The 62,254-nt window shown below is 37.1% G+C and overlaps 2 protein-coding genes across 5 annotated transcripts; one reads left to right on the top strand and one right to left on the bottom strand.

Moving 5' to 3' along the window:
* The first annotated feature begins 10,614 nt into the window (after positions 1 to 10,614).
* On the top strand, positions 10,615 to 13,137 carry LOC127117962 (uncharacterized). 2 transcript variants are annotated; one of them, XM_051048091.1, is made up of 3 exons: positions 10,615 to 10,779; positions 11,223 to 11,431; positions 12,691 to 13,137. In XM_051048091.1, the coding sequence occupies exons 2-3, from the start codon at positions 11,246 to 11,248 to the stop codon at positions 12,868 to 12,870; spliced, it is 366 nt and encodes a 121-aa protein (XP_050904048.1). In that variant the 5' UTR covers positions 10,615 to 10,779; positions 11,223 to 11,245; the 3' UTR covers positions 12,871 to 13,137. The 2 variants fall into 2 exon arrangements, with proteins under 2 accessions (XP_050904048.1, XP_050904046.1); XM_051048089.1 differs by having other exon boundaries at positions 10,617 to 10,796.
* A 1,110-nt stretch (positions 13,138 to 14,247) lies between these two features.
* Positions 14,248 to 22,525, bottom strand: LOC127117961 (abscisic-aldehyde oxidase). Of its 3 annotated transcripts, none has more exons than XM_051048086.1 (10): positions 22,138 to 22,525; positions 19,405 to 21,096; positions 18,868 to 19,127; positions 18,547 to 18,756; positions 18,159 to 18,377; positions 16,377 to 17,342; positions 15,818 to 15,913; positions 15,572 to 15,670; positions 15,002 to 15,191; positions 14,248 to 14,797 (listed from the first exon to the last, which is right to left on the bottom strand). In XM_051048086.1, the coding sequence occupies exons 1-10, from the start codon at positions 22,289 to 22,291 to the stop codon at positions 14,580 to 14,582; spliced, it is 4,104 nt and encodes a 1,367-aa protein (XP_050904043.1). In that variant the 5' UTR covers positions 22,292 to 22,525; the 3' UTR covers positions 14,248 to 14,579. The 3 variants fall into 3 exon arrangements, with proteins under 3 accessions (XP_050904043.1, XP_050904044.1, XP_050904045.1); XM_051048087.1 differs by lacking the exon at positions 22,138 to 22,525 and adding an exon at positions 21,419 to 21,722; XM_051048088.1 differs by lacking the exon at positions 22,138 to 22,525 and adding an exon at positions 21,514 to 21,722.
* Positions 22,526 to 62,254: the final 39,729 nt, after the last annotated feature.

Here is a 62,254-nt window from a genome sequence, read left to right as displayed (position 1 = left end):
ACATATAAAACCGGGCATCGATTCCAAGCGAACAGAACTGGTATGTTTCAAGATACTTCTTTTTCTTTTTTATTGTTTTTCTTGTGTTTGTGTGTTTTTTCTGAGCTAGGGTGATTCTATGAGTACCATGTAAATTTTAAAGCGCATATTCAATGAACAGAACTGGTGTGTTTGACTTGTGGACTTAAGTTCTTTAGGTTTGGCATATTCAATGAACTACATCCTATCTTCATTGATACTCTCAAAACTTGAGAGTCATATGCCCTTTGAAGACTAATTGTGTTAGGAGAGTTAGATTAGTAGTCAAAACAGTTAGGAAAATGTGTTATGAAAAATGTTAGTTAATAAGCTGTTAGTAATTAGAGGTGACATGAGTTAGAAGTCCATTGATCATGTTAGTTGAGGTTAGTATGGAAGTTAGAAATCATTATTGTGTTGATGGACGTTGCAATGATATGCTAAAGTTAATGATGCTTTGAAATCAATTTGAATGTTCATTGAAACTACTATGGAATATGGTTGGTTTATTGATTTTGAATGTTGATGTTAATTGAATTAATTCTAATTTTATTATGGTTAACTGTTTGTTGAAAATGCTATGCTAATCGGTTAGTTGTTGGTGTTACAAATGCAATGTTTAATGATAGTTGGTGATTTGGGAGTTGTTAGTTTGTGTATGTATGTATATTGAGTTGTGTATGTATATGTGTATGCAATTTGATTTTCTTTATACTTGCTTGGTATGCATGATGAATTTTGAAATGCATTGCATGTTGGGGCTGTCATGACTAGGCTTGGATTTAGATGTTCAATATTGTTCAAACTTCATGTTTCCTTAGTGATTATACTTGAAGATTGAATAGGTAGTTTTTTTTCTTTTTAACTGTGAAAGTGTTGTTCATCTCACTTTCATTCTAAAGGAACAAGGTTTCTCCCATAAAATGATTGAACGAACTCTAATATAGTTATAGGTATAGTTATAGGTATATTGTAATAGAAAAAGTTTGATTCTTGTAATATAAAAAATGAAAGTGATGAGGTAATTAAAGTTGGTATATTGGCGTATCGGATACGTTATTGAAGTTTATATTAACATTGGTTATGTATAGGTTTTTGAAGTTTAAAATGAATTAAAGCTTATAATTGTTAGGATATTCAAAGATACTACCTTAGTTATGTATTTTCGTCTGGATTAATTGTTTACTTTAATAAGTAGGAAAACCATGGATAAAACATGGATCTGTGCCGATCGAATGACCAAAGAGTACGAGAGTGGGGTTTTGGAATTCGTTAAGTATGCTGTTCAACACGCTGAAAACCCCAGACGAATGCATTGTCCTTGCTTGCGTTGTTGTTATATTGGTAAGGTTGACGCACATGGATTGAAATCGCATTTGCTGAGGCATGGAATTGATCAAAGTTATCAGTGTTGGATATTTCATGGTGAGAAAATTAACGAGAATGTTGAATCGAGTGGAAAAAGTAATACGACCTATGCTTCATACGACAAAGACACGGAAACATACGATTGTGATCGAGTTGAAGAGATTGTAGAAGCACTGGAAGAAGATCTTCATGATTGTCCTGAAATGTTTGAGAGGATGGTAAGCGATGCAGAGAAACCGTTGTACAAAGGTTGCACTAAATTCTCAAGACTTTCTGCGGTATTAAAGTTGTACAACTTAAAGGCGGGCAATGGATGGTCGGATAAAAGTTTCACAGAGTTGTTGGCCCTTATGAGAGAAATGCTACCGGATGATAATGTTCTTCCTAATCGAACCTATGAGGCAAAAAAAATGTTGTGCTCTATTGGCATGAGCTATGATAAGATACATGCTTGTCCTAACGATTGCATTTTGTTTCGTAACGAATATGCAATGTTAACTGAGTGCCCTAAATGCGGTTTGTCTCGATATAAGAAAAGACTATCTCCCGCAAAAGTCTTATGGTATTTTCCGATAATTCTGAGATTTAGGCGCATGTTTCGTAGTGAAACCGATGCAAGACATCTTACTTGGCATGCAGATGAAAGAATTATTGATGGAATGTATCGGCATCCGGCTGATTCACCACAGTGGTCGAAGATTGATAATGATTATCCTGAGTTTGGATCAGAAGCAAGAAACCTTCGATTGGCATTATCTACTGATGGAATGAACCCACATGGTCTTCAAAGTATCTCACATACCACATGGCCTGTGATTCTTATGATTTATAACCTACCTCCGTGGCTATGTATGAAGCGTAAGTACATGATGTTATCTATGTTAATCTCTGGGCCTAAACAACCAGGGAATGACATAGACGTATACTTGACACCTCTGATCGAAGATTTAAAGATTTTGTGGGAGAACGGTGTGGAGGTTTATGATGGATATAGGAAAGAAAGTTTCAATTTGAGGGCGATGTTGTTTGGCACAATTAATGATTTTCCAGCATACGGGAATCTATCTGGGTATAGCATTAAAGGTCAACGTGCGTGTCCTGTTTGTGAAGACGGAACCGATACGATTCGATTGGAACTTTGCCAGAAGAATGTGTTTCTCGGTCATCGTAGATTCTTACATTCTAAACATCACTACCGTGGGTGGAGAAAAGCATTCAATGGAGACACCGAACATCGTAGAGCTCCACCCGCATTGTCAGGTGAACAAGTTTTTGAAAAGGTGAAAGATGTGCGTACTGAGTTTGGCAAGCCTTTTGCACATAAGATTGTGAAAGGTGGGTGGAAGAAAAGGTCGATATTTTTTGAATTGCCATATTGGAAGTCTTTGTACGTGAGACATTTTCTCGATGTTATGCATATTGAAAAAAACGTATTTGAAAGTGTTATCGGTACATTACTCAATATAAAAGGCAAGTCTAAGGATGGCCTTAAAGCAAGGGAGGACATGTTAAAAATGGGAATGAGAACTGAATTAGCACCCGTGAAGAAAGGAAGACGAACATATCTACCACCTGCTGCTTTTACTTTATCTAGAAAGGAGAAAAAAAAATTGTGTAAGTCTCTGAGTGAAGTTAAGGTTCCAGAAGGATACTCATCTGATATCAGAAGACTTGTTTCTATGAAAGACCTCAAGTTGAAGAATTTGAAGACACATGATTGCCATGTTATAATGGAACATTTTCTACCGATAGGTATACGTTCTATTTTGCCAGAAAAAGTAAGAAGTGCCATAACTAAATTGTGTTTTTTCTTTAGGTCAATTTGTAGTAAGGTGATCGATCCCGAGATCTTACCAACACTACAAAAAGAGATTGTAATTACCTTGTGTGAGCTTGAAATGTATTTTCCTCCGTCTTTTTTTGACATAATGGTTCATTTAGTTGTTCATCTTGTGAAAGAGACACAATTGTGTGGACCAGCTTATATGAGATGGATGTACCCTGCTGAACGGTATATGAAAATATTAAAAGGGTACGTGAAATCCCGAAGTCGACCAGAGGGTTGTATTGTTGAACGATACATTGTTGAAGAAGCTGTTGAGTTTTGTACTGAATATTTGTCTAACGTTCAATCGATTGGACTCCCCAGAGCTCAGATTTTCGACAAAATGGAAGGTAAAAAATTAATTGGGAATAAAATTGTGACAATATCAAGGGATGAACGGGATCAAGTTCATTTGTATGTTCTGCACAATAATAATGAGGTTGAGCCATATGTTGAAATGCACAAGGATGTACTCCGAAGGTTAAATCCGAACAGAAATGAAAATTGGATAGTTATAGAGCACAATCAAAGTTTCATACAATGGTTGAAGGATCATATTTATTTGAAGCGCTCTTCAGATCCTTCTTCGGTAACAGAAATGTTGAGATGTTTGGCATATGGTCCAAGTTTGCATGTGTTTTCTCATAGCGCATATTCAATTAATGGATACACATTTTATACCAAAGAACAAGATGATAAGAGTACTATGCAAAATAGTGGTGTCACCGTGCTAGCTGAAGCAATGCATATATCAAGTATGAAGGACTTAAACCCCAAATATGCAAATTTGTCATATTTTGGAGTTATTGAGCACATTTGGGTGTTTGATTACGAGAAGTTTCAGATTCCCATCTTTGGTTGCAAGTGGGTGAATAGTAGTGGCATACGAATGGATAAGTCTGGATTTTTGCAAGTTGATCTTACTAGGGTGGGGTACAAAGATGAACCTTTTATTCTAGCATCTCAAGCTAAACAAGTGTTCTATGTGAATGACCCGAAGAGTACAAAATGGTCTATAGTGCTTTTCTCTAACAAAGTGATTGATGATAGCGGTGTCGATCAATGTGATATTGATGTTGAGAATGAGTCATGCATTAGACGGAATGAGTTGAATAGAAATGATGAAGTTGAGGATCTTATACCGGATGAGTCATATATAAGAAACGATCATAATGAGGGAATTTGGATCAATTCATCCGTACGCATTGCTAAGAAACAAGTGATTAATATTCCAACAAAGAAAAGAAAGAGATGTTAGTGACTTAGGTAAATTATCCATGGTTTCTTTATTTTTTTTTTCATTTGTTTTGATTATAAGTTATATGTGATAATGCATGATTTCATTATATTTTTGTTTTCAATTGCTTTGATTATAAGTTATATCTGATAATGCATGATTTCTTTATTTTTTTGTTTTCAATTGCTTTGATTATAAGTTATATTTGATATTTGATGGTTTCCTTGGTTTATTACAGGTTAGACATGGCTGATGACCAACATGAGGAAGTTAGTAAAGTATCCGCGGAAGAAGAAATTCGAAGAGGCATCACAGTAATGCGAAGGGTGGTCCAAGGAAGATCTCGAGGCATCATACTAGATGTCTCTTGGAACAACCAGGGACAACTTATAGAACCTAATGGGCATACCTTAACTAGTTTCATCGGTGCACTAGTAAGGAATGAAATTCCCATTACATGTGATGATTGGAGAAATAAAGAGTTGAAAGAGTCCAAAGAAAAAATTTGGAGTGAGATAAAGGTACAATCATTTGGCCCTTAATTATACGGTATCAATTATGTTTTTTCAATTACCGATACTAACTATCAATCTGTATGTTTTTCTTAGCGATGTTTTAACATCGAAGAAGAAAGAAGAGGGTTTTGTATGAAATTGGCCGGAAAGCTTCTTAGAGGGTTTCGGACATTTTTATCATCCAAGTTCCTTAAGGATGCGGATGGTAATTTTGTGGATGCGGAGCTTCCTAGAAAATATGAAAGTTTGATATCGACTGAAGAATGGGAAGCTTTCAAATCCAAAAGACAAGACCCGACTTTTCAAAGAATAAGTGCTACAAATCGGGAAAGAGCATCAAGTCCCGCATATCCGTACCGAAAAGGACGTGTGGGATATGGACGCTTAGAACAATCCATGGTAAGTATTTATAAATTGCGAAAACAAATTTGTTCATCATATATTAGTTTTATCTGATCAAATTGTATGACTTAATGTGTAGCTGCAGAAGGAGGAAAGTTCATAAACATCTCTTCCTGCACATGTTTTGTGGAAGGAAGCCCGTGTGGGCAAATCTGGAGTTCCTCAAGAAGAAGTTTTAAACGTATACCAGAAATGTGTAAGTATAACATTTTTTCATTAATTGAATAACATTTTTATACACAAATATTTGACAAGTATACGGTATTCATCTGATTTTTCAGGAGGAGCTATCTCAGTCTCTATCTCCCGATGATACTAAGAGCATACTTAGTCGGGCATTAGATGTCCCTGAGTATTCTGGTCGGGTGAGGGGTAAGGGATTTGGAGTCACTCCGACCTCCCTCAGTGTTAAAAAGGAAAGGCTCCTAGTAATCGGGAGCTTCATGCAAGATTGGAAGCCATGCAAGCTGAGCTTGATGCATTGAGGAGAGAAAGAGAGGCTAGCGCCTCAACGGTATACAGAGATGCTTCGGACAAAAACAGTATCAACTGTACCTTTCAGCCGAACATTCCAGAGGTAATTACATATAATTGTCTTAAATTGAACTATTTGCTTAAATTATGTATTTGACATATATACACATTAACGATTTCTTGTTATTATTGGTTTTAGGGCATTTCCCATTGTCAGCTGTATTTGTCGTCACCATACTATCGGATGGTTGGCAAGGGAAAAGTGCATAACGTTAGCGGAGTATTACTCCACACTAGAGAGCTTCCTGCTGGATGTTTGAAGGTATCAGTTGATATTGCAGTTGAGCCGAATGCAGCATTACCATATCCTAACGATGATTCGGATGCAACAACGGTGCACGAAGCAGTAGGTTCGTTTGTTGCATGGCCGACAAACCTCATATGCGTAGGATATGAGGTATGCTTAAAACTTATGTTAACTTTAATGTGTATATTCAAAATTTAAAATTTATGCTTAAAATTTTACTTACATATTTTCCTTGGTTATGTTAAATAGACTCCCACAAAATCCAAATCAAAAGAAAATGAGGTTAGCAATGCCTCCGCACAACAAAAAAAGGAGGTTAGCAACGCCTCCGCACGGGTAAAAAGTTCTGGTGCTAAGAAGACCGTAGCTAGGAAAAAACCTACCACCAAGTATAGGTCGTGCCTCAGGACATTTCTAGAGATGACCGATATACCGACCGGAGGTGTTCGGAATGTACATATGGAGGTAGGGATTTTCGGCTTTGATTACGACCAAATGATTGGTAATGAAGACTTCATGCAAGTTTTTGGTCATGAAGAAATCGGCGTCAACGTTGTCAATACATATATTAGGTAAATCCGGTCTACTTTGTTTTATTAATTAAACAACTTATGTTAATGATGTTTACTTTATGTTAATCCGGTTTACTTTATGTTTCAAAAGAGGTGTTAATGATGTTTTTATATTAGGTTTTTGTATGACAAATTGATGCGCCCCAATGATTTGGACGAGTCATTCGGATTCTTAGCACCCGCGACCGTCAACTTAGGTTTAATCTTAAGTAGACCGCATACCGTGACGGAGTATGTTCTTCGGATCCTCATGGACAATAAAGATGCGGAGAAGTTGTTTTTTATACCGTTTAATACCGGGTTAGCATTTCATTCTAAATTCATCTATTATAATTATTTTCCAAGTTACCATCTAACATTTGCCTAATCATTACAGTGGACATTGGTTGTTGCTCGCAATCAATCCTATCCGAGAAATTGTGTATTATCTTGACTCGTTAGGAAATGATTGGACAACATACCCGGATATGAAGGTCCTAATTGACACGTAAGTGAGAATGTTCAAAAATTTTCTTAGTTTATGTGAATTGTTCTAATTGCTTCATTTTTATTTTATTAGCGTCCTACAAGCTTTTCGGGCCCAACGAGATATCCAAACCTCAAGGAGGGGCGCCAACTGCATTACATGGATTAAAGTGGCGGTATATTTTTAATTACCACATTTTTTATTATATTAGTGATGACACTTGATAAAACTTAGGATTTATAATCCATATTTTGTTTTCATGTAGTGTCCTCAACAACGTAATCAAATAGATTGCGGGTATTTCGTGTTGAGGTTTATGCGAGATACTCTTGCTTTGGGCCGATTAGTGATTTCCACCGATGTATGTATTTCTAACTTATGAGTTATTTTTATATTTACACATATCTCATATAATTAAATAGTTGGAATTAATTCAAAATATGTTATATTATTATGTAGTACTTTGAGGAATTCAAGTGTGCATTTTATACAAAGGATCAAGTGGACGAAATCAAAGAGGAGTGGTGTCAATTCATGATAGAGCTCAAAGTTTTTTCATAAATTTGTGTAATTAATGTGTACATTTGTAGTATATGTAATGACTTGTAAATGTGTACATAAATTTGTATATATTTTGATACATTTAAGGCAAAATTGGTTTGAATTGGTATATATATATATTTGTTAGCCAAAAATTGGTAGAAAAAAGGCCAAAATGGCATGTATAAAATGTGATAACTGTCTGTCAAAATCTGGTTGAAAACAGGTAGAAATTCTGGTTTATAAACCTGGAAAAAATGTGGTTTAAAACAAAAGCTTCAAAAATTTTCGTATACATTAGACAGCGCTTTTGTAAAAAGCGCTGTCTAAGGGGGGGATTAGAAAGCGCTTTAGGCAAAAGCGCTGTCTAAGGGGGGGGGGGCTTAGACAGCGCTTTTTGAAAAGCGCTGTCTAAGCCCCCCCCCCCCCCCTTTAGACAGCGCTTTTGCCTAAAGCGCTGTCTAAGGTATACCTAAAAAAATTAAAATAGGGGGGGCTTAGACAGCGCTTTTTGAAAAGCGCTGTCTAAGCCCCCCCCCCTTAGACAGCGCTTTGGCCAAAAGCGCTGTCTAAGGTATACCTAAAAAAATTAAAATAGGAGGGTCTTAGAAAGCGCTTTTGGCCAAAGCGCTGTCTAAGGGGGGGGGGGGGCTTAGACAGCGCTTTTAAGATTTAAAAAAGCGCTGTCTAAACCTTTAGCAGCGGAGGTTTAGACAGCGCTTTAAAGCGCTGTCTAAGGCTAAAAAAAGCGCTGTCTAAGGTCTTGTTTGGCGTAGTGACTTCTTCGGAATTTTCTAAGTCCTTAGCTAGAATCTTCGACTCTTATTGCCCCTATGGAAAATCCTTCAGTCAAAAAACAACATGATTTTACCCTACGCTTGAGGAAATTCCAACTGGCTTCCTTGTCAGATTCCTTTTTGGAATTTCTAGGCTAACAAATGTTAAGTTGCCTTTTAATTCATCCAAAAACGTTACTTTAATGCCTTTTGATATTTTACACAGTAATTCAGAGACATCACCGATTTTAAGCTCTTATGGTCATCGATTTTATGTTTTATTCTTGGATGATTATTCTTATTTTTTATGGACATTTCCTCTAAGCAACAAGTCTCAAGTTTTTGAAAAGATCACCTCACTTTCTAGTCAGAATCACACACAATTTTCTCAAACTGTTAAATATTTTCAATGTGATAATGGGCGTGAATATGATAATTCACTATTTCATAAATATTGTGTTGATAATGATATTATTTTTTCGTTTCTCCTGCCCTTACACTTCATCACAAAATGGCAGAGCAGAACATAAAATACGCACTATTAACAACATGATTCACACTCTTCTCGCTCATTCATCACTCCCTTCCTCGTTTTGACATCACACACTTCAAATGCCCATCTATATCCTTATTATCCTTCCCCACAATAATTTATCCAATTACTCTCCTACTCAACTTTTGTATCATCATGATCCCTCATACACACACCTTCACGTCTTTGATTGTCTTTGTTATCCATTATTTCCATCATTACCATTTACAAACTACAACCATGCTCGACCCCGTTTGTCTTCTTAGGGTATTCGATTAATCACGGAGGTTAAAATATTTTGATTTGTCGCACGAAAGATCATAAATTCACGACATGTCATCTTTGATGAGACACAATTTTCCTTTGCCCACATGTCTTCCCCATCTCACCATATATGATTGTTTCACTAATGACTTGCACCCATCCATTTTCCATCAATGGACCAAACCCACCCTACAACCTCTTACCGATGACCATCTTATACCTGACCATCTATCTATATCACCCACCAGACCACATCATTCTTTTCCTGCCTCCTCCACCACCACGACATCCTCCCTCCTCCACGGCTACACCTGATACCTCCCCGTCACATACACCATTGACCTAGCCTGCACCACCTATTAGGACTATGGTCACCCGTAGCATGCAGAGTGTAACACCCTAATTCCACGACTCGACATTTAATAAAATCAGTCAATACAACTCAATAAATAGAGTGTCACACATGTTTCACCATAGCATAAAAGAATCACAATTTAACATTTTAAAAAATAAGCAACGAAAAAGCAAAAGTTTGACATATGAATCCCAACAACAATGAATTGAGAAAGTGGTTCGTCAATCCTCAAAAGAAATAAGACATGCAAAAAAAACATAGGACGACCTATTCCCTAATGTTATATATGAGGGCGACTCCACTAAAACCTGAACGATAAATAACTAAAGAGGCACACGCCACCCTCTAGCATTAACCACCTACTCTTGTACCTTATAATCAATTACCATAACAACACCATAGACAACGAGGTTCCTACCAATTACCAGCTTCAAAACTATAACAACACCAAAGTTATAAATCTCAATCACAAAAAGACTAACTCAATTCAAGAAATATACCTTCATGAAAATAAAAACTCTAACAAATTGAACATGCAAGGTAATAATCTCCCTTTTCCAACTCACAAAAGAAATCCGACATATAAACAATTTATATATATAATTTTTAAAATAGTTAGAATAAAAATCATAGATTTTTTATGTTACACCATTATAATTCATTTTCGATATGATTTTTATTTATTATTAATTCTAAAGAGAAACATATTAACATAAAGCATCTGATAAAGGTGGTAATCATCTCATCTAACTTAATCAAAGATCTTAAATTTGAATTCAGTCTTAGACACACAATCATATCTTCGAATATCATAAAAAATATATTTTAACAATTAAAAATCCAACAATAAATTTCAATAAAAAAAATAAACTCAATAATATATATATATATATATATATATATATATATATATATATATATATATATATATATATATATATATATATATATATTTTATTTTATTTTTTATGAAGAAACTCAATCATAATTTAAAAACCCTAAAATAACAAAACTGAGCCTCTCCGGTAACATTTCCGTTGCATCAATATAAACAAATTTTTCGGAGACGCCACTGAACACAGCCGCCGGAAAACGCAGTCGGAGTTAGCTCGTCGGCCGTCAAGAACAGTGAGAAACTCGTCCAGGTTTTCCCTATTTATTCAGATTTTCCTTCCCCTCTCCTCTAGCACTTACAAGGATTCGATTGCAGCGCGATTTGCGACCGCAAAGAAAGAGTTGCGCCGCAGCAAAGCGGAGCTCCACTCCGCACCGCGATTGACAATATAGAAGTGTTGTTAACTATTAGTTATTAATATAATCTGCTCACAATGTCAAAAGCTGTTAACATGAATAGCTTATGATTTTTTTTCAATTCAATGTACGATTTTTAAAATGATTTTTTGAAGTACGCAATGTTAATGTTATGAATTATTCGGAATAGTTGTTAATAACTACTGGGTATTGTGAGGCTGGTTTTGAAGTATATACTGGGTAATGAAAGGTTTGATTTTAATAACAGTGTTTTTTCAGAGATGATTAGGGTTTTATTTTGATGTCAATTGTGATTGTAGGGTAGAAAGATTCAGAGAAGAATATGAATAAGGATAAGATATTCAAGCTAGCAAAGGGGTTCAGGGGGAGAGCGAAGAACTGTATTAGGATTGCAAGGGAGAGAGTGGAGAAGGCATTGCAATATTCCTACAGGGACCGCCGAACGAAAAAGAGGGACATGCGATCCCTTTGGATCCAACGGATTAATGCTGGCACTCGTGTTCATGGTGTATGTCTTCTTTTTCAGTTTCTCTTCTTGTTAACTCATCATCTTTTACCCTCCAATCCATTGCTTTACCATGATACATGTTGGTCTGATTAGTTTAACCAATTGTTTTGTTTCTTATTTTCTGTTTTCTTTCACTAATAGTTTCAAAAACAATACCTTGATTTTGTATGAAATGGTAAAAATATTGTCTCCAATACAAATATTTGAAAACACAACAACGGTGAAAACAATATTACATATATACCACGAAGTACATACATGGACACCAGGCACATAACCTACACTAACACGCCGATATTGGTAGTGGTAATAGTTTTAGAAAATGAGTTAATTGAATGTAATCACATGTATCCATGTTGATCTTGAACATTTGACACACTTTCAATTTGAAGTGTGTGCGCGCGACAGTGCATATATATGTAATTATTAGTGAAAATTAGATAAGTAACAAATATTGTCATACTAAACAAGCCTTAATATTTCTCCCGCTGTTTTCATCAAACTTTATTATTGATTAACATCTTGGTTATGGAATTATTATGGTTATTGATCTTGTTGTCACTCTGATACTTACATGTCCAGCTTAAGTACTATATCCACTTGAAATGTCTGGCAGGAAAAACTACACACTACTTGTTTAAATGATTGCTTCTTTAAATAGGCTGCATGCAGAATATATCGCCATACTTGGTACCATTCCAAAGGAAATTTTATGGTTTGCCACGATGTTACATGAGAATCTTTGCTTTAGCATTGATTGGAAACTGTAGACTGATCTCCTACTCCTCAGTTTTGTGCTTATCTTTCTTGTGTTAGCCCTATGTGGTTTGCTAAATCACTTTAATCAATGACTCCTTCCATAGTCTAAAATATCTTCAAAAGTTGAATGTGCTTTTGTTTGCCTATCTAAAACTCGTTTGTTTTAAATGAGTTTCTTAGAAGCAAATTGATCGGCTTAGAAGGATGTTTGAAATTTGAACTGTTAAGTGAACATGCATCTGGATACTAAAATGACCATAGACTGCATAGGGCTCACCACATGTATGAATGCTACTTTCTATCCTCAAACATGCTTAAATACAAATTGTATCTGCATCTGGAATGTGTAAATTTTCTCTCATGTTAATACCTCCATGACTCCTATTATGTTTGAGCTATATGTGAAGCGTGGACCTTCCTATTCTTCTTCATGCTCTATGGATGTGTGTAATCTTCTGATAGTTCCTTTGTCAATTATCTTTTTTGCTTTATTTTTGTAGGTCAATTATGGGAACTTCATGCATGGGCTAAATAAGGAGAATATTCAACTTAACAGAAAGGTTTTGTCCGAGATATCTATGCATGAACCCTACAGTTTCAAGTCACTGGTAGACATATCTCGAAATGCTTTTCCTGGAAACAAGAACGTGGTTGTCCCTCCAAGAAAGGTGTCCTTTTAGAACATTTGGCACTTTAGCAAACATTTATATGTAGTTTATGTCAGAGTGGTTAAGAATCTGAGGATTTCGGGTTTAGTACACTTCAAATGATGATAAGTTTTGTATGCCTATGATTCATACATACTCCTTGAGTACTTCACTACCACATGATTCCCCCCTTCTGTTTTTTCTTTCACTTGCTTTGAAATCTGTATTATTGTACGAATCGACTTTGTGGAACTTTTGCTGCCATTAGGCTCCATCATAAAATAGAGATTTTTTTCGACATTAGCAAAGTTTATATTTCTTTCTAAATCAAAAATCACATGTTTATAGTGTTGGGAGAGTTGGCACTATGACTCCTAGAGAAAAAAAACAATTAAATTTCTTGAGTTACTCATGGAAGGCAACCCCACCCCCAACACTGTCAAAAACATGATGTCCCGATGCAAACTTGTGAATTAATCTAACAACGGGTCCCAAATACTTAAGCTTGAAGTAGCTGTGACTATTATTTCTGTTTAAACTTAAAAGTAGCTGAATTATTTTTATAACAAAAACCTGAGGCCAAAATGGGTACAACAGCACGCTAGGTGAGGCTTGATGCGGCAAGAAACTATGAATGTGATCATAACTCTTACCAACCTTTGGCAGTGGCCAAACTCCTATTATGATCAATCTAGCTAGCCAGATCCAAACAGTAATAGATGCACTAGCTTAAACTCAGACATCAAATTATATCAAGCAAAAGGCATCAAAGTATTGTTGTTATTAGGAGGAGGTGCCGGAAGCAACTTAGTTGCATCGGTAGCAACTTATCTTTGCAATAACTTCCGGGGTTGGTTCTTGGTGGCGCCAGCTTCGAATTGAAGAAGGATCAAACCAACATTGGGGTGATCTTGCTAGGCATCTTAAAAGGTATAATGAAAAAAAGCTTGCAGTGTTCATTTCCTGATGCTTGGATAGGAAATTCCCTTACAGGCCTTCTTTAATTATGTTTGGGTACAATTTTACAATAACCCTCCTTGCCAATACAATCCTGGTGAAATGAGCAACCTTGGAAATGCATGGAAACAGTGGATATCAGGCTGCAAACAAGATATTCTTGAAATCTCTCTCGCAAAAGCAGGTTACTTCAGAGATTTCAATTTTAGAAATCTAAATTTATTATTTATGTAAGAGAGCAATTGTTATTATTATCTACGATACTCAATTACTTGTTCAGGAGTTACATATCAAAACTGCTCTGAAAAGAAAATCATAGCCAAAAAACTATAACCAACCAAATTAAATTGTGGAAACTAAATGAATTCAATTTTCATACTGAGATTTTCTTTGAATAGATCTAGTCTATAATTAAAACACGTATATGCCAAAAGAGCATTCAGAAGAGAGACATCACTATAACCATTTCATTACCGAATAATAATTATAATACGTATCTATAAATATTGACACAAGCTTATTCAGCATGACAGTATTACATGAAGTTCCAACATGAGAGAATCCACTCTTCTATCCACCTTGTTCTTTTCCTTGTTGCACAAGCTACCCTGCTGAGCTAGCCTGTGTCTTATAATCTTATTGTAAGTATACCTCAAATAACTTCAATCCACTATTATTATGTGATATTAAAAGCATCACTTATTTTTATTTTTTGGGTGAATCACCACTTTTTTTTTCACCAAAAATTAAAACCTCTTCTGAAATTTCAAGGATAATGAGCACTTCTACACCATGCTCATCTTCCATTTTAAGTATCTTTCTACAACGTCTAGTCCACTAAGTTCCTTTACCATAGGCATGTTTGCTGGAACCCCCAACTGAAATATTGAATCTGATTCATCCAAGTTGCTCCATGAAAGAAGCTGTTTCCTTGCTTCTTTGATTGCTGCTCTTGTGGCACAGTGAACCGAAGCTGCCAGAAGTAGGGGTGGCTCGCCAGAAGCTGCAACACAAATTTCATTTAATTTTTCAATTAATATTTATAAACTAGTAAATCCCATTGTGAGAGAAGGTTTTAACTGTTGTAAACACATCTATTATCTGTTATGCATGTACAGAATATACATCCTTGATTTGTTAGTTGATCAATGGTTACATGAAGCCATAATTTAATGCATAGCCATAATTTTAAGAACTTGATCCATACCCTTTGAGGAAAGCACACGATGCTGGTGATGCCCACTGTTGAGGATTTGAACATTAAACTGTTGAGGGATAGTGTCTATTGTAGGGATTTTATAGTTCCATGTGCCGTCTGCCAATGACATACCATTAAGATCTGTTCCGTATTCTTCAAGCATGAAGAACCCCAAACCCTGGACAAAAGCTCCTTCAATCTGCAGGGTAGTATCATACTATTGTTAGCTGGTTCAGGAAAAAGCCCAAACAAGTCCATCCTTGGCTTACACATTTACCGAACAGTGTTTTGTTCAAAGGAGGGTACAAAAATTAACCCTCTTCTAGATTGGTTTGCTAGGGGAGAGAAGAAAAAATAAATTTCTTTCCTTTCCCAAAGAAGGTTGTGACTAGTAAAAAAGGTATTAGTTGGACCTTGGATTTCTAAAACATCAATAATTTTAAAACAAAAATAGAAGACTAAAATATCAATAGTTATGGAATAGACAGAGTAAAAAAATTGTTTTAGGCCTCCAACTTCTATGTTAAGATAGTCCTTGATTATGGCTGAGCCTGTAAAGCAAATATTCAGTTAGCATACCTGTCCTAAATCCACAGCAGGATTGAGACTTTGTCCACAATCATAGATGATATCTGTTTGAAGAAATTTGGTTCTTCCAGTCAGAAGATCTATTTCCACCTGAGATATAATTTCCATTATTTAGAACTTAAGTATACAATGATTTGGCTCAGTTACTGTATGACAATTTAAGTATCTAACATTCAATAGAAATAGCTTTCAATGAACTTATACATTAAGGTTTAAGATGTGCATAAGAAAACACACCTCACTTACTGCAGCACCATAATTAAGGTACATTGTCGAGTTATTGCTGGGTACGTATAATGAAGACGCTGATAAGTTCACAGATTGCATGTATGCCTGTAGATTGATAAATAGTCAGCAACATAAAATAAAATATATATATTTGCAGGCTAGAAAAAGAAGAAAAAAAAATTCTCTGCCCTAAAGTTCATTGCCACACTTAGTCCCTGAATATTTTCCTGAATAAAAGGGGTTAATTATTCTCCCATAAATTGTGAATATGCTAAGTGCCACCTTCTACATACTACAAGACCTTAACAGGAAAAGGCTGAGACAGTATAAATGCTAAGATGTATCACATGCAAATACTACAATACATTCATCAATATGAAATGAAAAATACAAGTTTCTAGAACTTGTCGCTGACAGCAGTAAAATTTAAACATAAAGAGAGAAAACAGAAAAAGTACCACTTTCATCAGGTTACAATCATGATTAGGATGTTCTTGGAAACTTGCTGAAGAGAAAAATCTACCGATATTTGAAAAAAAGCTCTATTAGTTAGTAGTAATGTAGCTACCTGAAGAATAAGTGTCTCCCACTTGATAGAGCCCATTTCTTCCTGCAGCTTTTCCTTGAGAGGCTTCAACCTCTCAACCAAGGTATCACAGCTAAGCCTAACTGCTTCACAGCATGTCTCTGATGTGGTGCTCCCAGCAGTAAACCCCCCTTGAATCAAGCTCACCGTGTCAGCTTGTACAACCCTTACTTTGTCTAAGAGACTTTCAGTTTCATCACATTGAATTGTACCGAGGGCAAATGCAGCCATCTGTTTCACCTTTGTCCATAGACCCTGACCCAGTTCAATTCCTCCAACTTCAACAACAACAGACCCATCCGACAAAATACTCACTTTTCCAGGAGTTGGTCTAAGAGACAGTTGATACACAACTGGTACTCGAGAAATTCCCCTTTTTCTCCAAATATTAATTCTGTTAAACTCTTTCACCATTTCGGTTCTTTGTTCATAATTTGCAGAAACAGCTATCTTACTCCATATTGAAGGCAATGTATACTCAAAAGGTTCGCCATAACAATGATCATAGAATGATTGAAGACTTTTGTGCGTGTGAAGATTAATGCTTCTGACAGAATCTACATCTATTGAAAGTGTAGCTGCAACATTTTCTATAATATGTTCAGCGATAAATGATCCCTGCACTTCCCCAGGGCCCCTCATTGCAGATCTACTGGGAAGATTTGTTTGGCATACCTTTATATCAAAAGATAGTGCACCCCAGTCATACTTTTTTAGTGCTGTAACTATGTTATGTGGCATTACTACACTTATATCCATATATATACCAGCATCGACTAATATCTCAAGTTCTAATGCAGTTATTTTCCCATCATTCTTAAACCCAGCACTGTATGTAATCTTCATGGGATGTCTTCCTCCAGCCAATATCATATCAGTCTTTCGATTCAGATACATCCTGACAGGGCGACATAATTTATGTGCTGCGAGTGCACAAGCTGCAGCAGTCTGCATGATATGGTTGTCAGTACTTGGATATATTTGTATGTGTACATAGTTTTCATGCATAATTTCTACTTATAAATACTCCCTCCGTCCCTTTTTACTTGTCTTATTAAGGTCATTGATACATACCAACCAAATCAATAAATTTTATTATTTTTTACAAAATTATTAGTCTTTTTCCTTGAAGACCTTTAACTATTTATTATTTCATATCACTTATTTATAAGTGCAATTAATACTTATGGTATTATTGACAGAATAATAATTAATGCTGCATTGAAGATTAAAAATGACAAGTAAATAGTAACAAAATATTACTACAAAAGCGACAAGTAAAAAGGTACGGAGGAGTAATTTCTACTATCTCAAATATGAGGTAGAAAAAGTGGGAGGCTAAAACACTAAATGTATTGGAACAATTAGGAAATGAAAATGACAAAAGTTAAAAACATTTTATACCAATTCAAATCTTAGCATGGTACTGAAAAGAAGCAATTGATAACCACTCCTAAATGAGAAACTTCACTCATGAACATGAAAGACTAACAAAGTGTACTTCAACAAGCACGCAACTCTTTGAAAACCTCCACATGAATTATTAGTTTGTTTTATTTATGTTTTCCTTATAGTTTGAGTTCAAATTCAAATGTTATCTTAGATTTCTTTTCTTCATTATCTTTTATTATTAGTGACTTCTCCAAACCACAGAAAATCCAAGAGTCATGTTTATACAATGCAACACTTATTAGTCAATGGTACTTAAAAATTGAAAAACATTTAACAATTTACAAAAAAATTAATGCACAGCGTAATACTTACAGATATTGCTTTTATGGCCTTTCCTCCAAAACCTCCCCCGACCCTTCTTGTAATTACTCGTACATTATTTTCAGGAATACCAAGGCATCTTGCTATAGTAGAATGAGTAAATTCAGGGCACTGATTTGAAGCGTAAACTGTAATGCAATTGTCTTCGTCCGGCACAGCAAGTGCAGTTTGTGTCTCCATATAGAAATAGTATTGAGACCCCAGTTTCAACTGGAATTCAACATTGAATGAATAAGTTTGACCGTATATATCCATTTCAATATAACTTATACAAAAGCAAACTTATACGTCTCATCAGAAACCAAGATTGATGACCACAAAGTTGTGAAATTAGAGCAAGAGGGGAAAGAAAGGAGAACGATAAATATATTCCATGTACCTCGGCAGAAAGAATTTTGTGATCAGCTTCAGCCATTCCTTTTGATATATCACCAACATTTTTTGGAAAGAGAAAAGGAGGAACTTCAAAAAAGCTTGATCTTTTAACTGCATCTTCAACAGATAGAATAGGTGATTCAAGGTTTTCAATATCATAACTAACAATGGTTGAGTTTGCTGCCATATCTGCAAGTTTCTGACTATCTGCAACCTAAAAATCCATTGGTGAGTAATAAGGTAATGTGTCACGCACCAATCTCCAAAGAAACGAGAAAATCTCATAAATTGTTGGATCAGCAAAATGAGTGGTTTAAGAACTCACCACAACAGCCAGACGATCGCCAACACATCTGGCTATCTCTTCTACAAATAAAGGTTCTGTGCCAAATATTGTCTTAGATCCAATGTTTTCTCCTCCAATGGGAATGTCTTTACTTGAAATGACATCTCTTACTCCATCCAGCTGCAATTTAGGGCTGAGTTTTATATTCTTCACCCTTGCCAAAGGTTTTGAACTATATATATAAGCTCCATGTAGGCAATTTGGTGGTGAAGGAATGTCATCCACAAACACAGCCTCGCCTGTATGCAATTCATCATGAATATTTGATACTTGACACGAATTAAAACAATTATTCATGAAAAATCATATATGAAAAGCACCAAATCAGAATAAAGTAGGCACCACGGCTCATCCTCTAGCAAATGGAATTTTAGACAAATAAAAATACCAAATTGCATCATGTAAATATTTAACTTCATTACTTCGAAAAATTGATAGAAATGCAAAGAGATAAAGAAAATAAATTCTATAAATCAGTCAGTAAATTAATTCAAATTTAGATGACATACAACAAACCTGAAGCTTGTAGGGAAGCTCCTGACTTAGTGATTGTTTTTCCAATGGGGTGATATTCATTTCCTGCTTCAAGGATTTGCTTCCCAGAAGACAATAAAGTTGGAGTGTTGTCATGATGAACCTGCTTCTGATTCTCTTTTAGTTCAAAATCCTTCACAAAAGGAAAACTAGAATATCCATTTGAGAAGTTGGTCGCTCCCGCAGAAATTTCAATTAGAGGGTTAAAGAACTGAAAAACAAAACTAGCTGCCAAACTTGAACGGTATGCAGTTTTTGAGTTTTCATCTTTAGGGACAATAGAGGATGTAAGCAAGTTGACGGCTTCATACAGAATGCTAAAACTTAACATCTTTCCTGTTAAAAATTCCTCAACATTTTTTGCTCTGATTGTGTGCTCATTCCCATTAGCACCAAAAGACAGCCTACAAGTGTCTATCATGGAACCACCAGAATCTTCGCTAGGAGACACCTCAACAAGGAAAGCGGCATTTAAGTATGGAAGGGCATTTCCAAGCGGTCTAGGAGAAGCTCGGTAAGTTTCAAAGTAGAATCTATTTCTTTGTTTTGAAGATGTACTTCTAATGATTTCCAAATTTAGAATTTTAATGCTTAAAAGTACACTTTCCAAACTTAATGGCGGTCTTTCCAAAAATTCCTCCAACGTTAACCATTCAAACTGTGTGCCACTCATTATATGAACCATCGAATCCACAGCAAGAAGTATAGTAGCAATATCTGAAGGAAAATTGTTCTTTTGTGCCATAATTAAATTTCCACCTAGACTGGCCGTGTTTCTAATAAACCCCGAAGCAACTTTTTCAAAATGGTCAGCAATCTTTTCAAGTATCATTACAAAGTCTGAGATAAAGTCACTCTTGCTTTGCTGCTTTAGTACTTCAATAGCGTTAGATATGGTCACTGCCGCTCCAATTTCAATCCCTGATTGATCCTTTCTGATCTTTGAGAGCTCAGAAATGCCCTTTAGATCAATATACTTATCATATCCTTCTTTATCTTTGTAATATCCCATACCGGTATTATTAGCAACAACTTTTATCCTGGTTCCGTTGGCATGGTTTAATTCCAATAAGTTCTGAAGCTCCTCTAAACTAGTAGGTTTGTGCCAACTGTTTTTCTTAGAAGCCAACAACAAATCATGTTTAATATCCTTCAGAAACATAGGAAATTTGATGTTATTGTGATGATTGTCATATTGAGGCAACCTACTAAGCTTCAAGTCCTTGCTCTCTCCCTTTCTCCAGAAAGAGTTCAACCCTAAATCCTCCATATCAACATCAGCTGCGAAACTTTTGCAGGCATCAGCAATTGGCCGGTAGCCAGTGCAGCGGCAAAGGTTCCCTGCAATAGCTTTTTCAGCCTCAAAACCAGTAACTTTGGAGAATCCAGAAGGTGGCTCTGGACGATTATTCTTTTCAGCATTGACAAGAGCTCCAAAGAGGGAAACACACATTCCAGGAGTACAAAAGCCACATTGAGAAGCATGGAATCCAGCAAATCTTTCATGAATCGGATGAAATCCTTGTTTGCTATTTCCAATGCCTTCACTTGTTGTTATTGAACATCCATGTATGCTACAAAGTAGTGTGAGACAAGAGCTTGCGGTGAAATCTTCAATTCTGTCAAGCAATGGATCATATTTGGATATTATAACTACGCAAGCACCACAACCACCTGCAACCAACAAGGCCAAAGCATGAAATCCCAAGTTTAAAAAAATTGAGCACTATTTATTGCTTTTTTAAAAGTAAACACCTTCTTCACCGTCACTTTCATGACAAAACCATCAGCAAAACAAAAATAGTAGTAGTAATAATAATAATAATACTAAGCGGGGGACACTATTTTCTTTTTCTCAAATCATAACAGAATCCCACGCTGGCAATTGGTTTGTGCAAAATGTCATTATTCATTTCATATGCAGCATAAACTTTATGCCGATGTCCATGTATATTTACAATGAAAGAAAAGAAGACCTTCTTCTAGCATCACTTACCTGTTCTGTTTTTTTCTTTTTTGGGTTACAATATGTTCTAATGTTCAACAACCACCTTCCAATTCAATTGAATATGTAAAAATTAATATCAATACCCCGTTTATCATCACTTCCTTCACGGGCAGCTTGCTCTGTTGCAAAATCATTCTTGCCACGTATGTACAATATTTGATACCAAAACTATTGGCCGTACCGAGTTGCAAAACAATCAGCAACAGAATTTGCTTATAGGTTTGAGTGACTTGTTATTAATTGAAAGTCAGAAATTGGAGCCAATACAGGCTTGTCTGTCCTTAGCCCCTTAACCTATGATAAGAGTAATCAAATTTTCAAAAAGTTATGCAATACTTCTATTAACTTTGCTCTGAATCTGTTGTCTTTTCAATGAACAATCAAACCCATGTATCACAAATAATGAAATCCTTCAATTCTTAACACTAATTTCACCAAACTAACATTCAGAATCATAAAGCGTGATATTAACCATATTTAAACATAAAGAAAGTAATACTTCATTAAAACCGGTATCACAGTCTTTTAAGCTTAAAAAAAATACAAATCCAAACGCAGAGACAAAATTAATAATTAAGTCAGTAAATCAAGCTTACTCAAAATAAATTAAAAATCAAAATCCAAACAAACAAAAGAATCTCTCCTCACAAAAATTAATCAATTAAGTAAAATAAATAAATATATGTATGATAATGATTATGATATACCTTCGCCACAACCGAGCTTAACACTCTTGAATCGAGTTTGAGTACGCAAGAACTCAAGCAAAGTGGTGGACGAGTCGACGCTGGATAGCTCAAACTTTTCGCCATTGATAACGAAAACCAAACTTGTTTGATTCTCACTCATCTTCACTTCCATTCTTCAATAACTGATTTTCTGAAAAATACAAGTTACAATGTATCTGCATACTATTTATATTCGCTTATAGCGTAGTAATCGCTTCACTATAGAATAAGAAGAAAAAAGTGATTTTAATTAAAGTCTTGAATGTTCAAAGCTTGGAATAATTAAGTGAATTTGAGAGTTGGAAAAGTAGAACATTTGATGATGTGCCTTCTTGCCGCCTTAATCGATTGTTTACAAGTGACGTGCTTTGTACTTTCTAGACCAAAAATAACTTAAGAGATAATTTAAGATGAGATTAAAGTTACTCTACTGTTTATAAAATAGTTTTATAATTTTATAAAATTATTTAATAAAAATTTATTGGATTTAATTGAAATATTCTGATAGTGTAAAGCGATTTTACATTAGACGTTGGATATTAAAATAAGTTTGACTTTTATTTTAAAAATCTATAAAGTAATTCAATCAGATGATGGTGATTAATTGTGTAAATTTTTTTACATTAGCAATGTATAATAATTAATCTCAAATTTATTAATTTGTCATAATTTTAATTTAAAATTAAAATATGATGTGACAGAATATATTTCGTTTATTGGTTGAGAATGCAAAATTATTTTAGATATTCGACTATATTTTTTTTCCATTTAACATATTTATTTAAAAAATATTATTGAAAACTATATATAAATTGAAAAATATATTTACTTACCAATGTAGATTGAATCTATGAAGTTGGTAGACTCTTAACGCAACCACACAAAATTTGTATTCCTGTTGATTAATAAAGCTAGTCGTAAAGATGGTAAATATGTCCAAATATTGAAAAGAGCCAAGCGAAAATTAAATTTTATTGAATGTATTTGAATCATTTTGTAAAAAATATTTTGTGATTGGATTTTGTATTTATTAGATTTTGGATTGATTTTTTAAAATCACCTCAAATAGATTTAAAACACATGTATATGTTTTTATATTTACTTATTTATAGTTAGTAGGATATATTTTATGAATTTATTATTTAATATACTTTTTTTTATAAATATTATCTATGTGTTTGGTTTTATTTATTTATTTTTATTATTTTATTTATTTCAACCACTATTAATCTTTCTAATATTAACTTTTAATATTATATCAAACATATGTTTATTAGTATTTTTATAATGTTAATAAAAATATAATTTATAATTTAGATATTTAAAAATCAATTTAAATTAATTTATGTTGAATTTAATTGAATAAAATTAGATTTTCGTATTATTCAAAATTAAACTAAATCGTGAATAAATCTTATTTTGAATTGGATTATTTTTTTATTTTAAAATTGGTCTAAGCCGTATTACAAATACTCCTATAAGGACCTATAATATGGAGGAGAATTTTTTATGAAATAAAAAACATTATTCATTTAATTTTGAATATAAATTATTTGTATGAGAATTTTAAAAAGAATGAAAAGAAAGACTTTTTTATTTTTTAAATTAAAGTAGAAAATATTTCTTAAAATAAATTAAAAGTGATTGAAATATATATATATATATATATATATTCTACAGACATTTTATATTTTATTTTATTTATAAAATTAATTTTATTATTTTAAATTTAAATATTTTTGGTTGCTTCTCATTGCAGTGAAAAATTGATAAAATATTTATATTTAAACGTTTATTTTTTTATCGTTAAAATTTCACATAAGAGTATAGTACGAAAATTTATCATATTTGACACTTTGTTAAATTTAATGAAAAAATGAAGAGGGGAAAGAAAAATCATTTGAATTTAAAATAAGAGGATTTATTTTATGAATTAGATAAAATAGAAAGAATAAAATTATAATTAAACAATCAAGTAAAAGACAGGGCAAAAACATATAAATAGTATTAATTCAATATTTAATTAAATATAATAATTAATAATTTAATCCCACAAGAAAATTAATATTTCATTTGAAAATTGAAAAAAAAAACAATTAGTTTAAGAAAAGTTGTATTAATAGATTCAGGATTTTTTAGAGATAAAAATCTTGAATTTTTTCTATTTTTACATTTAAAATAATTTATTTTATTTTAAATTATAATAAATTGTAAAATATTAAAATAAATTTTAATTAAACGAATAAAAGAATGAGAAGACAAAGTAAAAACTCAAAACTCAAAAAAGTATATCGAATAACATTTTAAAAAAATGTCCTAAGCTTGTAAAAAACGTTTACAAATTTCTTCTAAAAACTAAAAATAGTTTCTTCATCTTACCAAAATAGAGTCCTAGTCTGATTTCATGGAGTGGTCCAATATGTAGGATGTTGTGTTGAGGGGAAACTATTTAACGTGCTGGTGCCCTTTTTTGGGGGGAAAAGTACCCTTATATTTTAATACTACAAACTTCTGCCAACTTGATCCACGATTGCTACACCATGTCGATATCCCGTCGGATGTTTTCCGCTGCTGAGATGACTTCCGCGACTAACTCACTAAACTGGTCATGCTAACTCTGTGCAGACCATCTTAAGCAACTCTAGCCAAATACACAATTGCATCCACTTGTAGATTAATAATTAACATTTTAAAAATGCAAACCAAAATTACAACTCCATTATCCACTCCCTGAACAGCCCCTGCAATATCTAAAAGAGGACATGACTGGATATGATGTAGATGTCAGAAATTATGACTATGGTATTGCTTCTATTTACAATTACACCAGCACTCATCACAATTAATTACAAATATCCTTTATTTGATTTTTAGAATGTAAAATATATATAATTCAGAAGAATCAAATTACATCAAATCATTCTATATTAACACACTCTCAAATTGATGTGATTGGTCAAGAAACATCAATTTGTTGACAAGAAATCGATGATGTGGATGAGGAACCGTCTTCGTAAAAATATTTGCAATTTGAAATTGAATACTAACACGAGTAAGTGATATCAGTAGATCATCATAGACATCATTGATTGAATGACAGTCGATTTTAATGTGTTTGGTGCGTTCGTGAAAAACAGGATCTGCAACAATTTGGATGACACTAGTATTGTCCGTATAAAGTGATGTAGGCTCTATCTGAAAAAATCCAAGCTCACCAAAAATACCTCAATGTCAAATTATTTCTGAACAAGTAGAAGACATGGCACGATACTCAGATTTAGTGGAAGATTTGTAAACTCTTGCTTGCTTCTTACTTTTCCATGAGATTAATGAAGATCTAAGAAACATACATCAACCGGTGACAAATCGTCGAGTGTCAAGACACCTCACCCAATCGGTATCATTATAAGCACTCAATCGAGAGATCATTATGGAAGGAAAGAATAAACCACGATGTGAAGTTCCTTTCAAGTAGCGAATTATCCGATGAACTACTGTCAGGTGAAGATGGGTAGGAGAGTTGATGAATTGACTTACTTGTTGAACGGAAAAAGATATGTCATGGTGACTAATAGTTAAGTAATTAAGGTTACCCACAAGTTGCAGATACAATAAGGGGTCATACAAAAGCTCACAATCATTACGATGATATTTACCATTAACCTCAAGAGGAGTATCCACCGAATTAGCTGTTTGACAACCAACCATAGAAATCAAATATGTAACATAATTGTGTTGGTGGAGGAAGATGCCCTTAGACGTAGAATGAACCTCAAAACCAAGAAAATAATGCAAGTTTCCAAGATCTTTCATATGAAATGAGGCTTTTAACTGTTGTTTAAATCGTTCAATAGAAGCATGATCTGATCCAATGATAACAATATCATCAACATACAAAAGGAGCATAACGATACCTTCAACTGTGCAATTCATAAATAAAGAGGAATCATATTGACTATGGGTAAAGGAGAACTCAAGTAGGGTTAGCGAAAATTTTCATACCATGCTCTGGGCGCCTGTTTCAATCCGTATAGGGAATGCTTAAGCTTGTACACACCCTTAGATGAAGATAATATATCTTGAGGGGGAGTCATATAAATATCTTAAATCAGGTCACAATGAAGAAAAACATTTTTCACATCCATTTGATAAAAAGACCATCCATTAGAAGCAACTAAAGAAAGTAAAGTACGAATTATTGTCATTTTGGCAACCGGTGCAAATGTCTCATCATAACCAATTTCATATTCCTGTTTGTTTCCCAAGGCAACAAATCGAGCCTTGAAACGATTGAGGGACCCATAAGAATTGAGTTTCACATAATACACCCATTTACAGCCAATGAATTTTATATTAGTAGGACAAGAGATAATATCTCATGTGAAATTCTCTTGAAGAGCCTGAAGCTCCTCATTCATTGTCTTTATCCAACACGCATCTTTAAAAATATGTAAGTAACAAGTATGAATAGATATGCTAGAAAGTGAGGCAGACACAGAAGTATGTGATGAATCATACCTGTCTGATGAATATTTATCATATGCTCGAGATATTCAACCAGAACGGCGTGGTTCAACAAGTACCAAATTAAGTGGTGGATCAAGTACCAGATCAAGTGGCGGATAAGTGTCGGGAAGGGGGGTGGTAACTCGTTGTTTATGTTTTCTAACATATACATGACCTGGTTTATAACGTGTTATAGATTAAGGCATAATATAAAACTTAGGAAAGGTAACAATATCATTCATGGTAGAAGAAACACAAGGAAACATAAACTGATTATCAAAAATGTCATAGAAATGCAAAAACATTTATTAGAGACATAATAACATACAAGGCCCTTATGATAGTGATTATACCCCATAAATGCACATTGAGCAGAATGTGCTCCAACTTATGTCTTTCAAATGGAGGTAAGTGAATAAAACACACACCAAAAAATATGTAAAGTACTATAATCAGGGTGAATTTTGAAAAGATGAAAGAAAGGATAATAAGAATCAATAACTGTAGACGAAAGACAATTGATCAAGAAGATAGTTGTGGGCAACGCTTCTACCCAAAATCAGGATGACACAAAAGCTCGAAGAAGTAAGGTGTGTGTTACATCAAGCAAATGATGATTCTTACATTCTGCCATCCCATTTTGTTGAGGGTTATTGGGACAAGATATTTAAGACAAAATGCCTTTTTGTTGAAGATACTTCTGACACTCACGAGACATGTATTCACCATCAGAGTCATAACGAATTTTTTTAACACTAGCTTGAAATTGAGTTTCAACATATGTAAGAAATTTCTTAAACATAGAAAACACTTCAGATTTAGACCGAAGAAAATATATCCAAGTAAAACACTTATAATCATCAATAATATGACCAAATATTTATAATGATCATGAGAAACTAAACGAGATAATCCCCACACATCATTATGAATCATCTCAAAACAAGTGGAAGCACGCTGGACACCAATTGAAAAAGGAAGTGTTTTACTTTTACCCAATTTACAAACTGAACATGAAACAGAGGCATTACAAGCACCATTTTTATTTCCCAATAAACCAGTTTTGAATAAATGAGACAAAATGACCAATTTTTCTATGCCAATCCTTATAAGAGTTCAAACATTATTACAAGAAAGAGATAAATGACTAGAAATAAATTGAAGTGGAAATAATCTTCCCACTTTCGGCCCCTTCGCGATGACTTTCCCTGACAACTACTCCTGCACAAGACAACCAACACTATAAAAGTTAACATCATAACTTTTATCTACCAATTAACAATCTGATAATAAATTAGAAGCAAGTCCGGGTGATACAAGCACATCCCAAAAATCAGAATTTATGTCACCAACATCAGTGATCAATAAAGTATTACCATCAACTATTTGAATTTTTTTATTACCATGATAAGATTGTAAATTGTGCAAATATTCTACGGAACCCTTCATGTGATTGGATGCACCCGAATCCAGAAACCATGAGCAAGAAACATTAGAAGACTTACCCTGAATTCCCAAGGCCAAAAGAGCGGAAAGTATCATTTGCTGAATCAATTATGGACGTATAGCACCATTGTTTGATGTGCCACTAATGGAAGGACCAACTGCAGAATTTGTAGTTGCATGGAATGCCTGTATCGAATGTTGTGTTGGCCGTGAAGGACACATGAGACACTCAGAGATAGTATGACCTTGTTGTTTGCAGTAATTATAAAACTTCTTATTGTATCTACAAGCAATATGTCCAAATTGTTTGCAAGAGAAACATTGAACTTGTATTATATTATGATATTTACCTCTACTTTGAGCAGTATATGTAACCAACTGTAACACCCACATATAATATATGTCTAGAATACATATTATACATAGTGTAAAACTGGTACTGAAATACATAAGCGCCTAGCAGCACAGTGTACATATACATATATACATGCCCAAAAGAAACATATCATGACACAAAATATACACAAAAGTGCCCAAAATAAAACAACTAGATCTAGATCACTAAACAATGATCCCAAAATATATGCACAGCGGAGTAACCATCAACCATCAGGTAGGTAAGACATCACTCTATCTTGCCCTTACCCTTCTCCTGCTCAGAACCACCTGAAAAAATAATAAACAACATGGGGTGAGATAATAATCTCAGTGGGTTCCCTATCTTATGGGTCCACTCGGCTCTACAGGGTGTTCTAATTAATATTCAACTCATACTTAACTCAAGTCAACAAGGGAACGAATACTTGAGCGATGGGGAAACTAACTTGCAATGTATGGCAACATGCACCTGAGTTCTCACAACTCAACCACGATCATTATTCAGATCACGACACATCAATTCCCGAACGGACTTACGTCTAAGCCAGGCTCGGTTCATGCATGCTCGTATCATTCGACTTTCACGGTGGATATCAGGTTCCCCTATGGGACTTGAACCCACTTTTAAGAACCGTCACCCGTATGGTACTCGAACCCACTTTGAGTCTCTTTCACTATAAACAGAATAACCTCATCCGGTGACTGAGCGAAACCTGGTTGAGTCGACATCTCTTGCAACTTCCCATCTATCATTTGTCCTTGTCGGATCTCTTCCCTTAGGTTAGAAGTAACATTCAAATTTCCCATTATCACACCATCCTGCGTCCAGCTAAACTGGAGATTAAGATCCCGGAACCTTTCCAACAATGCGTATTCTAGCATCATCAGCTCAGCTTTATGTATCTCTTTCCGACTTAAGGCATCTGCAACCTTATTCGCATTCCCCGGGTGATACTTAAGCTCAAAATCAAAGTCCTTTAAATACTCCATCCATATCCTCTGTCTCATGTTTAACTCTTTATGGTCAAATAAGTATTTCAAACTCTTCTGATCACTAAACATCTCAAAATTCACTCCATACAAGTAGTGTCGCCACACCTTCAATGCAAAAATAACAGCGGCTAGTTCAAGATCATGAGTCGAATAATTCTCTTCATGAGGCTTCAACTGACGAGAGGCATAGGCTACAACCTGACCACTCTGCATTAACACCCCTCCTAATCCTCTCTTAGAGGCATCACAAAATACTTCATAAGGCTTACTAGGATCAGGGATGACTAAAATAGGAGCAGTCGTTAGCTTCTCCTTCAAACTCATAAAACTCTTATCACACTTCGAATCCCATTTGAAAGAAATTTCCTTTCGGGTAAGTCTAGTCATTGGTAATGCTATTTACGAAAACCCCTTTATAAACCTCCGATAGTAACCTGTCAAACCTAAGAAACTCCTGACTTCGGAAGCATTCTTCGGTCTTTCCCAGTTAACAACTGCTTCAACTTTAGATGGATCCACTAATACTACTCCTTGTGATATTACATGACCAAGGAATTTCACTTCGTTCATCCAAAATTCACACTTACTTAACTTGGCAAAAAGTTGCTTCTCTTGCAGTACTAATAGAACAATCCTTAGGTGTTCTTCGTGCTCTTGGGGAGTACGAGAGTAAATAAGAATGTCATCAATAAAATCACCACGAATTGGTCCAAGTAAGGTTGAAATATCCGATTCATATAGTCCATGAAAATAGTTGGGGCATTTGTTACACCAAACAGCATTACAAGGAACTCATAATGGCCATATCGGGTTCTAAATGCGGTCTTAGGCACATCCAAACTCTTAACTCTTATTTGATGATAGCCCGATCGTAAATCAATATTCAAGAACACGCATGCTCCTTTCAACTGATCTAACAAATCGTCTATCCTTGGCAGAGGATACTTGTTCTTAATGGTGACTTTATTCAACTGGCGGTAATCAATACACAACCGCATACTACCATCCTTCTTCTTTACTAATAACACTGGAGCTCCCCATGGTGAGACACTAGGTCGGATAAAATGCTTGGTTAACAATTCTTCCACTTGATTCTTCAACTCTCTCAAATCGAGTGGTGCCATGCAATACGGAGAAACGGAGATTGGAGTCGTCCCATGTATCAGATCAATAGAGAATTCCACTTCCCTTTCAGGAGGAAGAGAGGTGACATCCTCCGGGAAAACTTCCGGAAATTCACAAACAACGGGAATTTGTGTAACACTCAGGTTATCGCTAGATTCCTTGGTAAGAACCAAGAGAACTGACTTTTCATTATCAAATAAGAAATTAACCATGCCAACTGTACCTTCCAAGATAGTAGTTAATACATCCTTTGGAGTAGCTTCACTAGATGGAATGATAATCAACTTCTCTTCACATCCAATAAACACCGAATTGGCGAAAAGCTAATACATCCCCAAAACGACATCAAACTTCTTAAATGGTAAACAAATAAGATCAATTTGGAAAATTCTACCATTCACCGAGAGCGAACAATTTTCATAAATCAACGGTGTCTCAACCACATCATCCATGGCGGTAGTAACCACCATAGGAAGAGACAAGGGAATTGCTTGCAAGCCAAGACGCTTCATGCACCAAATTGATACAAAAGAGTGTGTCTCCCCATAATCAAACAATACAAAACAAGGATGATTATTGATGAGACACGTACCAGCAATTAAAGCATTGCTGCTTTTAGCCTTCTGTCATACCCCAAAAATTACCCATCATTTTTTCTAAAAAAAAAAAAAAAAAAAAAAAAAAAAACGAAAAAAACGAAAAAAAAAAAAACGAAAAAAAAAAAAAAGTTAATTAATTAATTAATTAATTAATTAATTAAATAATTAAAATAAATAAATAAAATATAACAAATTATTTTGGACTTGGGTCTCCCTCATTCCAAGCCCATTACCCACGAAATTAGTCTATAAATACTGAAGTTCCAGTAGAGAAAAAAGACACTTGGAGTTACACTGGGAGATTCACTGGAAAAAAAAAGAGGAGGAGAACAGAGAAGAACGAATAGAAGTTTTGGCATAGGAACCCTGCCTACCCGGAGAATTCAGAGTAAAGAAACCCTGAAGGCAGCCCATCTGCACCGAAGCCATCGCCGTCCAATTCCCGCTGCCTAACTTATTCCGATACTACAAGGGGTCAATCCCTTCAACCTTGAATTGGCAAACAGGTTTGCGTATCTCTATTGTTTATACTTTCAATTGGCCATATCTACATATATAATGCATCATGATTAAATGTTGATATATAATTTGCTTTCGTATGGGAATTTAAATATGCCTGAATACCCTGAATGTTTGACCATGTTATTCCTGTGATAAAATGCCATAAAATTCAAAGTTCCTAACGTGGGGCTGTTTTCAAATTCAAAATCCGTGGCCTATTCTGTGTTTTTTTATGTTTTATCATAGCCATGCATTATTCATCCTATCCTATTTATTGTTGTGATATTTCTCCGGTGTAATCTTCGATTGCACCCTGATTTGGTGTTCTGACATGTTTCTTTTTTTGAGTTTCGTAAAGGTTCACATATCCCAGGAAAAGGTTATTGGCTAGGTATTCCACTTTATTTGTGGGATACCCTTGTGGAGTTTCACCCTAAATTAATTTTTTAATGTATTAATTTCTAATGTATTAATTTTTTAATATATTATTTTTAATAATTTTAATGTGGAGTTTCATCCTAATTATATAATTAATTGTAAAACTTTGCCTTTGAATAAGTGATCTTGGACCTCTCTTTGTTGCCTTACGATTACGATATTACGGTCATGTCCCGCGAACGTGGGGATACCCTTAGCAAAGACCCTTCGGTTAAATCATCATAAAATAAATTATAGTCCCTCGGATGTTGCCTTCGAATATACAACTTTGTCCCTCGATGACCCTCCGATGTTGCCTACGGTTAAAAGATGATAGTCCCTTCGAATGCTAAGGTATCCTCGTAACTGTTGCCTTCAATGACTAATCGATGACCCTACGATGACCCTTTTACATCCAAAGGATAAAACTACTTATTTCTCAATAATAAGGACAGTTTTACCCTCATAAGGATAGGAAATACTCATAAAGACCTTGGGTCGGTATAACTCTTAATTGCTGGCTCACAACCTAAAACATTTTTTTCACACCTCACACCTTTCAAAATACCTTCAGAAAATCACCACTTGGTATACATTCATACTAGAATCATTACCGAGTTATATTTTTCTAAACAATTTTCAAAACTAAACGAGATAATCACTTTGTATACATTCATACAAGAATCATTACAAAGTTAAATTCTCTTTTCAAAACAATTTTTCTAAACAATTCACAAACACTTTTTTTTTTTAAAAATAATATAAGTGATCGAGCAATTAAGAGCCCATGGATAACCATGGATACAAAGGGTGCTAACACCTTCCCTTTGTATAATGTACCTCCCGAACCCAAAATCTAAATTAAGGTCTTTCCTGTTCTTTTCCACCTTTCCTTATTGGATAAAAGAAAAGTCGGTGGCGACTCTTGCTAACCGCGACATTGCGATTAAAACCACAAAAAAGTCCAGTTCACCGTATGACAGAACTGGCGACTCTACTGGGGAGTCGGAATATTTAAAAAGAGAGGTTACCTTAAAAACAAGATCACTTATTCAATTTGTCTGATTTATTTTTAAGGGATTGCTTGGGTATGATATGCTTGAGTGAAAGATCCTACACCCGGATCTAGTGTACCTTAGGTAAGTAGCAAGAGATCATCGCGATTGTCCGGCGTATACTGGAATGGTCAAAATGATGGCTACGGTTAATGTGGCACTTTGGATGTCCTGATGTTCCTCATGTTAGTTGAGGAAATATTTGGCATTCGCGTGGTGTCATAAAAGCATTAACCAGACCTTTAGAACCCTAATTGACTCATACTGGCCATTAGAAAGTAGTGAGATAACTGGCTTCGGTTCCGACTGGAGTTGGTTGAGACTCGATACTACACTCTTTGAGATTGGACTTTAGGGAAGCTTCGGTCAACCACTTGGTGTTGCACTGAAGTGGACTTAAGGAAAGGTCAATGATTTGAGATCCTTCTAGAACCCGGTTACTATTCTAAGACAGGTTGAACCAACCAAACTTCAGTGGGGAGGGTATTTACCTATGAAACTCACGCAAGCCTTAAAACCTAGGAATGATTGTTGTGTGACTTGCTTGTGCTTGTTATTTATCTAACAACATGACATCATAACAACATAACATCATAACATCATGGCATTGTACTAACCATTTCAAGGATTTAGGGATTTAACTCTGCTAAAAAAAAAAACAGAAAAAACAAAAACAAAAGCAAAAACAAAAGAGAAAAGAAAAAAAAAAGCTCTTTTTGTTAGTTTATGCAAAGTTAAATCCCGAAAGTCCTTGAAAACATTTCATACATTGCATTGCATCGCATAACAGGTATTCTAAAGGATCAGTGTTCTCACGATTTTCCTATCAAACAGATTCCAGCAGATTCAAACAGATTGAACAATGGCTCTCGAACAAACTGTCAAAGATCTCCAGGCCCAGAATGCTCAATTCCAGGAAATGATGCTGAGCTTATCTAAGGGGCAGGAAGAACTGAAAGCTCTTTTGATGGAGAAGAAGAAGGACCAGAAACCTGTGGGTTACATCAACCCGGGGAGAAGGCTTAAGGGACAGGTTACAGGAGACAAGATTAGAATTCCGAAGGATTCAGAAGAAGAGACCGAGAATGATTCGGAAGATGAGAATCCTAATCTCGTCAATTCTGAGGACGACGACGAAGATTATGAACATGAACAGTACTCTCCGAAGGATGATAAGTACAAGTTGCTGGAAGAACGTATGCTAGCTATGGAGGGGCAGAAAATGCCCGGTCTGGATTTCGAAAACTTGGGTCTGGTCTCTGATGTGGTCATTCCCCGCAAATTCAAGGTTCCCATTTTCACTAAGTATGATGGTGCCTCTTGTCCTCAGATGCATCTAAGGGCTTATGTGAGAAAGATTCAGCCGCACACTACTGATAAGAAACCGTGGATCCATTTCTTCCAAGAGAGTCTGTCTGGCACACAGTTAGAGTGGTATTATCAGCTTGAGAGCTCTAACATCCGCACATGGACTGATTTAGCAACAGCTTTCTACAAGCACTACCAGTATAATTCTGAATTGGCACCTACTCGGCTACAGTTGCAGAATATGACTATGGGATCTAAAGAAAGCTTCAAAGAATATGCTCAAAAATGGAGAGATTTGGCTGGCAGAGTCAAACCCCCCATGACTGATCGAGAATTAGTGGACATGTTCATGAGCACACTGACCGGCCCATTCTACAGCCATCTATTGAGAAGTTCCTCATTGGGTTTCACTGAACTTATATTAACAGGTGAACATGTTGAAAGCGGCATTCGAAGTGGAAAGTTACAGGCGGCTACCTCTGATCCGCCTGAGACTCCTAATGTCATCACTGCTCCTCTGCCTGATCAAGATGAGACTGTCAATGCTGTGGAAGATACTGATAACGATTATGACCTGGATAGCTGGATCTACCCAACAATTGGTGGCGGACTCAATAATTGGAAGGCTGAAGACACTATCCCGATCTCCTTTAGGCAGGAGTAATTGTTATTGTCCATTTAGTATTGCAAATTTTTAATTTTTCAACTGAACTTCTTAAAGCATTGTGTTTATGCCCGGGGCACAATAGCTAATTTGTTAAGGGTTTTGTCATTTTCATAAGCATATTCATATTCAATAAATCAATGGACTTTTTGCATTCAAATATTGCGCTCTTTATCTTTCCTGTCATTTTTCAAACAAGCTATGTTTTCTTGCACACACTCACGTAACAATTTGCCGATCCATATCCACTCTGGATCCTGTTGGTAATGACTCTGCTACTGTTCATTATGACTTTGAAAATCCGATCTACCAAGCCGAGGATGGAAGTGAGGAAGATTGTGAAGTCCCTGGAGAACTTGCCAGACTGGTACTACAAGAAGAAAAGACCATACAGTCGCAAGAGGAATCAATTGAAATTGCAAATCTGGGTACTGAAATAGACAAGAAAGAAGTCAGAGGTTTCTGGGGACACTTGAATTACATTGCCCGATTCATTCCACACTTGACTGCTACCTGCAAACCCATCTTCAAATTACTAAAAAGGAAAAATCAAGAGATGGTATGGAATGATGAATAACAAAATCAGGAAATATCTCCAAGAACCTCCAATTCTGATGCTACCAGCTGAAGGAAGACCTCTAACTATGTATTTGACCGTGTTAGAAAATTCAATAGGGTGAGCTGGAGCAACATGACGAGTCTGGTCGAAAAGAGCATGTCATACACTGCCTTAGCAAAAGGTACCGACTGTGAAACAAGATACTCACAGCTCGAGAAAGCTTGCTGCGCTTTGGCTTGGGCTGCTCGCCGACTAAGACAGTATATGTTGAATCATACCACTTTATTGATTTCTAAGATGAATCTTATCAAATATACATTCGAGAAACCTGCTGTCTCCTGAAAGAGTTATCACTGATAATGGTACTAAATTGAACTCTGCACGCAGTTCAAAATAAAACACCATAACTCTTCTCCGTACCGGCCAAAGACGAACGGCGCCGTGGAGGCTGCTAACAATATCAAGAATACAACGGTAACATACAAAGACTGGCATGAGATGTTACCTTTTGCTCTTCATGGTTACCGCACTTCGACAGGGGCAACCCCTTTCTCTTTAGTCTATGGAATGGAAGCCGTTTTACCAGTAGAGGTTCAGATTCCCTCTCTAAGGATCATGAAAGAGGCGGGCTTAGACGAGGACGAATGGATTCAGACTCGACTCGATCAGATACATTTGATTGATGAGAAGAGACTTGCGGCTGTATGTCACGGGCAGATATATCAGAAGCGCATGACCAGGGCATTCAACAAAAGGGTCAAGAGACAAGTGTATCAAATGGGCGACTTGGTGATAAAGCGTATCATCCTACCACAAACTGATCCCAGAGGCAAATGGACTCCCACATACGAAGGGCCATTTGTAGTTAAAAAGGTATTCTCTGGTGGAGCCATGATACTTGCTACAATGGATGGCGAAGATTTCCCGCATCCCGTGAACGCGGACATAGTTAAAAAATACTACGCATGAAAGAGACCCGCTAGATCGACGTATCTAGGCAAAAGTAAGGGCATCCCGGCGAACCAAAAGGGTTCGGGCAAAAATTAGGGATATATAAAAAATGTACACCCGGCAAGTCGAAAACCTGAAAAGGCGGCTTGGGCAAAAAAGGGTATCCTGGTGGACTGAAAACCTGAAAAGGCGGTCCAGGCAAAAATTAGGGATTAAAGCGTATGACTATGTCCCGTTCTCAGTCAACTTTATCCAAGTTCGAGGGACTGACCAAGCCAATCACTTCTATCCGACAGCAAGGGATGAGATGCTCGAAGACATAATGACAGTAGTAGGCTTAAAATCAATAGGACTTCTTCCACATAGCTTTCTCTTTGTTTTCGACAATTTCCTCTTACTAGGATTTCTGTCTCCTTGTACACAAATTGCCTGTTTATAGGCCTCCTTTCAAAATCAATACAATCCTCTTTCAAAAAAAGATGCTTTTGTTTTTACTTTTCTGTTTTGGTTGCGTAAATGTCCATTGATTTAATTTGAATTAATATGTGCATTTGAATATGACTGATGTTTACCAAAAATACATGCATAGAATAGCAATAGCAATTACTACCCGACTTCAGGATCAAGGAAAAGGTCTAATCATGCTTCCAATGAATCCGCTACCAAGTCTCTCCCCCAACAAGTCTGTTATTCCTCAGAAGAAATTAGCAGTATTCCCCGGCACAGCCAGTTACTCCCCAACAGAGGTCGGCATCATCAGACAGATTGATCATCTCATCCATCCTCAGCCAAGATCTGTGGAATATTTCTACCATCAGACAGAATCAAGAACCCCCTGCCGAGAAAGGGCCATCGACACAAATGTCTCACATCAGTAGATGGGGATTTATTTTCCCCAGTAGAGTCCCCAAGCAGAACTTCTCATACGCATAACTCATTCATTACATCATTTCACAGCATACGCATGCATACAACATTCGCATTTATTTTAGCATAACACGAAACATCTCATGCATCATGACATAGCATGAAGCTAACTTTTTCTTTGCAGGTTAATTATCCTCCTGATATAGTCAAAGTAGAAGGTTCATTCAGACAGACACCTTTATCAATCACATTCAAGATTCAGATACATATTTCAAATACAGTTCATGGGAACATTCATTCTGACAACACTTCGATATCCTCCTAACGATGGCATCTCTAAGCCCATCCCAGACATTTATTGCAAGTACAACATATACAGGTTATCAGATACAGCCTAACGTACGGTTCATTCTGATTCAGCCCAACATATGACTTCTTCAGCAACTCCAATGCGGTCTAACGTACGACCCATTTGGACCTTCAAATCCTCAGATGCTGCCTAGCGTATGGTACATTCAGGGGTGTAGTCTAGCGTACGACTACTTTCTTCTTCGGATACAGCCTAACGTACGGCTCATTCTGCAACTCAGATACGATCTAGCGTACGATCCATTCTGAACTCCAGCAACTCCAACGCGGTCTAACGTACGACCCGTTTGGATCTTACAACCCTCAGATGCTACCTAACGTACGGTACATTTCTGAAGTGTAGTCTGGCGTACGACTACCGCTTTCATCATCAGATGCGGCCTAACAGACGACTCATTCTGCGACGGTCTAACGTACGACCCGTTCGGATGTCCATCCCCTCAGATGCTACCTAACATACGGTACATTTCTGAAGTGTAGTCTAACGTACGACTACCCCTTTCGTCATCAGATTCAGCCTAACGTACGGCTCATTCTGCAACTCAGATACGATCTAGCGTATGGTCCATTCTGATCCTTTATCCCCAACAGCATATGACACACTCCGACTCCCCAGCGAAGTCGGCAGCCTAATGGATGACTCATTATACGGTCTAACGTACGACCCAGTGTGGCACCCATGTCTTCAAATTGGCCTAATATACGGCGCGATCTGAAGCTTTCGTCATCAAACCTCTCGGATGGCACCTTTAAGCCCATCTCCATCAAGACCAACTGTCGATTCTCAAGTGCAAATTTTTGGGGCATTCTAGTGTTCAATAATCTTCCACCTCCAGACCACGAATGACATACACGCCATCCTAACTCTCTCGGTTCAAGAATATTGAACAGGGGCAGCTGTCATACCCCAAAAATTACCCATCATTTTTTCTAAAAAAAAAAAAAAAAAAAAAAAAAAAACGAAAAAAAAAACGAAAAAAAAAAAAATTAATTAATTAATTAATTAATTAATTAAATAATTAAAATAAATAAATAAAATATAACAAATTATTTTGGACTTGGGTCTCCCTCATTCCAAGCCCATTACCCACGAAATTAGTCTATAAATACTGAAGTTCCAGTAGAGAAAAAAGACACTTGGAGTTACACTGGGAGATTCACTGAAAAAAAAAGAGGAGGAGAACAGAGAAGAACGAATAGAAGTTTTGGCATAGGAACCCTGCCTACCCGGAGAATTCAGAGTAAAGAAACCCTGAAGGCAGCCCATCTGCACCGAAGCCATCGCCGTCCAATTCCCGCTGCCTAACTTATTCCGATACTACAAGGGGTCAATCCCTTCAACCTTGAATTGGCAAACAGGTTTGCGTATCTCTATTGTTTATACTTTCAATTGGCCATATCTACATATATAATGCATCATGATTAAATGTTGATATATAATTTGCTTTCGTATGGGAATTTAAATATGCCTGAATACCCTGAATGTTTGACCATGTTATTCCTGTGATAAAATGCCATAAAATTCAAAGTTCCTAACGTGGGGCTGTTTTCAAATTCAAAATCTGTGGCCTATTCTGTGTTTTTTTATGTTTTATCATAGCCATGCATTATTCATCCTATCCTATTTATTGTTGTGATATTTCTCCGGTGTAATCTTCGATTGCACCCTGATTTGGTGTTCTGACATGTTTCTTTTTTTGAGTTTCGTAAAGGTTAACATATCCCAGGAAAAGGTTATTGGCTAGGTATTCCACTTTATTTGTGGGATACCCTTGTGGAGTTTCACCCTAAATTAATTTTTTAATGTATTAATTTCTAATGTATTAATTTTTTAATATATTATTTTTAATAATTTTAATGTGGAGTTTCATCCTAATTATATAATTAATTGTAAAACTTTGCCTTTGAATAAGTGATCTTGGACCTCTCTTTGTTGCCTTACGATTACGATATTACGGTCATGTCCCGCGAACGTGGGGATACCCTTAGCAAAGACCCTTCGGTTAAATCATCATAAAATAAATTATAGTCCCTCGGATGTTGCCTTCGAATATACAACTTTGTCCCTCGATGACCCTCCGATGTTGCCTACGGTTAAAAGATGATAGTCCCTTCGAATGCTAAGGTATCCTCGTAACTGTTGCCTTCAATGACTAATCGATGACCCTACGATGACCCTTTTACATCCAAAGGATAAAACTACTTATTTCTCAATAATAAGGACAGTTTTACCCTCATAAGGATAGGAAATACTCATAAAGACCTTGGGTCGGTATAACTCTTAATTGCTGGCTCACAACCTAAAACATTTTTTTCACACCTCACACCTTTCAAAATACCTTCAGAAAATCACCACTTGGTATACATTCATACTAGAATCATTACCGAGTTATATTTTTCTAAACAATTTTCAAAACTAAACGAGATAATCACTTTGTATACATTCATACAAGAATCATTACAAAGTTAAATTCTCTTTTCAAAACAATTTTTCTAAACAATTCACAAACACTTTTTTTTTTTAAATAATATAAGTGATCGAGCAGTTAAGAGCCCATGGATAACCATGGATACAAAGGGTGCTAACACCTTCCCTTTGTATAATGTACCTCCCGAACCCAAAATCTAAATTAAGGTCTTTCCTGTTCTTTTCCACCTTTCCTTATTGGATAAAAGAAAAGTCGGTGGCGACTCTTGCTAACCGCGACATTGCGATTAAAACCACAAAAAAGTCCAGTTCACCGTATGACACCTTCCTTGCATCCAAAGTATAAACTCGACCAATGCTCCTCCCCTACATCTGATTCTTATTCTGAGGACATTCCCTAGACATGTGTCCCTCCCTCTAACAAGTAAAACACCTAATTCCACTTACAACACATCTTCCAAAATGAAACTTCTTACATACTTGACATTGATGAGGTTGGTTAGGTATTGTATGTTGCACCTTTTTTCCCTTGAAAGCTTGAGATCTAGGCCTAAACTGGCTACCTGGCCTCCCTTGGTCTCTCTGTCCACTCCTATACTGATCCATTTCTTCTTGAACTTTCTTCAAACTATTCTCAGCCATATAACATTGCCTTAACAATTCATCATAAGAAGTGAATTCCCTTTGAGATACACTGTGAGAAATTTCACCCCTTAGACCAAATAGAAACTGATCAATCTTCCACCTCTCATCAGGTGCGTACGCGGCCTACCTAGAATAAGCAGCCATATCTTCGAACTTCTCAGCATACGCAGCTACTGACATAGTACCCTATCTAAGCTGCTGAAACTCAAACTCTTTCTGAGTCCTCAAAGAACTAGGAAAATACTTATCCAGGAAAATAGTCTTAAAATACTCCCAATCCCTAGGTACTCCTTGATTGGTCATAAGAGTCGAAACACTCTCTCACCATCTCACAGCTGGACCCTTCATCATGTGAGAAGCAAACACAACCTTATTTTCTTCACTACAATGCACTATCTGAAAAATCCTTTCCATGTTGGTTATCCACTCCCGAGCCTTCACAGGATTCAACCCACCATGGAATTCAGGAGGATCCATGCGAAAGAAATCTCGGAAACTACCATATGCAGCTTCCTGTGGAACCCCTTGAGAATGCAAACCACCATTTCACTACTACATCATTTGTTGCATGAGTTGGTTCTGTTGCTGTTGCATCTGTTGCACAAACTGAGGCCATTGAAAACCTTCACTACCACTTGGCGGTTCAGAGTCTGAATTCTGGGTTCTGGGTCTACTACGACCTCTGCGTCTGTCAGCCATGATCCTGAATGTCATATAAATAGGATTAAGTTGACCAGGCTCAATATTATGAATATAACACCAAGGACAATGATGACAACCCACATATGAGGTAGAAAGAAATACTTATAATATTTCATGGCTAGGTCGAGGATACGACCTGCTCTGATACCAACTGTAACACCTACATATAATATATGTCTAGAATACATATTATACATAGTGTAAAACTGGTACTGAAATACATAAGCGCCTAGCCGAACAGTGTACATATACATATATACATGCCAAAAAGAAACATATTATGGCACAAAATATACACAAAAGTGCCCAAAATAAAATAACTAAATCTAGATCACTAAACAATGATCCCAAAATATATGCACAGCGGAGTAACCATCAGCCATCAAGTAGGCAAGACATCACCCTATCTTGCCCTTACCCTTCTCCTGCTCAGAACCACCGGAAAAAATAATCAACAACATGGGGTGAGATAATAATCTCAGTGGTTTCCCTATCTTATGGGTCCACTCGGCTCTACATGGTGTTTTAATTAATATTCAACTCAAGTCAGCAAGGGAACAAAGACTTGAGTGATGGGGAAACTAACTCGCAATGTATGGAAACATGCACCTGAGTTCTCACAACTCAACCACGATCATTATTCAGATCATGACACATCAATTCCCGAATGAGCTTACGTCTAAGCCAGGCCCGATTCATGCATGCTCGTATGGTTCGACTTCCATGGTGGATATCATGTTCCCCTATGGGACTTGAACCCACTTTTAAGAACCGTCACTCGTATGGGACTCGAACCCACTTTGAGTCTCTTTCACTGTATGGGGCTCTAACCCACTCAGGTGTCCACCTTTCCCCCATGTCCACCATGGTTGGGACTCAAACCCAACTGAGGCTCAAATCATCGGTCCCACATCCCAATGCTTACTCATCTAAGCATACCAAATAGATATGTGTACCATCACAGAAAACACACATTCTGAATACATGATCGGTTTCACAAATCATCGGTTCCACGAACCATAACAAGATCCATCAATCATAGGTGACTTCATTCACCATAATACACAAACAATAACATGGCGTGTTCCATACAATGCGTCTCATTCTCAAACACAACAACCATTCGTCCACGTCCTCTACATAAGCGTCGTACGAAATGAATAACGTATTATCATATTATCTAGGTTATAAACCTAACTCATGACCTAATTTCAATCCTAGGTTAACTCACTAGATTCATCATGTAATTTTCACCATTAGCATGTATTCAACATAAGCATAGCATCACAATTGATTAATGGTTGGAAGAATGCATTTAAGAACACTTAAGAAATGGATTTTGAAGTTTTTAACATAAGTCAATCGATTGGTTGGGGAAGCCCAACCGATTGGTTCCTCTCACATTTCTGTGTTTCAAAATTTGCTGAGGATCAATCGATTGATCCTGAGTGTCAATCGATTGGCTCACTAAAAATTTTCCATTGTTCATATACAGAAAATTTGTGCAATCGATTGGTCCTGTAAAAATCACATTTTTCTGCAAAACAAAAGGTTGTGAAATCGATTGATGACAGGGACCAATCGATTGGTCCACTTACATTTTCACATTTCCAATTCACAGAACACCATATCCTCTGTTATTCCATTTATAACAAAACACCACTCCTTCTTCCAACAAAACTCATCATACTACATGTTATTATACACATATAAATCAAGGATTCCAAGCTCATAATCACAAGGATTTCAAGGTCATAATCATAACCAATCATTTTACCACAACCATAACAAATCATGTTATCATAACAATCATAAGAACACATCAAGGCACATGTTCATGGAAGTCAACAGGAGCAAGAAAATATTCATCATATAGCATTGGTTTTCATGATTTGTCTATAATTCTACAACCCTAATCCTCCAGAAATCTAGGGTTTCTAACTAGAACCCACCTTAAGAAATTAAAGAGGAGAAGTTGTTGAAGATGAGATGAGGATGAAGATGATGGTGTTGGTTCTAAGCTTTCCTTCTTCTTCTTCTTCACTAGCTTGTTGTCTCTTCTTCTCTTGAGACTATTCTTTCTCTCTACCCTTCCTTTTTCCTTCCGATGGCTCTACTGATAAATATTCACAAGGCAAGTGTGTTGTAACATGTGGTGGTGAGTGAGTCAAAGCTAGTTGCAAGTGGCCATCATGATTTGTGTGGTTAGTAAGTGGTAGAAACAAATATCTCAAATGGCACCAACCATAATATTTGTTCTACCAGAGATATTGACCCATTATTAGTGTTACCAAAATGTCCCAATTAATATTAATTAAGTCAGCCTGAACTCATTATTTACTCTATTTATCCCAATTGGCAACTTTTAGAGATATAGGAACTCAATTGATCTCAATTAATAGGAATTTAGGCATTTAAGGAAAAAAGGGGTATTACAAATCGTCTCGGAAATGATAGCTTCATGAGACATGGCTCATTGAGTAATAAGGCATTGTTCCTCCCTTAGAAGTTCTGCAACACATATATCTAAAGAAGGAAGATGATTCCTATTCAGCAAAACACCTATGACAACTTCAAATTATGGGCGAAGCTTCATAAGAATTTAATCTCGACTACTTGTGTTGTAGACCTCTTGGATAGTCGCGAGAGAAGTCTTGGGAACATCAACATGTATAATAGTATCTTGTTATGTCCATAGATTCAAAAAAACCATAGTAATATTCTTGAACAGATAAAATGCCTTGTTTGTAATTAGTGATCTCAAGCTCCAACTGAAAACGTCCGGCTGCACTATCTTGGTTATAAATACGCTTCATATAACTCCACATTTCTTAAGCAGTTGAAAATGAACACATATTAATTTGAGGAACAATAGTGTTGAGGATCCAAGTGATTATTTGAGCATCTTTAGTTTCCCACGCATCTAATGTAACTTTTTCTATAGATGCCTTAGAGACATCGTCTAGGTGACTCCATAATCCCTTTCCCTTCACATAATTCTTAAACTGAAACGGACACAAAAGAAACTTTTGTCATTTTCCAAAGCCATGATGTGATAACACTTTTATGCTAAATAATAAAATAACTCACATGCAGAAAACTTGTTTTTTTAAAGCAATAATTTAGTAAATATTAAATTTGAAGGAATAGTAATCAAACCACGTGAAACCAGAAACAATAGTGAAACCACTATCAATCATACCACGATCAAGGAAACCATGAACCTTCGAACACAAAACAATTACCAAGAACATCAAGCAATCGCCAAGAACAACGATCAATCACCAAGAACAATGATTACAAAACATAATCGCTGAGAACACCGAAACATAATCGCCGAGAATATGAAACAAAATCGCCAAGAATACCGAAATAGAATTGCCGAAAATACGAAGTATAATATCTGATTGCAATCAAATCAAAATGATGAAGCAACAACAAAGAAGAAATCATGAGATGACAACCGAAAGCTTTCAATTGATAAAGAAACGATGTCGAACAAATACGAATGAGGAACACAATTTATAGAACAAACTAGTGGGGTGTCATTGTTCAACCAAGATAATAAGGATTCACAGGTTTGATCGAACCCTTATGATACCATGTCAGAAATTCTGGCTTCCTCCATTCTTCATTGTATTGCTTCTATTTATAATTACATAAGCATTTACAACAATTAATTACAAATATCCTCTACTTTATTTTCTAATCTATTATGGGAATGTAGATTTTACAGAATTAAGAAGAATCAAATCACATCAAATCATTTTATATTATCAGTAGAAAGAAAGACTGTTGCAGATGCTCTGAAACCACCACTGCACGACACATTTTGAATTTGAAAATTGAACCGAGTTGTATGCTTCTGCTGATCCGACATACCAGTGCCCGAAATAGTTATGCAACAATAATTCACAACACCTAACGAAAACAGTCCCTCCCTCTCATAAATACCTCTTAGTAAATCAAAAGAGATACCAGTGCACACCTTGGGGTTCATATACCATATGGCCATGTCTTCAGATATTGATTTTGACTTAATTCTAAGCCACTTTTATGCTCACAGTTTATCTTCCTCCACAATTTTTTTTATTTGAATTTCCTCATATTGAAAGACCTTATTGTTTCTCTATTTCCAGATGCTCCAGACGCAGGCAACCCAAATAACCACTAGCTTTTTAGGTGTCATTCTATCTTTATATATCAAGCTTCTGAATTGTTCCATGTGCTTCCATCTGACATTATAAAGAGTTGAACAGACGCCGATCCAGTTACTAATGGAGCTCCAAACACTAAAAAAAAGTGAAAAACCGACTCCTCACTCCCACACTCACCACTGCACTCTAACTGGCCCAATGATAACACTTCCATTTTAGCTAGATTGTCTTTCGTGGGAATTCTATTACTTAACAATCTCCACATTGTAAGAACAAAAATTGTTCTACAACAGATTCCATGATTTTGATGATAACAAAGGATGAAACCAAAAATGGCACCCTAACAAAAAGTTTCTAAGTGTGCAGGGTTCTAAAGAAAGAAGGAAGAGATCTGATGATGTCATCAGATACAGAACCAGATCAGATACAAATTATCAGAAGACCAGAAGCATCTGAAGTAGAAACACGTTCAAGAAAGTCTAACTCTGAGCAAAACAGCAAAATATCAGAAGCATCTGAACAAGAAGTACGCTCTAGAAATTCTGATTCTGAACAACAGTATGTCAAACTTCAGAAGCTCTTAGCGCTATCTGAAGAAATCATTAGAACTCAAAAGATCAACATCAGAAGCTAGATAGCAGATTCCAAGATCTCCAGAAACATGAAGACTCTGATTATGGAATTGCTAAGTAAGGAAGAGTAACGTTAACTTCAAATAAAGTTATGGAAATGGATTTCCTAAATACAGGAAGAGACGTTAACTCCAAAAATACAAATGATAAGGAACTATTTGTGGTAAGTAGTCATTCAAGAAGTGAAAGTTGCTTTGACAACAAGCAACATAAGATATGGCACTAATTATTATTCAAGAGTTATTATCTGCCATGATTTTTCAACGGATCCTTCTCTTTTATATAAAGGACTGCAAATCAACATTCAGTACAGAACATATACAAGAAAAAAATTATACTGAAACATCAACACACAAAAATACTGTTTATTCTCTCAATCTTCACGAAGCTTTTGCTTAGTACGTGAAATACTTTGTTCTTATTGTTGTAATATTTGCTTATCTTAGAAGCACTCTAGATTACATAAGCTTTCATCTATTGTTTTATTTTCCTCAAGTGACTCTGTGTAGTCTGTAGACTTGAGAGGACTAAGAGATCTTTCTCTTAGATGTTGTTTGTAAACAATCTTTCAAGATTAGTGGATTAAGTCCTTGTTGAAGGCGAAATCACCTTGGCCGGGTGGACTGGAGTAGCTTTGTGTTATAAGCGAACCAGTATAAAATCCTTGTGTGATTTTCATTTTGAAAAAGCGCTTATTTTCCAAACAATTCAAACTCCCCCCCCCCCCTTTCTTGTTTTTCTCACCTTCAATTGGTATCAGAGCTCCGGCTCTGTTATTGATTTTCTAATCAAACACTTAACAGTGTAGAGAGATCCAGAAAGAGAAAAACTATGGCCCACACAAATGAAAAGGATAGTTACAATGCTAAGCCTCCTGTCTTTGATGGAGAGAAATTCGATTACTGGAAAGATAGAATTGAAAGTTTCTTTCTAGGCTATGATGCTGATCTCTGGGACATTGTCACAGATGGATACAAACCTCCTGTCACAGAGGATGGAGCTGAAGTTCCCAGAAGTAAGATGTCAGATGATCAGAAACGAGTTTTCAAGAATCATCACAAGGCCAGAACCATACTCCTAAATGTTATATCTTACAACGAGTATGAAAAGATCACCAACAGAGAAACAGCCAAAGACATACTTGACTCTCTAAGGATGACTCATGAAGGAAACTCTCAAGTCAAAGAGACAAAGGCTCTGGCGCTTATCCAGAAATATGAAGCCTTCAAAATGGAGGATGATGAAGCCATAGAGGCAATGTTCTCTAGATTCCAAACTCTGATTGCAGGTCTCAAGGTTCTAGACAAAGGATACACAACTGTAGACCATGTCAAAAAGATAGTCAGAAGTCTGCCAAAGAAATGGAGACCCATGGTTACTGCTCTGAAGCTGTCAAAGGATCTGAACAATATAAGTCTTGAAGAACTTGTCAGTTCCCTCAGAAGCCATGAGATAGAACTAGAGGAAGATGAGCCTCAAAAAAGGAACAAGTCCGTAGCATTAAAGTCCAGATATGAAAGACGCAAACCTGACAGAACCAAAGCTCTCCAGGCAGAAACTGAAGATACTGATGACTCTGAACCAGAAGATTCTGATGATGAAGAAGAATTGTCCCTCCTGACCAGAAGAGTTAAACAACTCTGGAAAAAGAGAAACAACAACTTCAAAAGATCAAGACCCAGAGGGGATCGATCAGAATCAACCTTCAAAGGTAAAACTAACAAAGATATTACTTGTTATGAATGTAAAGAAACAGGTCACTACAGGAATGAATGCCCCAAGCTAAAGAAAGACAATCCTAGAAAAGAAAGTTTCAAGAAAAATACCTTCAGGACAAAGAAAGGATTAATGGCTACCTGGGATGATAGTGAATCTGGGTCATCAGAATCTGACTCTGATGAAAAGGTCAACGTGGCACTTATGGCTACCACATCCAGGAGCAGCTCAGATGAAGAATCTGAAGAGGTATTTTCTGAACTCTCTCGATCTGATCTAGAATCATGCTTGTCAGAAACTCTGAGCTCATATCAGAAATTAAAACAAAAGCTTAAAAATATAAAAGGCTGTTTTAAAGCAAAATTTGAAGAATGTGGCAAGCTTGAGATGACAATTCTAGCACGAGAAGATACAATCAGATCTTTAACATTAGAAAGAGATGGAGCAAAAAGAAAAAGCTTAGAATTAGAAGAAGCGTTGTCTCAAGCACCACAAACTTCAAATAAAATAATTCTTGAATACGAAGAAGCCTTTCAAGAATTTCTGAAAAATGGAATAGGTAGGAGTATTATGGCATCCATGATTTATGGAGTCAGTCAGAACAATAAAAAGGGAATTGGGTATGATCCTAAGGAAGTTAAAACTTCTTCTAGTGACCAACTTAAATCTCCATTTTCATATCACTATACACACACACAAGAACAAAAATTTGAAAATGCTAGAAAACCCAAAGTTATAAGAAACTCTGGGAAGACTAATCAAAAAGGACCCAAGAGATTCTGGGTACCAAAGGATAAGATTGTCTATGTTGCAGATATCCTATGCAGCAAAGTTCAGACACCAGTCATGGTACCTGGACTCTGGATGCTCGCGACACATGACGGGAAGAAAGTCTATGTTCCAAAGTCTGGAACTTAAAGACGCTGGATTTGTAGGCTTTGGAGGAGATCAGAAAGGAAGGATCGGAGGCTCCGGAACTATTGGTAATGGTACTCTTCCCTCTATATCTGATGTCCTTTACGTAGAAGGATTGATGCATAACTTGTTATCCATAAGTCAATTAAGTGATAACGGTTATGATGTAATCTTTAATCAAAAAACATGTAAAGCCATTAATCAGAATGATGGCTCTGTCCTTTTCACAGGCAAGAGGAAAAACAACATTTATAAAATTAATCTTTCTGATTTAAAAGAACAAAATGTTAAATGTCTGATGTCTGTTCACAAAGAGCAATGGATATGGCATAGACGCTTGAGCCACATTAGCATGAGGAAACTTTCTCAGCTAAATAAACTCGAGTTAGTCAGAGGCCTACCTAAACTGAAGTTTTCTTCAGATGCTCTGTGTGAAGCATGTCAGAAAGGAAAATTTTCAAAAACATCCTTTAAAAAGAAAAATGTTGTTTCTACCTCTAAGCCTCTGGAACTTCTCCACATTGACTTATTTAGTCCTGTGAAAACAGCATCAGTCAATGGAAAGAAGTATGGACTAGTCATTGTTGATGATTACAGTCGCTGGACATGGGTGAAATTCCTAAAGCACAAGAGTGAGTCTCACTCTGTATTCACTAGTTTCTGCTCCAAAGTGCAAAAAGAATTTGATGCTAAAATTGTTAGAGTCAGAAGTGATCATGGTGGAGAATTTGAAAACAAAGATTTTGAAGAATTATTTGACTCTAATGGAATATCCCATGATTTCTCCTGCCCTAGAACTCCACAACAAAATGGAGTTGTAGAGAGGAAGAATAGGACACTCCAAGAGATGGCCAGAACCATGATCAATGAAACTAATGTGGCAAAGCATTTTTGGGCAGAAGCTGTAAATACAACGTGTTACATTCAGAATAGAATCTCTATAAGACCTATTCTGGAAAAGACTCCCTATGAACTGTGTAAAGGAAGAAAACCAAACATTTCATATTTTCATCCTTTTGGATGTTCTTGCTTTATCTTAAACACTAAAGAACATCTGAACAAGTTTGATTCCAAAGCACAGAAAGGTATTATGTTAGGATACTCAGAACGCTCTAAAGGCTACAGAGTATACAACACAGAAACCAAAATTGTGGAAGAATCAATTCATGTCAGATTTGATGATAAGCTTGACCCTGAAAAGTCAAAGCTAGTTGAAAATTTTGCAGATTTAGAAATCACTCTTGCAGGTTCTGATAAAGCCCCAGAAGCAACTGTCACTCAAAACTCTGAAGAAATTAAATCCCCAGAAATCCCAAAGAAAGTCAAAAGTCGTATCAACATATCTGAAGATTTGATTCTGGGAAACAAGGACGAACCTGTCAGAACCAGATCTACCTTCAGGACCTCTGAAGATACTCCTCTGGGACTAGTGTCTCTGATTGAGCCTATGTCCTGTGATGAAGCACTTTAAGATAACGACTGGGTTTCAGCCATGCAAGAAGAATTAGATCAATTTACAAAGAATGATGTCTGGGATCTTGTTCCAAAGCCCAGAGGCACTCACGTTATTGGAACCAGATGGGTATTCAGAAACAAGCTGAATGAGAAAGGAGAAGTTGTCAGAAACAAAGCTCGACTGGTAGCTCAAGGTTATAGTCAACAAGAAGGTATTGATTATAATGAAACTTTTGCTCCAGTCGCAAGGTTAGAATCTATTCGTCTTCTTGTATCTTTTGCTATTAACCATTCTATTAAATTATATCAAATGGATGTCAAGAGTGCATTCCTTAATGGTTATATATCAGAAGAAGTGTATGTCAACCAACCTCCAGGTTTTGAAAATCCAAACTTTCCAGAACATGTTTTTAAACTTAAAAAATCTTTATATGGACTTAAACAAGCTCCCAGAGCTTGGTATGAACGTTTAAGCAATTTTCTTCTGGAACACAATTTTATCAGAGGGAAAGTTGACTCCACACTTTTCTGTAAGAACCTTAACAATGATCTCATGATATGCCAGATATACGTTGATGACATTATTTTTGGTTCAGTTAACGCCTCTGTTTGTCAAGAATTCTCTAAGTTAATGCAGGCAGAATTTGAAATGAGCTTAATGCAAGAACTAAAGTTCTTTCTGGGAATTCAAATTAACCAAACCTCAGAAGTTACATATGTTCATCAAAGCAAATATATTAAAGATGTTCTGAAGAAATTTGACATGGCTGACTGCAACTCTGCAAAAACTCCAATGCATCCAACATGCATTCTTGAAAAAGAAGAAGTAAGCGCAAAGGTTTGTCAGAAGCTCTATCGAGGTATGATAGGCTCTCTTCTCTATCTGACTGCTACTCGTCCTGATATTCTCTTTAGTGTCTGTCTCTGTGCCAGATTCCAATCAGATCCTAGAGAATCTCATTTAACAGCAGTTAAGAGAATTCTTAAGTATCTGAAAGGAACTCCTAACCTGGGCCTGATGTATAAGAAAACATCAGAGTATAGACTTTTTGGTTACTGTGATGCAGATTATGCAGGAGATAGATTAGAACGAAAAAGCACATCTGGAAATTGCCAGCTTCTGGGAAACAATTTGATATCCTGGGCTAGCGAGAGACAGTCAACTATTGCTCTATCTACTGCAGAAGCAGAATATATCTCAGCATCACTGTGCACAACTCAGATGCTCTGGATGAAGAATCAGTTAGAAGATCTGCAAATTTTTGAGAGTAACATTCCTATCTTCTGTGATAATACTGCTGCCATTTGTCTAAGTAAGAATCCCATTCTACATTCCAGAGCCAAACACATTGAAATAAAACATCATTTTATCAGAGACTATGTTCAGAAAGGGATAGTAACATTGAAGTTCATTGATACAGATCATCAATGGGCAGATATCTTTACTAAGCCTCTAGCTGAAGATAAATTTCTTTTTATCTTAAAAAATCTGAACATTCAAAATTGTCCTGAATGAATTGTGCCTCTGAGAATGTAAAATGAGACTCTGATGTAAACAAATGTACTTCTGCCTCTGACTCTGATACTTCTACCAAGTTAAGAAGATATCTGAGTTAGAAATCTTCAGGAACCAATCCTTTGGTATTCCTAAAGATCAGATACATCAAAACACGTGGAGCATTGAGCGTCTAACCCTAGAACTTCTAGACAGCTGTCAAAAGAAATTCAAAGGACAGACGTTTGAAATCTCCTCGAGCAGTGTGCGTACTGTTGGGATTAGACATTCATTAATTAGCCTTAATCATTTCTCCCCCAAGCATGCCAACTTGAATTTTTTTTGCTAACGCTGAATGATGTGTCGTTTTGCATGTGTTTTAACTTAGGGTATTTAAACACTTTTCTCACATTTCACACACTTATCACTCTCACTCACTCTCAAACCCTTTCTAAACCCTCTCTGAAGCATTTCTACAAACACTTCATCTTCATCAATCTTCATCTTCTTCTTCAACTATGGATGCTCAACAACAAGAAGTTTTCAACTTTTCTCAACAAATGGAATCAAGCTCAACTGCTCAAACTTCAAGCATTCCAACTCCAACTGTTACAGGAGTCTCCATTACTTCAGTGTACAAGGAACCCCATATCCTTGATCGTCTACCTCACGTAAACCTAGCAACTCCATTTGAGGGTTTGGAAGTTTTGTGTGAAACTCTAGTAGACTTTCAAAACATGAAGAGAAATGGCGTTGATCTTACTGAAGAACTTCGTCAACAAGGGTGGGAAAACTACTTCCAAAGGCTTTATGGTCCTGCTTACCCACTTCTCATCAAGGAGTTCTGGAGATTTGCAAACGCTGATGACCATTTCATCGTCTCTTATGTTTTGGGGGTAAAGATAGTAATTACTGAAGAGTCAATTGCTTCTTTACTGAACATGGAGAGAGATGGAGGAAAAAGGATTTACAACATCAACCCTAGGTCAAGGCGCATTGCTGAAGTGATCAATCCAACCATCTTCAAACATAACACTGAAGGAAATCCTTCAAAGAACAAAGAGCTTCATCAGAACCTCAGGGTATGGCTTAAGATCATTCTGGGAACTATTCACCACCGCCCATCATCAAACTCCTCTGACTACATCAATGCAGATCAGAAGTGCATTCTGTATTTCATTCACAAGGGTGTGAAGATCTGCCTTCCTGCACTACTCTTCAGATACCTCAGAGACTCTGTCAGGGAGACCAGAAACAACATGAAGCCCAGAACCTACATCCCTCTGGGAAGATTGTTATCTGATGTCTTCATCGAGAATGGGCTGGTAGATCATCTGGAGAAGGCCAAACTGATGGAGGATCTGGCGATAGATACTGGAAAGCCTCTGAACGCCAGAAATCTCAAGAGTATGGGAATAATAAAGAAGATTCAAGTCAGACCCACTATGCGTACCTCCTGGGATGCCTTGAAAGATCAGAGGAAGCTGGCCCATGGTCTTGCTAGGTTCTACAAGAATGAACCCAGAGATGCGGTTGCTATCTACCTTCAGCGTCTGCTGGATGAAGGTGTTGACATCTCTGACTTCAGACTCGACGATTATCTAGATTCAGAAGAAGACTTCGTCAGGTACAAGAGAGGTCTCTCTGAGAAAAAGATAGCATCACAGGCAAAGAAGGCAAGAATAGGAGAAACTTCTGGGACCAGATCTCCAGCGCCTCTGCAAGAAACTACTGGTATGTCTGCTCCCTCTATTCCCTCTGAACACATTTTGGCTTCTTCTTCTAATCCTCTCCCAACTCCACCCATATACACAACCTCTGAAACTCCACCTTCTATAACCAGAACTTCACAACCTCCACCAAATGTTAATCTTTCTCACACTACCACTTCCTCTTCATCATCTTCAGCCCCAGAATCACCCCCATACGTTGAAATCCCCTCTGACCAAGAATACTCTGACCCTGACTCCCCAACCTTAGCCCAAATTCAGGCTCAAAACCTTGCTTCACAACAACCAACACAAACACATTCTGAAGCAACTTCACCTCCACCAGAACAAACAACCAACATTACTTCTGAAGACCAACCCTCTGAAACTCAACCCTCTGACCTCCACACCTCTGATATCACCCCTCAAAACACCTCCGCTGAACCTGAACCTGAAGCTGAAACTGAACCTTTAGACTTAAACCCTCTTTACGCTTCACCCCAAAGATCTGAACCTCAACCTGAAGCAGAATCTGAATCTCTCACATTAAATCTCAGCCCTCCAATTTCTTCACCTCAAACCTCTGAACCAAACCTTTCTGTACCTACCCTTGAGGAAGCCATAATGCTAGTCGCAGGGGCTTCAGTACAAAAGGTCAAGTCTCTGACCACTAACTCTGAAGTCAGTGATGATCCTGACTCTGTAAGGACACACTGGAACAGAGTCATTGGCTGGATGACCTCTGAGGCTTTTAGACTGAAGAACATCTCTGAACAAGTCAGAAATGGCTACATCAGAGATGCTGAGGCAAGACTTCAGGACAGACTTGCAAGAGAAGCTGAAGAAGAGGCTAGAAGGCTGGAGGAAGAAAGAGCAAGAGAAGCTGAAGTTCTAAGGATAAAGGAAGCTGAAGCTAAAGCTCTGGCTGCTGAAGCGCAGGCTGCTGCTGAAGCACAGCAGACTCTGACTCAGGGGGAGTCTTCTTCTTCTGTTATCCCTATGGTTCTCCAGACGCTGAAAGAACTTAAGCAAGATCAGAATGAACTCCGTGCCAGAATGGATAAACAAGACACTGTCAACGACAACATTCAGAACATGCTGGCTATGTTGCTTCAGAGAATGCCTCCGCCTCCGAACCCCTAGGCACTTAGGACTTATTGCTTGTTGCTCTGATTTCTCTGTTTCTGATGTTTACTTGTTCTTTTTGCCTCTGTTGCTTTTTATCTAAATACAATGTTTTTCTCTTCAATTATTTATTTTTTGCTATGTCTTTTTGATTCTGACAAAAAGGGGGAGAAGTCATTAATAGCTCTGATGAAAATATTGTCTAAATACCTTAAGCATTCTGCAACATATTTTTCTTAAAAATAAATTTATCTAACCTGGACTTAAGAAATTGCAGAAGGTATCAAGAAACCTCTTTGCTTAGAAGCTCTGGTAAGAACTTCTGAACTCCCTAGTGTCGCATCCTGCGAAAAATCAACCGGCGAGACTCAAAACAAAACACACACACAGAGCCGCCACTAAACGTTATTTATCCCGAGATAGGGAAAGGAAACGCTCAGAAAAACCTGGAAAGGAAATGGTCTTGCGACCAAAGAGAATGGGTAAGGGAGTCGGTTACGCGAGGGGAAGGTATTAGCACCCCTCACGTCCGTCGTACTCGACGGGATCCACGTCCTAGAATAAAGAATAGGTTGCTAAACATCACACACACACACGGGGAACGCAGGTGGGGTTAAGAGGAACGAGCTCGATAAGGTATCGCACCTTATGCCTACATATCTTGTCTGGAACAAGAATCAGAGCCTCTGTAGTTCGGCTTACGCACGCCAAACAACACAAAACATCACAAACAGATGGCAAACGTGGAGCCCAACAACCACTGGATGGAATTACGTCGGCATCCGAACCAAAACACACTCAAAAGGGCAAACGTGGAGCCCGACAACCACTGGATGGAATTACGTCGGCATCCGAACCAAAACACACTCAAAAGGGCAAACGTGGAGCCCGACAACCACTGGATGGAATTACGTCGGCATCCGAACCAAAACACACAATCAGCACATAGCAAACAAACAAACAAACAACAACTGGCTAAGGAGTCAGGGACTCGAGCCTAGCACTGGTCAAACAACACACACAAATAAATAAAAAGGCGCCCGGAGAGGTCTCGCACGACCTCCTGCCTACATACCTCGTCTGGCACGAGGATCAGGGCGATGTAGTTCCCCTTAACAGGGACTAAATTGCTAACCAGAAACCGGGGAAAGACACACAACTAGGGAGCTGAGACTCGAGCCTAATGTTGTCATGCATCGTTCACCTAAGTTCGGTTTTCTATCCTACTTGCATAAGCAACTAACCTAACCAGGAAAGAAGCTAGCACACAAGCATACAATCATATATCATCAAATGAGAACAGGCATCTCAATCAACACAATCATAACAATCAGATATTCACATAGCACCCACTATAGCCAAACAAGGGGGCTCAATCAATCAGGTTTGACTGCCTAAGCAATCGTCTGTACAGGCTGTGTTTGCTCTTAACCTTGCCATTATGAGGCTAAGGTGAAGCAGATGAAAGGATGAAGTGAGGATGAGACCTCACAGCTCTTATCCCTAACCAGGGAGAGCTGACAAATGAGCATGGGTCCAGAATAGGGGAACCCTTCTATACTCGATGACTCTGACTCAATGTGCACTGCACAGGATCTTGGGCTTTTGATCTCAATGCTACAACCATGTAATGGGAGCAAGGAGAAGACTCACTGAATAGTGGGGGACAGGTTGCTTGTCCCTACCTTCCACCAATTGCCTTACTTGAAGGACTTTTCCTGCTTGGGCTTAAAAATAAACATACACAATCATTGCCTCTTAAGGAGGACTTCAGACAATTTGCCCGGCCCGGTAACAGCCGGGTCTCCAGACTACATGAAGTAAGAAGGTTATACCTCTATGCAAGTTGCTTAAGCAAAGCAAAGCAATAGTTCACAAGGAACTGAGCAACTAAAGTACCTGGAAACAATCAAACTCAGTCAGTACTCAATCAGACAAACTGTAAAGCAAACAGTTAAACAGCTCAAACAATACAACACAAAACAAGCCCAAGGCTTAAGCCCAAGCTCCAACACCTACAAAACAAGGTTATGTTAGTGTACAAACATCCACAACATCAATTAAAATCAACTTGTATCATTCTCCATGTACATTATGCTTTTGATCCTGAAAAACCAAACAAACATTAGCAACTAGACCACTAGGCCAAGCCTAGGGTCCCAAAGCAAGAAAAAAGTTAAAACAGCAAGGTATCCACCATCCAACATCAAATTAACATCAAACAAGAGCAAACATCCTTGGTCTCATGTTTATATCATCCATCAAGTTCAATTCATGCACAAAACAATCCATATTGGTTCAAATGAAGCACCAAATATACAAACAGAAGTATTGCATTCAAAGCCATGCCAAAACACATCAAAAAAATCTCAAATTAAATACACCTAAACAGGGGTCAATCAAGGTCTACCATGTCAAATTTGAGCTCAATTGGGCAAATGGAACCATGTCAATGAAAATCAACAAAAACAGACACAATTTCATGCTCCAATTCACACCATCAATGCATACATCCACTTCAAAAATTCATATCTCATTGGAAACTAAAAAGAAATGGATGAGACCAAAACAGGGAGGTCCTAACATGTGTCTAGTTCATGCATATCAAATTTCATGGCCATACAATACAATATGAGGATTTCCCAATCAATCTACCAACCTATGTCACATGGACTTGCAAATTTAATCACCAGAAATGAAAAATCAAGATTAAATTGAAAATGCAATGAAAAATTCTACAAAAATTCATACAACATCCTAACATATCAACAATTCACCATGCAAAATTTCAGCCAATTCCAACATGCATAGGTCATCCAATTAAATTCAACAAGTTGACATCAAGAGGTGTGACACAAATTGTCACACCTAAGTTCCAGAATTTGCTGCTCTCTAACCAGGTATCAAAAATTCATGAAATTTACATATAAATAATCCTCAATGAGTCAAGAACCACCACAAATATTTTCAGCCATTTATTTTATGATATGAGTATTTCATGATCAAATTGCCAAAATGTATCAAAATGTGACATACATTAGAAAAGCCTATGCCAAATAAAATATTTGCCAAGCACAACTTTGACCAATAGGTCAAAAACATCCTACACAAGTCAACAAAGTCAAGGAAAAAATCTCCATATTTTTAAGAATTTTTTACTATTTTTTATGAATTTTTTAAGGTGTTAAATATTTTTTAGAAATTAAATGAATTAATTAAAACTGCACAGTGGCAGTATCGTAATTCTTTAATGGCGCGGGAGGGAAACATGTATTTTGAAAATTTGAATGGGACAGTGGATCAAAAGCCTTCAGTTCATCGTCTCCTTCACACAAATTTTCCAGAAAACGAAAAAAATCGAAGAACACTCAATGTTAACGAAAATGGACATGGCCATATCCGTTCGAACCGTCTGGTCATGAGGATTACAAATATCATACTATCATAACCTAAAAGTTCCTAAATCGACCGGATCGAAGCATTTAGGGTTTACATTCAAAACTTTAACTCTAGATTTCTCATGCTACAATCATCCATTCACAAAACTGAAACTAGCACCGTGCTCTACATTCCATGCTCTACAGAAAGCACATAATAAATAAGCAAAGCATGAGATTCGAAACTTGAGAGAACCTGTTATGGCAGTGATGCTCCAATGGTTCTTTGCGCGATTCAGCTTCCAACAGGTGTGCAATAAGCTTCTAGAAACTAGATGCCAAGCTTAGGTGCGTTTGATCTCTCTCCTATCGCGCCAATTCTTGAATCTCCATGGATGAAGGCATTAGCAACAGTCACGTTTCACCACTTTTCTCCCTTCAATTTATCAAAACAGAGGATGTTGATGATGATATGAGATCAAAGCAACAAAAACCACACGATTTGGTGAAGGAATGAAGAAGAAACTTGAAATTGAAGCTTTGTGTTCTTGAGAGAATTTTGAGAATTTGGAGAGTTTCTAGATCCAACTTTGGGAAATGCAACTTTCTGTTATGATTATGGAGTGATTATGAATATATATGTTAGCTTAATCATTCACTAATCAAGTTAATTAGTTAAATGGTAATGTTAAGTGAAAGTGTCATTTTGCAAATGGAGGGTAAAATGGTCAATTCCTTTAGACAGCTCATGCCACCTCAGTGACAACACATACACCTTCTAAATATCATATGTGAACTGTAGAAACTTGTTTCATGCTCATTGGTTGCTCCATTCTCAAATTCACCATGTGTATGCATTTGGTCCATTTTTAGCATTTCATTTTTCAACCCAAAACTCAAACCATGTGCATTAACCATGAAGTGAATATTCAAACACACTTAAAATGCCATTCCTGAGGTGTTGGAAAAAGTCCCATTCAAAAATTCCAATTATTTTGACATTTGGACGATTTTGCCCCTGGTCCAATTCAGCTGTCCAGTTGAAAAGTGACTTTTTGCCTTGGCCACTTTTGGGAAAATCCAATGATGCACCCTCAAAGTACATGTTAAATGGAGTTTGTGCATATAAAGAACTTGCAATTTGGACAAAGTATGTGGTAGTTATGGCCTCCTGATTACGGGTCTTTTCTGAAATTCACTGAGCCATATTTTGCAAACCGCACACTGGATTTTCAAGTTCTTGGACTTTTTGGAAAGGTGAGAACAAGATCTACATCTGTCATGTTGAACAATTTTTCATTTGAAGCTTCCTTGGACATCTGTTTTTGAGGTCAAAAAAACTTTCCATTTTTGGAAACTTCAGTTACAAGTCACCTGCTATTTTTGGCAGTTTTTGTCCTGACTTGATTTTCTTCATTCTTAAGCTTTGAGATGTCAAATATCACTTGTTCCAACATGAATGAAGTGTATCCAACTCATTTCCACCTCCACATCCATCAGATCATGTACAGTTGACCACAGTTGACTTTTCATCTGATAGATGAATCTGGCAATGCATTGATCCAACTGAGCCCCAATCTTCAACTGAAATGGCTCAAGGGTGCAACCCTAGCCTCAATAAGCACAAAATAATCATAGAATGAACCCCATAACCATCATAAACCTCATCTCCTGATCCAGCCCTGACTGGCCCAATGCAACTGATTAGGGTTGACCAGTGGTCAAAACCCTAATCTCAAGGAATCTTCAATCTTCTGATGACATCCAACCATGATGATGACGATGTATCATTGCAATCAAGATGAAGACCAACATCCATTGAGAATCATAAAACCCTAATTCACAGCCCAATCCTCAGATGACCAATGATCAGTCAATAAACCCTAGGCTTGCACTTTGATTTCTCCATCTTCTGATCAAGACTTGGGAGAATGGCTTGCACAATGTAACCACATGATATGCAATATGCAATGCCTAATGCCCTAAAATGACATGCAAATATGTTAATGCTAGTCCCAAGAGAGGAGGGCAAATTTTGAGGTGTTACAGCTGCCCCTATTCAATCCACTGTGAACCTGTCGATACGAAATAGCCTCGGCTTTCGGATGATCAGGATGAAGAGTGATTGAATACCAAGAACAGACGAACAATTTGCACTCTGATGGGATAATAATTAACAACGCCTGTCAGCATCGGCGAGGAAACAAACTCGAAAAACGTCGACCTGGATACCAAAATAAATGGTAACTCAGGGATAACCATGGCCTGATCACCACATCCGCCTGGGATTTGTCATTCTCTTCTTTTTTTGCTTTTCTTGAACCCCGAATTTCTCTGCGCAAACGATCCTCGGACCTCTGCATTTGAACCCCGGAACTTTTTCCTTCTTCTTGGTCTGAAAACCACCTCGGTCTGATCCCCGGGAAATCGGCCTGATCGCCACTTCGGTCTGGATACCGCCTTGGTCTGAACTCCGGGAAATTGGCCTGAATACCACAAGTACATCAACCTGATTGTTGGAAACTTCTTCGATCTGAGAATCGGAAACTGGGCCTGAACGCCACTTCGGTCTGGATACCGCCTCGGTCTGAACTCCGGAAAACTGGCCTGAATACCACAAGTACATCAACCTGATTGTTGGAAACTTCTTCGATCTGAGAATCGGAAACTGGGCCTGAACGCCACTTCGGTCTGGATACCGCCTCGGTCTGAACTCCGGAAAATTGGCCTGAATACCACAAGTACATCAACCTGATTGTTGGAAACTTCTTCGATCTGAGAATCGGAAACTGGGCCTGAACGCCACTTCGGTCTGGATACCGCCTCGGTCTGAACTCCGGAAAACTGGCCTGAATACCACAAGTACATCAACCTGATTGTTGGAAACTTCTTCGATCTGAGAATCGGAAACTGGGCCTGAACGCCACTTCGGTCTGGATACCGCCTCGGTCTGAACTCCGGAAAACTGGCCTGAATACCACAAGTACATCAACCTGATTGTTGGAAACTTCTTCGATCTGAGAATCGGAAACTGGGCCTGAACGCCACTTCGGTCTGGATACCGCCTCGGTCTGAACTCCGGGAAATTGCTAATCGCGTAACGTCCTCTGATTTTATTTCCCTCTCTGTCCGACGGAAACATCTCCTCCAATATCGCACTACTGGGGAACACTGCTGCTCTGACGTTCTGATGATAGACTCCTCAGAGTACCACCTAACCCTTGTCTTCAAGCGGTAACCACGGCTTGAGTCGCGCTGAACGCATCACCTTTCCATCTCTGTCCGACGGAAGAAATCTTTTCCAGTGTCATACCACTGGGACAATACCTTTGATCAAATCATGAGGCTAAACTCCTCGGAGCAACACCTTCATCTTTCGGCGAAACCACCCCTCAAACGGTAACCACGGTTTGGAACTAGCTTACGCTTGCAATGATGTATGATTGATTTTTCTGCGTAATGCTCCATAAACATGGAAATGCTACGCGATTTATTTATTTTTCTATGCAATATGCCATGCTATTTTTTCATGATGAATGCATAAAAAGAAATATCCCCCTCTGGGGAATTCTTCTGGGGAGCACAAGACACTCTGCTGAGGAACCCGTCACTGCTCCGATTCCACCCTGCCGGGGAATAAGTACTGCTGCTGGGAATAAGGCAACCCTTGCTGGGGAAGAACCTCCTTTGCACCCAATCCACTCAAGAAACCGCTGGGGATAAGCACCACCAACACTCTGTGGGGATACAGCCATCTTTGACTTGCTGGGGAATATCAAACCTGACTCCGCTTCGGGAAGACCCTCACAGATACCTGCTGCCTTCACTGGGGAAATGCTCACAGATACTCCGCTGGGGAAAATAGCAATCTCCAGACTCAACTGGGGATGCATCACTCTATTACCTGCTGGGGATAACCCTCCTGACCCTGCTAGGGAAACGCATACTACTCCGCTGGGGACAACCCATGCAATCCCTAGGTAGAATCAACTCAGCTGGGGA

The sequence above is a fragment of the Lathyrus oleraceus genome, chromosome 2, assembly GCF_024323335.1.
Source record: "Lathyrus oleraceus cultivar Zhongwan6 chromosome 2, CAAS_Psat_ZW6_1.0, whole genome shotgun sequence".
Taxonomy (NCBI): domain Eukaryota; kingdom Viridiplantae; phylum Streptophyta; class Magnoliopsida; order Fabales; family Fabaceae; genus Lathyrus; species Lathyrus oleraceus.
Note: the sequence above shows the minus strand (reverse complement) of the source record. Positions and strands in the feature narration are given on the sequence as shown.

Coding starts and splice junctions, on each gene's coding strand:
- LOC127117962 (XM_051048091.1), top strand. CDS start 11,246: ATGAATAAGGATAAGATATTCAAGCTAGCAAAGGGGTTCAGGGGGAGA. Junction 11,432..12,690: donor CTGGCACTCGTGTTCATGGT/GTATGTCTTCTT, acceptor TTATTTTTGTAG/GTCAATTATGGGAACTTCAT.
- LOC127117961 (XM_051048086.1), bottom strand. CDS start 22,291: ATGGAAGTGAAGATGAGTGAGAATCAAACAAGTTTGGTTTTCGTTATC. Junction 21,097..22,137: donor TAAGCTCGGTTGTGGCGAAG/GTATATCATAAT, acceptor TGTTGGTTGCAG/GTGGTTGTGGTGCTTGCGTA. Junction 17,343..18,158: donor AGGCCATAAAAGCAATATCT/GTAAGTATTACG, acceptor CATATCATGCAG/ACTGCTGCAGCTTGTGCACT.